General features: G+C 37.1%; 3 protein-coding genes across 4 annotated transcripts; 1 reads left to right on the top strand and 2 right to left on the bottom strand.

Moving 5' to 3' along the window:
• Positions 1-25450: 25450 nt before the first annotated feature.
• Positions 25451-31927, top strand: Nbr (exonuclease mut-7 homolog). Its single transcript, XM_014353862.3, has 14 exons — positions 25451-25680; positions 26048-26224; positions 26299-26439; positions 26565-26749; positions 26827-27062; positions 27141-27322; positions 27413-27601; positions 27677-27877; positions 27955-28104; positions 28173-28618; positions 29216-29338; positions 29431-29724; positions 29933-30123; positions 30242-31927. The coding sequence occupies exons 2-14, from the start codon at positions 26074-26076 to the stop codon at positions 30576-30578; spliced, it is 2826 nt and encodes a 941-aa protein (XP_014209348.2). The 5' UTR covers positions 25451-25680; positions 26048-26073; the 3' UTR covers positions 30579-31927.
• A 26-nt stretch (positions 31928-31953) lies between these two features.
• Positions 31954-35272, bottom strand: Spg7 (SPG7 matrix AAA peptidase subunit, paraplegin). 2 transcript variants are annotated; one of them, XM_014353873.2, is made up of 10 exons: positions 35184-35272; positions 34858-35093; positions 34486-34779; positions 34162-34393; positions 33773-34084; positions 33533-33701; positions 33117-33469; positions 32551-33047; positions 32361-32486; positions 31954-32289 (listed from the first exon to the last, which is right to left on the bottom strand). In XM_014353873.2, the coding sequence occupies exons 2-10, from the start codon at positions 35008-35010 to the stop codon at positions 32113-32115; spliced, it is 2313 nt and encodes a 770-aa protein (XP_014209359.2). In that variant the 5' UTR covers positions 35011-35093; positions 35184-35272; the 3' UTR covers positions 31954-32112. The 2 variants fall into 2 exon arrangements, with proteins under 2 accessions (XP_014209359.2, XP_089447926.1); XM_089591800.1 differs by having other exon boundaries at positions 33533-33677; positions 34858-35272.
• A 240-nt stretch (positions 35273-35512) lies between these two features.
• l(1)10Bb (BUD31-like protein) lies at positions 35513-36513 on the bottom strand. Its single transcript, XM_014351830.3, has 3 exons — positions 36273-36513; positions 35981-36103; positions 35513-35884 (listed from the first exon to the last, which is right to left on the bottom strand). The coding sequence occupies exons 1-3, from the start codon at positions 36364-36366 to the stop codon at positions 35667-35669; spliced, it is 435 nt and encodes a 144-aa protein (XP_014207316.1). The 5' UTR covers positions 36367-36513; the 3' UTR covers positions 35513-35666.
• Positions 36514-72089: the final 35576 nt, after the last annotated feature.

Raw genomic sequence — 72089 nt, 5'->3', positions numbered from 1 at the left:
TGCGCGGGCCAACAACGATTTATTTAACAAGCCCGTGCTTTTAACGGGCTCCGTGTGTGTGTGTGGATACGGGGGGATTTTTTCACCCCAGGGTCTAGCCAAATTTATCGGACCGGCTATCGTTTATTTATTTTCATTTTTTTTTTTTCTTTTTCTTTATTCCTTATTTACTTGACTTTGCATCGCTTGTAAACGTGGTTTTGGTGCAGTTTTTGGTTTTTTAGCAAGAAATTTACTTTCTATAAAAGTAAGCTTTCATCGATAAATTGATTGATTGTCATAATTTTTATCTGCAATTGAAGCAACAAAGTAGTCCATTATTGTACGTATTTGACTCGTCAAGAGTTCATTTATAAGTAGAAACAGACGAGTAAGGCAAAATTATAAGTAGAAACAGACAAATAAGGCAAATTAATAAGTAGAAACAGGCAAGTAAGGCAAAATTATAACTAGAAATAGACAAAATAATAAGGCAAAATTATAAGTAGAAACAGACAAATAAGGCAAATTTATAAGTAGAAACAGACGAGTCAGGCAAATTTATAAGTAGAAACAGACGAGTTAGGCAAATTTATAAGTAGAAACAGACGAGTAAGGTAAATTTATGAGTAGAAACAGACAAATTAATAAAGCAAATTTATAAGTAGAAACAGACAAATAAGGAAAATTTATAAGTAGAAACAGACGAGTCAGGCAAATTTATAAGTAGAAACAGACGAGTTAGGCAAAATTATAAGTAGATACAGACAAATAAGGCAAATTTATAAGTAGAAACAGACGAGTCAGGCAAAATTATAACTAGAAATAGACAAAATAATAAGGCAAAATTATAAGTAGAAACAGACAAATAAGGCAAATTTATAAGTAGAAACAGACGAGTCAGGCAAATTTATAAGTAGAAACAGACGAGTTAGGCAAATTTATAAGTAGAAACAGACGAGTAAGGTAAATTTATGAGTAGAAACAGACAAATTAATAAGGCAAAATTACAATTAGAAACAGACAAATAAGGCAAATTTACAAGTAGAAACAGACGAATTAATAAGGCAAAATTACAAGTAGAAACAGACAAATAAGGCAAATTTATAAGTAAAAACAGATGAGTAAGGTCGGACGAACCTGGGAAAACCAAGTTGCCTAATCTGTATGCAAAAGCTTCAGTTTTTAATTTGGAAGAACTGAGTAAGGAACAATTATATTAATAATTTGGTGTAACACGTTTGCAGTATACTCCACCGTCATCCATAACAAACGTTTTTGTCAGAAATTAAATTTCTCAGCCGATCTAGACGTATGGATGAAAAAATTTGATTTAATATTCTAATCATACCACCAGCAACGAATGTTACATAACTAGTCAAATAAAAGTGTATACAAAATATTAGACATGTAGAAACTACTATTCTCGTTAAGTTATTTGTCATACGATTTTTATGACATATACTTAACATTATTTGGAGACCAATGCCACAAACAACTTTTTTTCTTGATTAAATTAACCGAAAGTCCATGCAAAGGACTTTTTACGCTCCGTTTAATATTATTTTATTGGTTGATACATTTCCGCGATTATAAAACAAAATTTCGTTTGACATCGATGCAAACGGAAAAAATCTGAAAAACATCGAAACAAAACAAAATACGTCAAATAAATTTCTTGCGCATTCATTATTTGTCTAATATACCTTTATCATCGTCAACAGCAGCAGCTGTTTCCTCATCATCAATCTCTTCCTTGCCCCCCGTTTCGATTGTCCATTTGGCCATTCAAGCGGAGATCACCTCGCGATATTATACCCTTTCCGAGATTGATAACACTCCACACCAGCGGGACGCAACAACGAGACGGAGAGAAAAAAACTCCAACGCTGTTAATGACTCTCCTCTCGTACACACGTATACATATAATGAAACTCATTCCTTCGAATAGTCGAAACCACGCGCCGCGCGTGTACGTACCAAACGGCGCTCGTTTATCACCACAAAGCAGCATAACGACCGCAAGTATGTACCACCACCACGCGCTGCTGCCAAAGATTAAACATATTCCGATTAAACGCTGTCCCGCCCTCTTTCCCCCTCCTCTCCTCGTTAATCTCGTTTTCGTTTCTCTTATCCATTGCCCTCGCCATCCACCACTTTCTCCCTGTTATTTATCATTGGTTTTTTTGTCCATGTTTTTTCCACTGGCCATCGATACGCATCTCATCTCTTCTTTTCCGTATGCGGGTATGATGTACAATCCATGTGTTTTACGTTCCAGATTCTCCGCACACCAAGCACGTGCGAGTTTATGTGGTGATTGCTCGGACGTCGTTTTGCCTCTTGAAAGTGAAATGGAACCAAGCACTCGAAGAATGTCAAAATAATCGGGATGAAAGTAAAAGAAAATGAGAGTCACGTGCGGATTTAATGGACGCCCACGTGGAGATGAGGGTCACACTTTTTTTGATGACTTTATGTATTGTTTGATTTTAAGGTTGTTCCAAGAGAGGTGACAATAACTACCTGGATAGCGACTGCTGTACTCCAGTTTTTGGATGGATACAATTTTCATACATGCAATCTATACAAAAGTAATAATTAGAAACCTAATTCTATTCAACCACTAAAAGAACTGCCAAATTTTTCTGCGTGTATGACAGGAAGGACCAGCTCATGATGAGGTAGCTGAATTGCAAAGCAACTCTCCTGGTACTTAGTTCGTACTTGCGATATTAGTTTTTACCCAACCAAGAACTATCTCGTGTTGAGAGGTGTGTGGTCATTTTACTTTTCGTACGAGCACGACACCGAGTACGTAAAGACACGTGTAATATTGGCTATATTTTCACCTCTGCTCGAGTGAGGTATCGAGATACTCTACTGAGCAATAATCAGTGAGAGTAGAGAATAACAGTCTCAAGAAAGCTACACTGAAGTACAACACTGTGCTACCAAAGTTGTTGACTCTCTTGGTGACAATGTTGATTCAAGGTAACCAAGCGAGCCACGAGTCAAGCACCACTTCAAGACTTGTTGCCGCGTTTGAAAAATAATGCACCCGTACACCTGTATCTTCTGGACCTACGGCCCACGTTTCTCAGATGACAGAGTCGGACAAGGAAATAAACATGTTCAACATCACTGTGGGTAAGATGCACCTGACACCTACAATTTTACGCGTCTCTGTTGATTATAGGCAGGCAATGGAGAATTAGGACTTAGGACCGATACCCGCGGGATACCTCGACTCGTGTTGCTCGAAGGTAAGGATACGCTTTTTTTTCAACAATAATATCATGGCACCGTGGAAAAGTCAAATTGTTATGATGGAGTATACCAATGTCAACTCCAGAAAAGTTGTCTCGAGCTTCTCTTCGCTTCGCACGAGATGATTCTTTGTTACGCGTTTGAAGAATTAAAGTGCCTTTTACTTCGATCTTCAAAAGTATAAGTGGGTGAAAAAAACGTCACGCACGCATTAACCACTCAGCAGCCGAAACGAAGTATTCGCGAGCTGCGTCGCATGTATATAACGCAAGTGGAAAAAAAAAAAATGCAAAACCGTGAGAGAGGGAAAAGCGTACAGGGTTACGGGCAAACAGGACTACAAATCACGTCTGTAAAGTAGCACGACGGTGTGCATGCATACAGGGAGAGAAAGAAGAAAAAAATCAAGGAGCAGCCACCACGATGACTATTAGGCGCACTAACACACACAATCCAAATTACGCCACGCAACCAAACCGAAGGCGAACGAGCGGGGGACGCACTAAATTTCGCTCAAAAATGCGCGCCTATGGTATATGTACATTGCACTTAGAGACACGAGCGTGAGCGCACACCCGTAGATAAAAAAAAAAAAAAAAAAAAAGTCAACTATACATACGTGTACGCGAACCAAACGAGCGGATTATCATAAACGCTCGCAAGAGAGAGAGAGGCGAGGACGGGTTTTATTTTTTCACCAGCATTGGTATACGTACAGGCACACAGTGAGGCATTTCGCTGGTCTATATATACATATATTGAATGCAATCGTGTGCAGGAGGCTTTTGAGAGAAACGTGTGCACGTACATATAGCTATAAAGTTCAGTGCACCAGCAGCATCACCAACCTTTCTCTCTCTTTTTGTCTCTGTACAGCAGTCGGTGCACACGGAGCCACATCTTTCAGGCCTTTGTGCTTACGTAATGCACAAGTTGCACGGAGGACGAGCGGGTGTACTGTCATGGGTATATGTATAAGTCAAAGTCTCCAAAAAGAGATAGTGGGAAAAATTTTACGAAGAGGCGGTTTTTGCGCTGAACAACGTCGAGACTCGAAAACAGACGTCCTCTCTGTGAGTGCATGGTCGCTGTCTTTTTTTTTTCCGGGTCTGGCCGATCCGGTTGGCCGTGCGACGCAATCTTTCGGTTTTATTCTCTAAAAAGCACTTTTACATGAGCCACGGTAAAGATGCTGATCGAATCAACTGTTACAGATATTTTTATTCGATTGTCAGTTTGTGAATGTCATCGAACGTCTCGATGCACCGAATATTTAACAAAACTAGCATCAACATCTTTAAATTTTTCATTTTTACACACAGTAATGACAGTTATTTTGTAAATAAGTGACGTACCACGCTTTTGGCTATTAAATTTTCTTTTCAACAACAACTCGAATTATAACGCTTTTCCAAAAAATGTTTCCACCTTATCTTGAGTTGAGCTACAACAAAGCCATGTGGGACTATACTTAATTTTCATTGAATTCCGTAATACATGATTTTTCTTTTGTAAAAGGTTAATTTTTATTGCAAGTTAAGTGGCAAAACCTATGCATGCACAATACTACAGCTATATACTTTCTCTCTGGCTGCCCCGCGTCTTATGCAACCTTCAAATAGACGTACAAGTTGGGTGTAGGTTCTGCAGGCGCTCTCGACTGCAGACAAACTTTTTGAGTCTCTATCACTGTAAAAACCAAGTGTGTTAAGGGACACGTGTAAAGCGTGTAATCGAAATTTTTGTTTTTATAAAATGCATTACAATAGTCTTGATAAATGTTAAAAAAAAACTAAATCAATACTTCGTAAACTATTAAATTTCACCTATTCTATTAAACTAAAATATTTTTTTCGTTAACAATTGATATAAGACGGTTGTAAAGAGTACAACATTTCTTTCACAAATTAGACACACTTTTAATCGTGTAAAATCCGTGACAGCCTAGTTTTTTCACTCTACAACTTTGGTACATTTGTTTTTTCCATTCAAATGTGTCTAGTTTAGTAGAACTGGTGAAATAATTACTACACCGTAAATTTGGTTGTTCTTCAACTTCTTATCCACACCAACAGGATGTATTTTATAAAAAACAAAAATTTCAACTCCGCCCTTTAAAAGTGTACTCTAACACGATTGGATTTACAGTGTAGTGTTTCTCTTTTATACGTTGTTTTACTACTTATTAATCAATTAAAAAACATATTAAAATGAAATTATATTCCGATATTTCACGCTGTCGATATAACCACATGAATTTAATTCTCTAATCGTTGAAAGATACTATCAGCTTACACGCCATATTGCAATAAATTATGCGCAGGCGATTGTTATTGTTGTTGTTTTTTCTGCCCCCGGCGCTGCAACAGAAAAATACCTTTCATATCAGAGATGGAGATATACATATACATACATACACACACCGAGTGATGAATGAATATTGTAATCGCTTCTCTCTCCACAAGTAAAAAGAAGTAAGACACAGGTCACATATTACGAGAGCAATTAAAAGCTACTCAAGCCCATTATACGCTTTGTTGCAACTACATGTACGTGCAATCAACTGGGCGGTTATTTTGTACCCAACTACATAAATATATAAATTGTTTTTTAAAGCTACGCACGTGATTCATCTGTCCCTCCTTGTATCTCACGGCCAACGCGAAATAAATCACGGCCTTCAGCAGCATGTGTACCTATACTTTTTTTCCGCTACTTTGGTATATACACAACAGAGTATAACGACAGCAGCGAGTTCCATCGTCGCGTTTTCTCTCATTTGCACACGTGAGTATACACAAACGTGCGCGGGAGCGCAAAGCGATAATGGCTCGATAAGAGAAACAAAATTAGTTTTCCGATTTTTACTCGGTACGCCAGCTCACGCCTGTACGAGCGATATATAGAAGGTTCGATGAAAAAAAAAAAAAAAAAAAAAAAAAAAGACGTTGCTTGTGCTTTTGGAGAAAAGAGAGATAAAACTGGAGCTTTTGGGAGAGAACACGCTTGGGATGACCTAGTTTTGAGGAGGAGGCGAGGGGAGGCGTGAAATGAAACTTACAATTGCCTTGGCTCTATTACATGCGTGCTGCGTTGAAGTTGTTATCATCGGCCGTGTTACATGGCCACACGAAGATGCGCGCGATGCTGGACTAGCGAAAGTATTTTTATTCGTGACCAGCGTCTCTGCATGTAAATGAGTTTTTTTTTTTTTTCATCACTGCGTCTCCGAGTTTTGGCGCGTAAGTTCACCTCATCTTTATAATCAGTTTGTTTTTGTATATTTTTATCTAAAAAGAAATTTCAATTGTGCTTCGAGTATTTTGTGTAAAATGGCTCGATTATTTCATACATTTTTTATGATTTTTATGACTAAACTGTGTAATCTTTTATAAAAAAAAAAGAAAAAATTGACTTGACAAGTAAATATTTTACTTTTATAACGTAGCCAATGAAATTCGTCTGTAATTATATTTCCAATTTACAAATCTAGTGAGAGACGAATTAAATGTCATTTCATTTCATTCATTATGTTAAAAATATATTACACGATTTTCAGTTCTCGTGTACAGGCGGTAAGACACCATTTGAGCGATTGAGTCACAGCCATAAAACTTGTGTTGGCTGACAAATTGATACAATTGGTCGATGATACCATGACTTTTTTTTCCAATTAAACAAGTGTCGTTGATTGATAATGCAGTGGCTCTGAAGATCTTAAACACACGTGACGCAATGAGAGTCGAAGTGACTGTAAACGTTTCACGTAAATGATAACTGTACATGAAATATTCAATAAAATTATGTGAACCGTACAATTGTAATATCCGAAGCAGCCGAAAGATGCTTCACTCCATTGGAAGCGAGTGAAAAAAAATGGATGGTTTTTACGAGCGCTATGTATCAATTTCTGTTGGTCAAGCGAAAATAGCCACTCTGCGATTTGCAGTTGTCAGGAGGCGCTAAAAGAGGAGCACGCGGAAGACGAGCGTTCGCGCCAATTGCGACTTGCGACTTCCAACGGAATTAGTGTCATGGGTCTTTCCCCCCTCACCGCTACGCCCCGAACTTTAGATCTCGTATGATCTCTTTGAGCGCGAGGGTTGGAAAAACACTGAAATTTGAAAAAGAAAGAAGCCTATGGTAAAATCATCGGAACGAATTTGTTTTTGTACTTGGAAAAATTTCAAATAAATCCTTGAGGGTTTTTTTTTTAATTGATTAAATTGCCTTACATATTTTACTCATGGATTATTTTTTGAAGAAACGAAAAAATCGTAATCAAACAAAAATGTTTTTTTAATTGATTCACACTTTGTTACTTGTGAATGGTAACTCCATATAAAATAGAAATGAGCTGTATACACGCTGGATGTAAAGATATAATATGTGTGCTGTGGATCGAAAAGGAAGTATGTACACCTCTCACGCTGACATCTTCCTTTCACCTTTGTACACATGCAGGTGATCCTGCGTATCGACTCGGGTTATCTGCTTTATCGACGCAAGTAAAATAAAAAAAAATTTTCTTTTCGTTCAACAATATTTTTTTATATGGTATTTTATTACATCCAAGACAAGATACAGGTAATTAAACACTCAAGATGATACGGAACTACAATAATTGACTATTCGATCCTATGTATTAATCATTTATGTGTCCCATAAATAATTTTTTGGAAAATTTTGTGTACCAACATTTTAAAACTATAGTTTTAAAAAATCATTCAGGATTATAATACCATTAACTGTAAGGCTTTAAGACACCGACAAATTTGTCCTTCCAACGAGAAAAAAAAAAAACGTACACACTTTCCTGCAGCAATGATAATAATAATAAAAGAGACCACGTCACACCTCGCTGGACATTGGAATGAAACGATCGTCGACTCGCAGCACGAAACCACCACACGCCACAATACAGCAATGAGTAACACACACGTACACCCATCGGCTGTCGAAAAGAGACGTCGTTTACAATTTGCATGCAGGTGATCATCGACGAAAATGCAAGCGCAGCTATCTACGACGACACTATGACGGCCAATCGGTAGATACGGACAAAGTGGACGTCGTCGAGTGCCTCTATTACGGTTTTGTTTTGTATACACATACGTACAGCGCAAAAAGCCGAGCTTTTAATTTTGCACTCGTTGAGTTCCAGAAAAAAAAGTTTTACAAGTTGTTTGGGAAAAACCGTTTGTTGTTTACTCCCCGCGCGATGGATTGCGCCAAGAATTTGTTTGTGCACACTTAGATTGGAGAATTTTGCTGCGTGGCTCTTTTATCAAGGACGCCTCGATTTATGTTGCGCCAAGTGTCTTTTTTTTTTTTTTTTTTTTTTTTTAACTTTTTTCTAACCGAGTATCAAGTATTTGTTTAACATTTACATGAAAATTGTACTCTTGAAATTGAAAAAAATAAAAAAAAATTATCATAGATTCGATAAAAAAAATAGATAAACAGAATCGGTAAAAATATATGTACGTCCTTTCACTTTTTGGCAAGGTTTTCTATACTCGTCCTCATCGTCATCGCTGTCGCTAATGAGTTCGGAAATTTCGGATGATTCACCATTACAGTACGCGCTCGAGAGGAGATCCACCCGAGGAGTATACACGTTGTTTGCAGGAGGGCCAAAATTGTTTTTGCAAAGCGAATAAATCATTTTTATCGTATTTTAGACGTGCTAGAGTTGCTCATAAAATATAGGTACGCGTGTACAAAGGTGCAATCAATTAACTCCAACATTGTGTGCAATTTTCGTTGATTGTGCGCGCTATGAATTATGCCTAATGAAAATAAATGATGTATTATTATACTCCGTGGGTAATGATAAATTACGTCGTCGTCGATACCGAATCAGGTGATTCGTCATCATCGGTGAAAAAAATAACGCGACGACGATGGATGCACGCTCCGAACGGTTTGTTTGTCACCGGCTACGGTTGACCGTACTTTTTTTTTTTTTTTTTTTTTTTTCAGTACATTAAAAAACCACGATCATTTCAGAATTGACGTAACGATGACTCTAATCGATCTTGTCCTCCTTTCCCTTATAAATAGCTACGTCACATTATACGTGCCATTTACGTAATGTTTCTCACGAGCGTGTTATTATCTAGGTATAATGCACGCGCGTACACTTTCATTCACAACATTGTAATAAAATCAAGGTCACTATATCATATAGTCTTCACCGTAGTGGCAGCTACTTTTACTCTTGTTGTGCTCATTGTGGGAGAGCGAGTTTTTCATTGTGAAAGAGAAAAAAATTGACGTCAGTTGACATGGAAATATGAATCGGTACAAGAAATAAAAAAAAAAAAAAATTAAAAAAAATTACGATATCAAGATTGACATTAATAATTTCCGATAGTTTCCATATTTATTTATCGAGGAGAAATTGAATCGAGTCTCACGCAAAGAGTCCAATAATGATTGATTTTAGATCAATTTTTTTTAAGATTTTGAAATGACTTGAATTTTTTTTTTTTTTTCTTTAATATGATAATTTGTTTGAGTCGTTTGATGTAAAATTTTATAAAATATAGTAAATACACATGCAGAAGACCGAAACAATTAACTCAAACATTGGTATTACTGTAATTTTTAAGGTAATAGCTTGCTCAAAATAGGAGCATTATTTTTTTCAATGAGATAAAGCTCAACATGTAAATTTATTGGTGTAAATGTTAAACTTCTGACGTTTCACGAACTGAATTGCCTTTGTGGTATACTTGTACTTGAGTATCCCAATAATGCAAATCGACAACAACGGGCGTGTACGATTCCCATCAGTGACTTTGACAAGCTAATTTAACGGTCGCGTGAGTCGAAAAATCGCGGCAAACAAGCCCAACGTATCAAGGTGGCGCGGAGAAAGTTATAAAAGAGAACATCTCTACTTATATACGCGAACCCGCGTGCAAGAGGTACACATATCGAGATCGGCACAAGCAATGTGGGTAGAACAATACAGACAAGACCAACAAACGCATGTGAATTTGTGTTTGCATGTACAGGCCCCGCAAGGCAGGAATGTAGAATATTCAAATGCCGAAATAGCAAAGAACGAGCTACATATCCACGCTCTGTACGCGCTACTGCTGCGATCTCCCCTCGTTTCGTCTATCCTCTCTCTCTCTATCTCATCGACCTCGTTTTCCGCGCTAACGAAACTCACCCACAGAGAATAAAAGAGAGGCACACTTACGCACATTGCGGGAACAAAAAAAAGGGGTAATGACCGTCTCCCTCGTGTATGATTTTCCTCCCCCAGAGGGACGATGATGATGATGATAAAGGATCGGAGTATGAATAAGCTTTTTGCGCAAAAGGGAGCTTGTGCATTATGTACCCCGGTTTTTGTGTGCGGTTACCTCGACACGCGAAAATTTGGAAATCGATATAGGAGCCATCGTCATGTATCGTCACCGGCTCCCCTCGTATATCTTAAATATAGCGCGACGTCGTCCTCATTCTCCCCTTTCATCTCTTTCGATAATCAATAAAAGGGAGTCGATGTGGGACCAAGAGAAGGAGAGTCTACAGACACAGCAGCAGCACTTTTTCCAATGCTGTGTATATGGCACATTTGCCTGTTATATAAGATACAATCGTTTCGAGGGCTAATAATATATACATACCCCTCCCTCTCCCTACGTATATATATATACACACGTGGATAAATCTTTCACGAGCGAGTCTGCATTATTAGTGGTTTTATTGATGTTTCGTGTATGCGGCAGCAGTGGTGCTTGCTTTACTTTGATTTGTCTGATGTATGTGTGTTTTCTTGGACGATTGATTCATCGATTAAATTTCTCTCTTTTTTTTTTTTTATTCGGCCAAGAAAAAGGGGAAAGGAGGGAGGAGAGGTTCGATTATGAAATATGACGTATGGAGACAGATTGGTTATTTCTACTTGTGGATTTTTATTGGTTCTCTCTTTTTTTTTTTTTTTTTTTTTTGAAATCAGCGAGTAAAAAGTCATCTGATTTCAAACGAGTTTGAATGTCTCTCATTTTCGAGGATACGAGGAGTTCACAAAAATACATTATTGGGATTGTTGCGAATAAAAGTGCTGGCTGGCAATACTCTTCAAATGACTTGGCTTTGCAGAGATGTATTTTTTTATGTAAATTCATCACAAAACATTATATTTAGAGAGGAAAGACACAAACAACTTTTAATCCAACTAAACGGTGTGAGGTTCATACACTTAGAGACAAAATGAAAAATGATTAAATACTACAAGATTAATAATAATAACAATAATAATAATAATAATAATAATAATAATAACAACAATGACAATTATTTTCCTTGCAATAGTGACAATGATGATTATAGTAATGATGATAAATAATGGTAGTGAGTAAGTAATAATAGTAACGCAGCAAGCACGTCTAATTCCGTACAGTGTATTAAAAATAATAACGACGTAAGCTTTTACTTTCATAATAATAAGACACCACTACATACTACATCCAGATCTCATGCATGACAGCTCATATGTCAGTATACAAATTTATTGGAATGACAAGTTATCAAGAGTCTGTAATTTCGAACTCCATAATAATGGGCTTTGGTGTGTATATGTATTGTAACTGTGAGACCTATAGGGGTATACTTCACTAAATATATTATTTGTCAGTGCAGCATGTGAAGGTGTTCCTTCATTTTTTTCCAAGCTTCCTTTTTTATTATATCCTAAAAATAAAAAGAGCCAACATAGAAAAAGCGTAGGCTATTTTATCATGTTGTATTACAGTACGTATTTTATTTTATCACTTATACTTTCATAAGAAGAAAACTATCAAGAAAAGTGATGTTATTTTAAGACCAACAGAGCGATATGAAGCTTTATTGTTACGGTTATAAATATAAGATGGATAAAAACCGATAATAATAACCACGATAAGTTATAAATTTGTCCAATAGGAGTAAAACGGCTGAAGAATACAATTGATGTTACACAAAAACTCGCTTTGGCACGACTAAGAAGAGCCATATTAATTTTTAACCATTGAAAACGGGATTTTTATATTTTTTTTCGTACTAAAAATTAAAAAAATTATAAATGCATCAAATGTACATTCCTCATTCCAGGTCATCTGAATGATTAGTCTCTTTTTTAACTGTTTTTTGTTAATTTTGTTAATATACGAAGCTGAAATTTCAATTCCAAAATTTACTTGTCTAAAGAAATTTTAATGTTTTCTCTTATAGTGGAAGCGGCTTATCGGTTGGACGATAAATAGCAAAAAATCAAAGTTTTTCATGTATACTCGAAAAACAACAACAATTTTTAAATGAAAATATTGCGTATAAAACTTGTAGAGTTTAATCGATCTGTTGTTTATCATTTTTTATCAATAAATAAATAAATAATATGCAAGATTGTACATACTTTTATCGATAAAAAATAAACGATGGATAATGAGACAAAAGAAAGAAAAAAAAACTATACAAGTAAACGGTATTAAAACTTTTTTTTCTCGCAAACTATCGACAAAAACGTCACTCGGGCCTTTGCTTCCTCCAGCACCAACGTACAAGCATCAGACAGGCATCAGAGTCAGGCTACCTGTCAATAGTAGAAGCAGGGAAAAAAAGGCAGGCTTTTAAATCACTTCTCTTCCTTTCCCTCTTCTTCATTGCATGACATTTTAAAATTTCTTTTTTTTTGTTCTCTCCTCCGCTCACTTTAAGGGAAAGGAGAATACTGTGCCAAGCTAGTATCTGCCTACTACTAAGAGTTATAGCAAAACGTCGAAATCAGCAGCGAAAGAGAAGGAAAATGACAAAACAGAAAAAAAAAAAGAGCGGAGGAGCGAAAAAAAGGGAGATAGATGTGGTCGGATGTGGTGCTGTTACCGGGGCTTCGACAAATCCCTCGACTCTTGCGCGTTGCGGTACCCGATATACATCCTATTTAGAGTTTTGCTACTAACTACTCTAGGCTCTCGTATACAGGAACGCCCGTTTCTGGCTCCGTGTTTTTTAAGGCGAGATTTATTTTTACCGACCCAACAGCAGTAGCAGACTGTGCCACCTGCGAAATACACGACCGGCCTCTCTGTCTGTATACCTCTGCTCTTCTTTCGGATTTAGTAGGTGTCCGAAACTCGAGAGACAGAGAGAGAGAGAACAAGATGTTGGGGTGAAGATGCGAGGAAGAAAAAAATAAAACGGGTCGAATGGGAGCGATTTAAAAGGTATTTTCGACGGTCCGTTATACATATATATACATATATACTAGCGGGGCTTCGCCCCCTGCTCGTTTCGCGCGCCAAACCCCTCGAACTGATGATAAGTTTCATTATGCCTTTCAATGTTTAAAAGTAGTCTCAACTCTTTTAAAATCCAAGCTGTCTGTATGTATCTAAATTTTTTTTATATTTTTTTTTTCTGCGAGGTTTTCTGGTAGATAACTAAAAAAACTGCTTTAGCACCAAAACCTATGTCGCTTTTATGCTTAATTTTTTTGTCCCTAAATTACCATAAATTACTACACATTGTTACGATACTATATACGTATATTTTTTTGGGGGTTTACAGAGGATTTTTCCACATGGGGCTGAAATTTTCAAAATTAATATCATCGAAACATGCATTCTCATGTTGTATGGAACAAATGACAATTAAAGATAAGCAGTTGTGTCTCTCTTTTGACATGGAAGCTTCTTTTAATAGATGCAACATTCTCTCTATTTTTGGAACAATACACATAAAATTTCTTTTGCGCAACGGCTATACTTTGTGTTGTCCCAAAAAAATAAGACACATAAAAACACACCAACCGAAGAAAGAGAAAAAATGCTAGCACAAGTGTTCCATTAATTGAACATGACTCGAGTATTTCTTCTTTTTTCAATGCAATAGTTCTTGCTTTAGCCTGCAGCCACGCTGTCGACGCTATTATATATGATACGCATTAGCCAATATGACCGGCGGTCAAAGAATAATAACTCGACCGTACACCATCACCTACTTCGTACAATACACCGGGAAAACTCAACAACGAGCCTTGCAAAAAATAGGTCTCGCGAGGAGTAGGTATTTCAGCATAAAGAGTACCTGCACGTGTGGAGGTACTTTTAACAGCGAGAAAAAGGAGGAACGAGAGAGCAAGGAGGGAAAAAGGAAGGAAAAAAGGGAACAGTGGCGACGGAAGGTACGTAACATAAGAACACTGCGGAGTGCGCGCAGGTGGCGGTGTTTTTCAGCTGTACCTGGCCGTCATCAAGGAATTTTTTACCTGCAGCAATAATACGAGTACCCACACGGTGCGACGAGGGTACTGAAAGACTACATTATGCATGTACTCGTACACGAGTGATTCTACGAAAAATATCATAAGTTGTAAATGGAGGAGGCAAGAAAAATATTCAGCCTAAAAAGTGGATGAATTTTTTTTTTTTTAATATATATATAAAAGACTCTGAAGAATTTGTTTCATTTAGCAGCTAATTGGAAAAGTGATTCTTAGACACTTGCTAGGCGTTCAATCAGTGAGAGAAATAGTTAAATAGTTCATAGAACCATAAATTTTTTTTTAACTCGTTTCCCCAAAGTGCAAAACATTACACAGTAACAATAAATGTGCTATTACATGGTCCCTTAGATGCAGTACAGTAAGTAGCATGTATGTACCATCACAAATTAGTTTCGAAGAAGGTAAAGTCACACTTTTGAAGTAGAAAAAAAGCAAAAAAAAATTTTTTTAATTGAAAAAAAAAAATAAAAAATAAAAAAAGACATAGTTTTTCAGAGAATCGACCATACGAGCGAAGGCGTCGCGTGTCAGGGGCCCACGTCGCTCGTGCACTATCATACACACATATGGTCAGTTGTGGCAGCGACTCAACGGAACCACGACTATTATGGTTAAGAACTATTATACACCCATAAGACGCGTACAACTACTTATCCACTGTATATCCAGAGTCAGGCCAGGCGGTCTTGCATATGTGCGAGGCATCAGCCTTTATTGTACATCACCATCCATCATTGACCAGAGATGCGAATTATTAGCGATGATGATACATGCACACTCGGACTTTCGCTTCTTTTCACTACATCAGATGTACTTACACTTATTATTATGATACGCACTTGCTTGACTAGTCTCTCTTTTCGTGCTTTGGGTGGAGTTTCTTTCGCAACGCATTATATACTCAGGTATACCTCGGTACTACGAACCCACGCATTTTTCACCGCCTGCTGCGCGCGAGAGAGAGGTTTTTCTTTGTCCACGCGAGAGGTGATAAGCAATGGTCGTACAGCGAGTTGTAAAGTCGCAGGTTACGGAACCAAACACGCGTTCCTTACGAATTTTTTTTTTTTTTTTTTTTTTTTTCTTTATTCGAGCATGTATGGAATTTATTGAATGATGCATAGGTGCAAACGTGACTCCTAATAGATTGTAATCAAAAGGGTTGAAATTCACGTTATCTTGGATTAATTTTGCAGTTTATTGAATAAATAAAATTACCTTCAAGAATTTCGAACCATAATTTCCTCTAAAGATTACATTGTACATCAAGCAAATCAATTTTGTGTTGAATGTTTCATAAAAGACAAAAAAAAAATACTGTTATTGATAAGAGCTCGTGCAAAAATGCGCAAAAATGGCTATCCCATAAAGCTTTTTCCCGTGGATTGACGAATTAAGTATATTGAATTTGACAATTTCAATTCAATAAGCCATTTCTCAGTTTTTACAAAAAACTCGAAGATTTTAAATACATACGTATACACACAGGTACTCATTTGAAAAAGCAATTGTGGGAATAGCACTTGGACGCTGACACAATCACTAGAGCTTTGAACGCAGTATAATCTCTATATAACATTAGACAATAGATTACTATCACGTTTAACGACTTCCGTATAACATGTCTCTATCTATTTTCGCATTCATATCTATGATATGCAGTGCAAGCGCATAATAAATAATACAGTTAATGTCATCCGTGATGCCATTTCTATTATTATTACAACGCACCAGTCGTCGGCCTAGCTGTATTTTCTATTATCCGATCAATTATGCCCCCCCTCTCCTCTTTACTAACGGAACGTAAACGCATATGCATAAACGAGATAGAAGGAAAAACTAATCCCTAATGCATCGAAACACGTTATACTGTCCTGCAATTTATCATTAATGTAAAAGACTGCATTGATGATAAATAAACGTAATGGCATTTTTTTTTTTTTTTTTTCAACTTGTAGTTTTATTTTTGGGCCAAGTACAAAGCTCTATGTATAACAATTTCACGAATCTTCTCTCTAATTGCGGGATGTGGTCATTTATATATTTATACTCTTCGGCACAAACGTTATTCTTGGTAGCACTTACTCGCTTACGCGTTACAATTCTGATTACGAAACTGCTTAGTTAGAAACTCTGGTAAAAACAATATATTGCAGGAGACATTCATGCAAGTATGACAATTCATCCAATCCATTATTCGTCACCTCAGCAAGACCTAACAATTCGACTTCGTGTACCTTAAAACAATAGCGACCCTCTTTCTAAGTGCACGGATATGTGCACACGCGCGCAATCGTCACCCAAAAAAGAAAGGGATGCAATATTCGGTGATGTATACACATAAAGCGGACACCTCGTTATTTTTATTTATTTTTTTTTTCGCCCTCCATCCGTTCCACTTGCTGCAACCATACAACAGACTCATCCTTGCGCGTGTATTTGAAATCCCACACGTGTGCACAGCAGCAGCATCAGCAATTCAGTTTTTTGTTGCACACGAATCTTTTGTTCGCTCGTATTAAACCATAAGCCGCGTCTCCTACCACTACTGTTGTTGTTACCGTACCAATATACACACAACCAAAGAGTCTTTTTGTACAACATCATACGTGTATCTACGCGTGCATGCATTACTTACACGTAGCTGTATATATAGATATGCACAACAACAGCGGTACAGCAGCAGTTGCTTCGGAATCTTCGAGCCGGATGCGAAATCGAAACCATCCGCTCTCGGTTGGTAGGAGGCACATGTGTGTGTATATACCTGTTTTTTTCTCGTCGTTGGTTTCCTTTTTTTCAATTTTTTCAATTTTTTCAATTTTTTTTTTTTTTTTTTTTTATACAAAGCCGACCTGTTCTTTCTTCTCTCTTTCTCACTGTTCGTTGAGGTCTTGGTATTAGGACTCGCCTCTCAGGAATTTTATTCGCCCAGCTTAGATATTGCACGCCGCTGATGCCGCTGCAGGATCTATAAAAATATACATCTCGAGACGCTTTACTACGAGCTGGTTCGTGAATTTATTAATTTTGTGAAAAAAGTTTTTTTGCCCATGAATTAATTTAATACATAAATGCTTTGCTGATCACGTCATCTTTTATGATTATTAAAATAATGATGATTGAGCACGCGAGGGGTGCGATGTGTGTTGTATTTTACGTTGCCTTGGATCATACCGTCGGTCGTCGGTGTGAATTATTTTAATTGTTTCGTTGAACTCACTCTCTTCCTCTTTATCTCTCCCTTTCTTGGCTTCATCAGGTTTTAAAATGAATTCTAAGTTTAAATCTGATTTGTCGAGGAATTTTCGCAACTAATGTGTATTTAATTAGGATTTTTATTCGTGTTAATTAACGTTGTGAGCATTTTTTTTTCTCGCATACATTAGTGACAAAAATGTTCTCCTTATTTATCTTTGTTGTCTGGGATCTGGTTGTTGTTATGATTATGCCCTAATCATAATTAATTGTTTGATACAATTTTTTCATTCATGATATTAAACTATTTTTTTCTTAGTATAATATCTAATCACGCAATAATTGTTTTTAAATGTTTTCTTGAAAAAATAATAATGAAAAAAACAATTTGATTAATTGTAGGGATATCACGAGACGTTTGACACTTGTAAAGTTGTATATTTATGTTTCAGTCAATTTTTTGTTGACACTCAAGTCTGTTCAAAACATTCTTAAAATTCTAAACTCATTCATTTAAATGTATTTATTACCTTGTTATGGATTTAAAGTTTTTTTTAAATGTTGGAAAAATATTTGTGAGACATTTTATTTTAAAAATTCGATAAAAATAGTAACACTATATGTCTGAAAAAATTGCGTGGGACTAAGAGACATCGAAAAAATAATATTTACATATCATCTGACTAGTAGAACCAGATTTTAAAAGTAGAACGATCAGATATTTTACTGACAAGAAAAAACAATAATAATAACATTTTTTTCGGTACCTGACACATGACGGGACACAATTAAATTTTTATTGCTTTGGATATAACATTGACAAGGTATTTTTATGTACAAATTTATTACGTTAAAAATAGTGTTTAAAGATTTTATCATGAAAAATTGATGTTAATCTTGATGCTTGTACAAAAAAGTTTCATCAACACCAGAACAATGTAAAAAATTAATGTAATTTAGAAAGGAAAAATATTGTCTTTCAAGTCATATCGAAATAAAGCTACTGCGAAAATAAGTATAGCAAACACGCTAATAAGAAAACAAGCTAGTAAACTTTACCAATATTTTCTTTCTCAATCGAACTTGTTTTTCCCCCTCAGTTTTCTCTATATAAATTGCAACACATGCCTACTTGACTACTTGTTTTTACAGCATATGTAAAGAGGCATAACACATGCATAATAAGTTTTAGAAGGCTTTTAAATTTTTATAAAATATTTGTAAGTGTGGACAAACAAAAAAAATTTACATTAATTATGTCATTATAACTATGCACTTTTTTTATAATATTTTCGTCGTAATATTACAACTTTATCGTTTATTTAATTACTTTTTTAATCATTAAGAAAGGAATTGATAAGGCCCCTTATATAGGTACCATTTTTTAAAATAAAAAGTATTTTTATTAATTTTATTTTCAATACGAAATTGAGAATTATTTTTTTAACATCTACTGATAGACAATAATCAGTCAATTTATTTTTAACGAACCACCCTCATGACTTCCTAAAAAGGTAAAAAAATTAAGTTTGACCCATGTAGGGTACAATCAACAAATTATTGTTGGTTACTTAATTTATTGTACCTCTGTAAATAAATTACTAGCTTCGCTGTCCCCTCCTCTTGTCTTTAGTGCTTCAATCACACGAGCCTCAAATAAATAATTTTTCCACTCATACCGAACGAAAGAAGACGGGGAACAAAAAAAATTCTAGTAGCTCTCATCGAAATTATTTTTCGAAAACTGTGTACACACAATCCTCAACCAACCAACTGTACATTAATTTATCGACGAGCACTCAAGCGCACAAAAATGCATACCAAAGCGAGAGAGAGGAGGCGTTAGTCATCGGTAAGTATTGAGACGTGGAGCGTGTGTCCGGTTCTCTCTCTCTCTCTCTCTCGAAAAGTCTTTGCCCGCCGCAAAAAGAAAGACAGAGAGAAGATCTCTTGGCGAGACAGGCGGGGTCCATCTGAGCGTTTTTCTCCTACTTGGACGTATCGAACGTGTAAAATTATTTTTGCAAAAACATCGTCATCCTTTTACTTTTGTTTTTATTTTTCTCCGAATTATAGTCAAGAAAAACAATGGAAACATAAAGACAGCACATCTGCACCATCTCGATGTTGATTGAAGAGAGAGAGAAAAAAAAAAAAAAAACATCATGCGTGTGAATGTATTTTCAAAACCACGTTCCTGAGTCGACAAAGCCCCAAGATAAGTAACGCCCCACATCTTATTATATACACGTACATACCTATATATGTTCGACCGAACGAAAGTAGGTATTCTTATCTCTCCGAGGAAAACTTTTACAGTACAAACATATGTATATATTATACGCGCAGAATAGAACCAACTTTCCCAACTTCGAGATTCAGATTGAATTAGTCAGCAGCAACGTGCCGTACTTATACATCGATATTTTTGCCAAAAACACAATCGGATTGAGCGCTCTCCTCCACACACGCGTACACTCTTATACTTATCTCTTGACAGTATATAAAACCCGTTATATTGAAGAAAGCTATATATATACCCTACTACTGAAATGTAAGTATATACATGTTAAAGTAAAATTCACATGGTAACACGCTCCGTTAAATATATATGTGGAAAGAGCGTTGCAGCGATGAGAATAAGGGTTACAGCTCTTTCGCTCTCTTTTCGTGTGCTAAATACAATGTATATGTGGTGGAGAGTCGAGAGAGAAATGGGGGTGACGTCATGCTGGACCGACAGTTAGAAGAACAGCATCATCCACCGCGTAGTAGAGAAGAAGAGAGAAAATTCGTATTTCAAAAGAATGGAGAGAAAAAGAGAAAAATCCACATTTCCTTCTTCTGCAGTAACTGTTATACTCGTCACATCACTAATACCTACCATTTGCATTTACGATATTTTATACAGCTTTTGGGTGTATTTCCGGGTTTACTTGTGAGTCAAAAACGCGAAATTGAGGGACGAATATTTCCGGGTTCACTGAGAGTCGTGGAAATGAGGAACGTCGATCAAAAAAAAATTTTTGTTATCCACAATACGCGCATTACCGAAAATCGATAATCGTAATTTGAATATAGAAAAGTTGCCTTGAAGCCCGTTCATACCATAGCTCCAGTGATGTGAAGCAACGTTGGGTAACTTTGTGCATGCATGTTCCATGTATACTTTAGAGTTGCTGGATAACATAAGTACACACCTGTGTTATCATAATAATGCGTCACATAGGTATAGCGCGCACTAATATCGGAGACTCCCGATAATCAACAAGGAGCCTTTGTTTATGACATTTCATTCAAGGTGACGAGCTTTTTCCAATTAAAAAAAAAAAAAAAAAAAAAAAAAAAAAAAAAATATACCATCATCAGCATCTGCAGTATCAACGCAGCAGTGGCTGCAGGGGTATACAGCGGAGCCAGAGTGTCTGTCTCTCGGCTGGCCAAAAGAGCGGAGCTCTCTCGCGTGAGAAATTATCGATTAAAGTTCGCCTCCCCTCTTATATATGTATATGTATATCCCGCCCCATATGCAAACCTCTCCCCCAGCCCCTGCATCATTCTCCATACGATATATCGCTATACAACCACCACCATAGAGCGAAGGGAGGCTTTTTTTCTCTCGATCCACTATACACATGTATATAATACGCGCAGACGACCCCACACGGCTGCGGCGACAACCCCAACACATCGAGGGGGGTGGGGTGCACAAGGTTTCTTCGACGCGCGGAAAAATTCGCGTAAACGCCACGGCCAACAACCCTTCTTGCACGCACTTTTTCGTGTGTGGGGTTTGCACTCGTGGCGTGCAAAGGGAAGAAAATAAAGGGGTGGACTGTAGCAATAAAAAAAAAAAAAAGGGAGTAAACACAGGTGTGTTCGAAAAGAACCGTACGTTTTTCCCTTTAAACTGTAGGACACGACCGGTGTTTCGTGTAGGATAGGTACCTTATGTGTCATGTATACCCGTTGCTGGGTATATACGAGAGGCGGGCGCGACGGGGTGAGTCACACCAAGTATGCGTGCAGCGGAGAGAGGATCAGCGCGCCGAAAGACGCGACAGATTCGCTCTCTTTTCTTTGCTGCTGGTACAATTGTATAAAATAATCATCGTCATCCCAATCTCGTTTCCTCTCCGAAACCGCACTTCATCGATAATGTACACAAAATAGGGGGTTGGTAGAACTCAGAGGTGGGGAGGGGAAGAGAGAAAAGGATGTTCGTGACATGAATGACAGGAAAGGAGGGAAAGCTTACCTTCGGCGAGCTCGAGGTCCAGCTCCTCGAGCTTCTCGCGCACATCCTCGGGCAGCTTGCCGAGATCAACGACGTTGAACTCCGTCATGGTGCCGCTTGGTGTTTCAACTTTTTCAGGATACAGCCGTCGTCGCCTACCTTGGGTCTCTCTCTCTCTCTCTATTTTTTCTCCCTCTGTGTGTGCACACGTATATATCTATATTATATCACAAACACCGCAGCCACCCTTTGGCGCGTCTCTTATCACCTCAGCGGGGCCGTCTGCTCCTGCTGATGCTGTGTGATGTCTCTGATCCCCCGATTGGTCTGCAGCTTCTTCGTGCACGCACTCACACTCGTTGTTACAATACATAAAGCGCACTGCCTATGGGTAGCCGGTCCTTCTTCGTCCTCGAAGATTACTTTGGCATTTCACTTGTGTGGAAATTTAAAACGCGTGTTGCCCTTTGCCGGTCCCGATCTCTCCTCGCTTCGGAGCATCAGCCGCACCATCCACCAATTCTGGACCCAGCACACCTGTCCGCTGCTGCTGACGATGATGGTGCAGTGCAGCAGAACCCTCTTCTCCTCCTCCTCCCCCTGTCTCACTCTCTCTCTCTCTCTCTCTCTCTCTTCAAGTAATCAATCCGCACAACAGGTACAGAAGCAAGTATCCTGCATCATCGTAATACCTACTCCCGTAGCAGCCGGACATAACCCCCCGCTCTCCTGGCACTTGTACTCTCTCCTCTCCTTTGCTCGTTAACACCACTTACACTTACTGCCATGCACTGCTGGGGCTATTAGCACTATTTACATTGAATCAGTCAGCCAATTAGGCTCTCGCGGTCGTTCACTTGTGACGTGTGTGCTTTTACAAAAAAAAAAAAAAAAAAACAAACAAAAAAAAAAAAAAATGAGAAAGAAAAAATAGTAATAATAACAATTAAACCAGCTCGTCACGACCGTGTTTTTATTATTGCGTTCGTGTATCTAATGTGTTATCAATACGATGTATTGTAAGGTGTGTATAAAAAGTAGGTAGGTAGGTATGTACAACAAGAACGAAAGCAAACACGCGCGACAACAACAATGCACGGCAACAGTAGCATCAGTCAGCACACTCACGTCCCCAGACTCCGGAGAGTAGCAGAACGCTGCTCTCTCTCTCCAGCACGCACTTGTCCCTCTCTCCCCGACTCCGACGTGGAGTGACCGCCACGATATATACGCGTTTTATGAACGAGTGAGTGTTATAATATATGCTCCTTCACTCTCTCTCTCTCTCTGCGGTGTGTCTCCCTTTCTCTCTTTTATTGCTTCAATCTCCTCTCCTTGCTGTCCGCCGTCGTCGTTGTTGTCGCTAGGTCGTCGCTACCCAGAGTACCCGGCCATGTTGCCATCAGCAGCAGCCACTGGGGCCCGCACAAGCACAACTATCCTGATGCGTCTGCTGTTTCGACTCTTTAGCTTGATGCCTTGCGCGCGCTCTCTCTCTCTCTCTCTCTCCGTCCCTCTTTCACCAATGTCCATGGTAAATGACACTCAGATGTTGCGGGGAAAGGCATCTGCAGAAAAGTCGAGCCCCCTAGTACGTTGATTGTCCGTCGCGACGCTGGTGGCGCTCGAGATCAGCGGGTGATTATCGCCGAGCTTTGAAAGCTCTGATGGTGGGGTGGTTTTTTGAATTAATCGTTCGAAAGTTCGAAACAATCGAAATTGCACGAAGTAAGTAGAACGTAATAATAAAATATTATTCTCAACTTACTGTAAATGATTATGACTTCGTAAGAAAAATACTAGAGTTGTCATTTAAATTTATGATCTCTAGACTACAAATAAAAAAATTACATTACTTTAGTACAAAGCAATAAAGTATTTTATTTGCTTTACATAAAGTTGATTTCTATGATGATGAATTTATCAGTCATTTGTAGGCACTATTGTTACTTACTTTTTCACAAAAGAGTAAATGATAGTATCGTAAGTGTAATAGTTATTTTTATCACAACAACCGGTCGGATGAGATTTTTTTTTTTTATCGCTACTTATACTGGCAGACTAATGTATTGTTTGAAAAATAATTTTTTGTGCTCTATTTACACGTAAACGCAATACACGACTTTTATATATAAGTTAAATTAAAGTTTGTTTGTGTGTAATTTTCGCAAAATTATCAAAAACTGTTGCAAAGCTATCTCTATTTTTGTATGTTTTGTTTAGAAAATTTTTTTTTTCTTATTCAGAGAAATCGTTTTGCGAGTTATTGTAAAAATCTTATTACGGTAACCCACACTGGTATAATAATAATAATAATCAGTAATTTTAACAGTAATAATAATAATAATAACAATAATAATAATGATAGTATTAATCACAGTAACAATAATAATAATAATAATTATCATACAGAGAATACATGAAAGTGAAAAATTTTTATAATACATCTCGAAAATTGCTCCTACGAAAGTTTGATGAGGTGATAAAAAATCTGTTATACTCAACAAGAACTGAAAATGTAAATGTTTACACAAAGTATTTGATTACTGCGTATTTGTCATTGGTTTGATTAAGATATACCTCTCGATCAATACTCGTAAGTCAAATATATAGGAATAACTTCCCAGCGCTTGTTCGGCAATTTTCAGATTCAATGAGGGGAAGAAAATGAAATGACCTTTTCGCACAACTCATGTAACACCAATCTTATCTATAAATGCTTTATCTATAATCTAAGACGAATATTATACATAAGATTAGCGTTAGACGAGTGGCATTTTACTCCCCTTTATTAAATTATAAAACCATCGCAACTTTGATTGGCGGCATAGATTATTATAAAAATTTAACTAGGAAAGATGCGGCTGGTTTTGCTTTTGTAAAAGGGAGAGTCATTTTTTTGAAGATCGAAGATAAATTTAAATCTTGCCAGAAATGGCACCCTTTCGGAGCAAATTTTTATATTCCATCCGTTAGTCTAGGTTGCGGCTGGGTTATAGAATTGATTGAATAGCACTACTTAAATACCCATACGGTACATAACTTTACCAGAATGAAATTCGGATCTTCACTGATCGTGATGGAGCTGAGGTCAAAAAAATAATACCTGCCGCTAATCTCACACAAGTTGTGGAATTTTATGATCCATAGAAATCCAAAGTGTTTTTGCGATATACTTTTGCCATGACAAGTTACATATTCCCTTCTAATCTTTATCTATTATGCACCTATTGCATCTGTAAATATATATATGCATAAAGCACCGACGTATAATACTTACATGAATACACCGACAGCCTTGAATGCACTTACAATCCACGACACTACGACGTCTACGACCAGAGAAAAAGGTTGGGTGTTGTGAATTGTGACGAGGGTGATGATAAGTGATAACGCGTAGAGAGTGAAAGTGAAAGCAAAATTTCACAATTTCACAAAGCAAAGGTTCAGTTTCAATAAGCTATAAGTATAGGTACGTAAGCTACAACTTGCTAAACAATGGCGTGAATAGTACCTACAAGTCCTACAACACAAGTATTAGTGGAGTAACTACGATCTCTTTTCTGTTCTGAAAAAGTACCTATTGCATAATATACACTTTTCACGAGTATGATTTGTTAGTTTCACACGATTATTGGTGTATGTGAGTGTTTGTGAATAGTTTAATCATCATCGAACGACCAAAACATTTCAAGAGTAAGATTTTGAGGTTAGTTTTTTATCACTTACACTTTAAATGCGTAGCCAGACATAATAAAATTTAAGTGTCTATTTTAGTCAAAGTATCCCTTTTTAGTACTTTAAAATACATTCAATATTTCAATAAGATATATTCCATGTCATCTGATATAACTGCATTGTCTTCAGTTTTTTTTTTTTTTTTACTAGAAAAAGTATAAGTATATTAGCTGTAGCTATTGTTTTCTTTTTTACAGTATTGCAAGGTGAACATCCTTTGTTTTTATTTTAATACATAACATTGCGTTGTATTATTTTCATGAATACATCACATGAATGTCTGTGGTTGCACAATCATAACATGATGTCTTTTCATTCTATTTTTAATTTTTTTGCAGAGTCGGCAAGATTTAGAAAACTCGCAATGGCGAATTCAAAACAGTACGAATTGTACGGTTTTGAAACCGACGACCCTCCAGTTCGTATGAAGACTGAAGATGACTTAATACCTTTTTTGGTCATTGATCAGCCAACCAAAAATTGGTTGGATTCATTGGAGAATATCTGGAGTTTGTGTAAATATTCAGCTTTTTAATTACAACAGTAAACTTTTTAATGAGTAATTAAATTTTTGCAACTTTAATTTCAGGGAAAAAAAGTGTTACAGTTACGCAAATGCTACACGAATACTTTGGCACTGCACCTAATCCTTACTTAAGTACTTTAAGAATTTTAGTCAATGCCAAAGACTTTTACCACGTGAAAAGCAAGTCATCATTGGCTTTTACAGGTTTGTTGATCTGTTTAACTGCAATAAAAAAGAGCACTCTAATTACTAAACTATTTTAGCCATAAATGGATTATACACTAATTAAGAAAAATTGTATGTTTGTTGTAAATATTAACTATTTACAGTGATTGAAGAATTTTCCAACTGGATTGTTCCACGTAAGGATAAATTTGATGGTTGTCTTTGTGTTGAACTAAAAGTTGCTGCCTTTCGTTTAATAACCAAGCAAAAGAACGTTCAACTCACAAAGACTGTATCTGAAATTTATGAATTCACCAGTGATAAAAAACATTTTATTGGTTTCATAATCGTAATTATTACTATCTAACTGAATGTTAATCATGCTTGTCTCTGCCCATTGCTGAATGAATATTTTTTTATTTTTAGAATATGCTAGAAAGCAAAAATTATAAAGATGCTGGTGTTAATGTGGAAATGCTGAAACTACAGAATGAATTTGATGATCCTGAAGTATTATTGATGCCATTAGTTTTGCAAAATAAAACGACTATTGCAGAAGATCTTATGAAAAATCAACCAGAATTACAAATTAAATTTGTTTCCTATTTAGATAATTTGTTGACGCATGATAATATAAGTAACGCCATTGATCAGTATATTTAGTAAGTGCTTATAATTTTTCCCTTTACAATTAAATACCGTGTAAAAAAAAACACCATTTAATTTCGTCTAAATCATAGTCACAATAATATACCGGACGTAAAATTTCAATATAGTCAACATAAGTCCATTTCTAAATTAGTTGCCCGCTTGGCAAAGCTCTACAATGTTCCTCATGATGTGTGTCCGAATTTGAATAAAAAAAGAGGAGAGGGTGCAATCCAATTTTTGATTTACAAACGTTATGTAGAAGCAAGTTTGAGTGAGTAACGCTTTAATTTTTAACAATGTTTGTTTCTATACAACTTTACCTATTAGAACTTTTTTTAATGATCCAAATATTTCTGCTCAGGTGTAGAAAGCTGGAGAGAAATGGCTAAAGAAGCCATTGGATCAGACTCAAGCCTGCAGGTAGAGGTTATAAGGAGTCTTGCAAACGCAAACGATCCTGCAGAAGCTTATTACTTTGTACAATTTTATAGCATTTCTCGCGACGAGTGGCCTTGGAATGTGAGGCAATATGTTGATGAAAATCCAGATTGTAATGTACCTTATTTTTGAATGTAAAAAATTGTGTGTTGTACTCAGTGGATTATGTTGTACTTTCTATTTTTAGCTGTTAATAATGGGGAAGTGAATGATGCACTGGATGAAAATTCTTGGGAAACCGAAGATCAAATATCTTATCATCCACTGAATTTGCCCAGAAAATGTATTACAATTATAGATAACGCGAAATCTTTCGAAGATTTTTTAGTTAATGGTTTAAAGAACGTTAATGTTGTCGGAATTGATTCCGAGTGGAAACCAACTTTCGGTAAGGATCCTGAATTTATTTTCACTTGTAATAACCCTTTTAAAATGTCGTTTGACAATCTTAATTTTCTATTTCAGGTATTAAAAAACCAGAACTAGCTTTGATGCAAATTGCGACTCATTCGCACATATACATTTTGGATGTAACCGTTTTGGGATACCACAATCAAGATTTATGGAAAGAACTAGGAACTGCCCTATTTAACAACAAGCGTATTTTAAAATTAGGTAAATTTTCTTTCTTCAATCATTACTGTTTAATAAGATTGTTTAAAAGTAAAGTATTAATATTTCAGGTTTTGGTATCGCCCATGACATAACCATACTCCGTGAGAGCTTTCCAGTGCTTTCAAACATTCGAGCCTGTGGTGAAGGGTACTTGGATTTAAGTCATTTGTGGACAAAATTATTAAAAGAGGATTTCATATTTCCTTATAAAGGCGATGTGTATTTTACGAGTAAAAATCTCAGCAAACTAGTAGAACTATCTCTTGGACAGAGATTGAAAAAAACTGATCAGTTTTCCAACTGGGAAAGACGACCACTACGTGAAAGTCAGATAACATATGCAGCGCTCGATGCTTATTGTCTACTGGAGGTGTATGACATACTAGCCAAACAGTGTGGAAGATTAGGTATTCCCTTTCATGAAGTTTGTGCTCACGTAAACGACAATAAATCGTTCACAGACTTGAATGGCCCGAAATCTTCCAAGAATGAATCCAAAAAGCCAAATAACATGGTGAGATATTCAATGATATTTATTCGTTAATGCCGTAACGATTTAATGCTCTCAATGTTTTTCAATAGCATATTTGATCATTTGCATACTCATTGTAATAAAAAAACTGAGACGAGTAATTTGTTTTTCACAAATATCTAAAGTTAACGAAATCGCATTATTTATTTATTTTATTACTATAACTATTTTCGATTATCATTACTATTGTTTTTTTTTTTTTTTTTTTTTTTTTTTTTTTTTTTTTTTTCTTTTAACAGGAACAAGAAAATTAAAAAACTTGTACTTAAATTGGTTTCCAAGCAATGATTGCTATTCAATGTGTATTTAATACTTTTTTAGTTATTCGATTAACATCAAGATAGACAGTGCTGATCATTTTACTTTTTTTTCCATTAAATTATTTGTTTGTGTATACTTGTAAAAATAGAAAATCTCTTAAACAGAACGATTTTTTGAGTTTCATGCAACGATTCTGTGTCATTACAAAAAATAAAATAAGGGACATAGTTACTTTATTGATGAAGTCTCGTCAATGATTATTTTTTCCTCCCTGCATAACCAATGTTTTTTTCATTTACTTCAAATTAAATTGTGCAGTTCAATTTATCCAACAAACAAGCGTTCTGGACGAGCGTGCAACAATCGAGTTCTCGACAACCGCATTATGCTCACGACCAAAATACCGAGCCAGTCGACGATGCGACACAATCCTGCTCAACGGTACAGTATTTTTTTTTCTTTTACTTGAATACTTTTTCACTATATTTTCTTCTCCCCATGCACCGACTGATTTCAACCGATTTTTGCATTAGGCCCTGGACCAGGTACACCCCGAAGAGTTACTTGACCATCAACAATCCCAGCCACAGCATCCGTGCCAATCAAATATCAACAGCTGGCCGAGATTACAGCACCGGAAGCAGCGCCAGCACGTGCAACCGCGTCTTTTCGTCTGCGACTCGATGCTCGGTGGTTTGGCTCGTCAAATGCGGAAATGCGGTATCGACACCCTTCACTTCCTGCGTGACCGAGGCGGTGAGCTGTCGTTACGAGCGGCTCATGACAAGCAAGGCGTTTTGCTAACTCGGCATAACAATTTTTATCGGGTGAGGATGTCGGATTTTCGGCTTTTACTGTCATTGTCACGGATTTGGAAAAGATATTGGTTTTGAATTATTCCCTTAAGTTGTTCATTTTTGGTTTCTTGTGGACAATCCGCCTTACAAGTTTTAATATAGCCCACCCTTTTAGTGTACTCGAAAAGTAATTTATTGATTAAAGTAATTCATTTGAATCGCCTTGTTGCAATTACAGTTTAAAGAGTATTTACCACCTGGATATTGCTACAACGTGTCAGAAGTCAGAGTGGAAGATCAACTTGACGAAATCATTCATTACTACAATATTAAAGTCAACGAAGCAGACGTTTTCAGCCGATGCCAATTATGCAACTCGAATGAGTTTGTTTACGTTTCAAAGGACACGATGACCGGATTGATCCAAAGGTTCGTAGAAGATCATGTTTTACATTAAATATAATAGCCTATTATTATTCTATTATGACTTATAAATATTACATTTTTATTTTTTACATTGACAAAAAAAATACACATTTGTTATTAGTCATACATCAAGGAAAAACAGCCCTAACTCCACTGAAGTTGGACAATCAAGCTCTGCCGAAGTTTGCAATCATTGGGACACCGAAGAAAAAGCATTTCAACAGATGCAGACCAATAACGAAAAACAGTTTCCCTCGCGTTCGTGGATCTTGAGTTATGGCTGTCTCAATGTCACGAACTGTTCAACCAAGTACAATGTCAAAGTACAAATTGATCGGGTGCCGCCAAACATGCTGCGATACCATTATTACGTGTGCGAGAGATGCGGCAAAGTTTACTGGTACGGCTCGCACATTGAACGGGCCTTCAATGGTAATTTAAGGAAAATTTTGAATTAAGGATGTACGAGTAGAGGCAAAAGCGATTTCTTGGAATTACGTATTTTTGTAAACTCTAGAGAGGTATTAGCTTGCTTTGCTACCACGAGAGAAAGTGATATGAGTATTTCTATGTTAGTTGTACAATATATATTTGTATACACGTATATTTTTCAATGAAATTTCTTTCTGTTACAATATTTTTACAAGAACTTACTTTTGTTTCGCTCAATAAGGTGTGTTCATAAAGAGATAGAGGTTGAGTGTGTTTACGACGTGTGTTCAAATGCAAGTTGTATTTGCTTTTTTTTAAAATTTTTTACTAGTGAGATGGATTCTTTACCTTTTTTAATATTTTACTACCACTATCACCGCCACTAAAATACAAAATTAATAGCTTGCTACATTTTAAACTTTACCAAAAGTGTAAAAGTTAATTAACATAGCCATACTTTAATCATACTCTAATCGATATAAAACAAATTTACAAACATTTGTGATATTTAAAATGTTGATAATATCTATACCTACTATTTAGGATATCGCTAATTTTAGCTTTAAGATTTTGTTATATTTTTGCTTTCTAGAAATGAGTAATTTTATTTCAAAGAAACTTTATAATTTTTGCAAAAAAAAAATTTATTTTTATTAAAGATGTGTTACTGCCGAACTATGAATTGTAATCGTATAATCCGTGAATTGTTATATGAAAACGATAGCGTGTCTAAATAGGCGTATTTTTATGTGTTCCTGTCATAAAGAGTCAGTTATTTGAATGAACACTGAATTTTACGATGTACCTTATTAATATGAGAACGATGGAATAACCAATGTACACAGGGTTACTTGCTATTTACGTATGATAGAATTGATTTGTTATGTAGTTAACGTAAGGTCGGTCCATTTACGCCACAGGAATGTGACCTGACATCATAGTACAAGAAAACGATTATTTTCTGTTTGATATATTGAATGAGATATATTTTAGTTACATGAGTGCAGAATGGCTAACGAGCAAGAAGTATGTAGACCCATATTATTCTGAGTTCTATATATTTGTAAAAGCATAAAACATGATTTTGCTCAGAAACCAGTAGGTGTAGTGTTCCTGAAGTTGATTGATATTGTGTGATTTATTGCAACAATGGTACTTGGAAATATAGCAAACAATGGTATCAACAAAACTATGAAGATAGTTGTAATCAGCGGAAGGGACATTACGTAGCTTTGAGATTTGAAAACTAAACGCTACAAGCTAAAGAGCTTCAAATTTAGATCTAGAACGTAAAGATGAAGATTCCGAGTTGTAGCTCTGGAATATTTTGAATCTTAATACAAAACTAAAATGTATTGGATAATGAGTAATACCTAATCGCTAAAAATAAAATTTCTTCCATTTTTCAAATCAATCCGCATTTATTTATTAATAATAACGAACAATCTATATTACAAGAGCTCTAAATGTTCTTTTTCATGTATATAATACAAAATTCGAGTGATAACGACAAAATCCATCAGATGAAATAATTCACATGTTAAAATTAAAAGTTCCCTATTACGTTGGTGCTGGTTGAGGAGGAGTTGACTCCGGCTCCGACGATCCGGATGTCGATATCGGAGTGACGAAATCGACAGAATCAATAAGATTTTTTTTACCAAACGGCGGTGGCCCGATCAGTTTTTCAACCTCCTCATACGTAAGCGTTTCTTTTTTCAAAAGTTCCTCAGCAAGCTGCAATTTAATAGTTAAAATTCAATAATTACGTTCAATAATATTTTTAACACCAAATTACACACACATACCGTTTTCAATTTTTCATTATTTTCCGACAGCAACTTTTCAGTTCTCTGGTAAGCTCTGGTGACGATCGTTTTTGCCTCTAGGTCCATCAAATTAGCCAACTTCTTACTATAAGGCTTACGCGTGTTCTGGAATTAGAAACAAAGCATTGAACGACAATTGCACTGCTGAAAACCAAAACGCACATTCTACCTTGTCAGTTTGCTCAGGCAAGAAGGATATCAGCCCAACAACCTCATCCATGCCGTACTGCTGAACCTGGGCATAGGCCATTTTGGTGACTTTTTCCAAATCATTTTGTGCCCCAGTGGTCACTTTATTAAAAGTCAAGCTCTCGGCGACTCTACCACCCATGGCCATGCACATGCGCTCAAATAGTTGTTCCTTGGAGTACAGTTTCTGGTCACTTGTGGTAAACTGGGCAAAGCCGAGGGCACGGTTAGTCCGAGGCACTATTGTCACCTTCAACAGAGCGTCTGTGTGCTCGAGTAGCCAGCCAACCAGTGCATGGCCAGCTTCGTGGTAGGCTACCACTCGCTTCTCCGACGGTGAAATCGTACTGTCGCGCTTCTCGATACCGGCTATGACTCGATCCACTGCATAGAGCAAATCGTCACCGACTACTTTGGTCTTCTTTAGACGGGCGGCGTGGAGCGCAGCCTCGTTGCATACGTTAGCTATGTCAGCACCTGGTGAAAGAAAATAACAAACACATTATTCCATTTACTCAGAGTACAACGAGCTAAACGGTAACTTGCCACTGAACCCTGGCGTCAAAAAGGCCAGTCTACTCGAGTAGCTCGCGGCGCTGTTCTCCAAGAAGATGCTCTTGAGATGTTGCTCAAAGATCTGTCTCCTTTCGGGTAAAGTCGGCAGATCGATGAGTATGTGCCTGTCGAATCGACCCGGACGCAGCAGAGCTTTGTCCAAAACCTCGGCTCTGTTCGTCGAGGCCAGGACGATGACTTCCTCCGTGGACACCATGCCGTCCATCTCGGTGAGCAGCTGATTTAGCGTTTGTTCACTCTCGCTGTTCGACTGGCCGCTCTCCGACTGCGAGCGCTTTTTCCCGATTGCGTCGATCTCATCGATGTATATTATGCTCGGGGCTCTATTTTGCAAAAAACACAATATTAACATACATCAAATTATATGCCTTTCATCAACTTCGTACCTTTTCTTTGCCTCTTTGAACAAGTCGCGAACGCGAGCGGCTCCGAGACCTCCGATCATCTCGATGAATTCGGAACCGTTCATCGACAAAAATGGAACGTTGGATTCCGTAGCGACAGCCTTAGCCAGGAGAGTCTTACCACAGCCTGGTGGTCCCAATAGCAGAGCTCCTGTTGACGAATTTTCGAATATTTAGATAAAAAAAATCAATCCTCCGTAGAATAAAATAAATACCTTTTACCTTTTGGAACTTTGGCTCCCAGAGCCTTGTAGCGGTCGGGACTCTTGAGGTAGTCCACAAACTCCATGACCTCGGTCTTGGCTTCTTGCAGGCCAGCTACGTCTGAAAACCGGACGCCCTTACCAACGCCCGTCAGTGGATCGACTAGGGTGAATTTCGCTCGCGTTAGCTGGGAAAACATGTTGGAGCCAATGTTCGTGCGCACGGACGATTTGGACAATACCAATGCCAAAAACGCAATGAGCGCAAGAATAATCAGCACGTGGGCATAGGAGGATTTTGGCCTGTCGTAGATGATTGGTATTCCGTTCTCTGTGAAGGATAGAAAGGGGTTGTAAAAACATTTGTAGTTGATTTGAACAAACGTGTGATGCCAAGCGTCACCCAACCAGGTTTTATTCCAAGAGATTCTTCGGCCTCTCTGACTTTTTCTTCTAGCTTTGTTACATTGGGCACTACCATATGATAACTCCTGAATGAACTTCGTTTTCCCTTGATGATAGCTCCTTCGTGGAGTACAATAGTGACCATGTCGATTTCTGGTCTCACTATGAGCTCTCTGACCTCACCTTTAGCTAGCATTTGATGGACGAATTCATTCCACGAAACGAACTTTGCTGACTTTAATGGAATAATTATTGATCAAAGTAACAAGAAATTTTTTTTTGACTAATATATTATGTCAAGGCTTAACGAAAGTTAGTGGTACTTACTTCATTGGGATCTGGTGGACTTGAATTAAAAGTATACAACAGCCATAGAAAACTCATGTAACAAAACATGGTCCACACAGCTAATTTAAGTAGCAAAGATTTCACCTTGTCATCGTTTTCTTTCTTTGGATCATTTGAGTTGGATGAGCTGGAATTATTTTGGTTCAATTTTGCACATGAAGTGTGTAAATATCTACAATACTTGATTGGATTTGTGTGACACAATTTGGTGAAACCACTGCGTACCAACAGTGAATTCACTGCCTTGTGTTCCTTGTGTATTTGTCTCAACGACTGAAATAAAATACGTAAGAAATAAATTTGAGCAGCTACCAATGGAAAAATCCCATTTGATAAATATAAGAGTCATACTTTGTGAGATAACGATCCAAAAAGGCAAAAGATGTTTTGATTGGGACATCTTGGAATTTTATTACTTTTGCCAATGTAGCGATGCAAATGGTTCAAGTGTTTCACTTTCGAACGTAACATATTTCGATTGATTGGCTTCAGGATGTTCTGCATCTCGACGTATCCTAATTTCTTGTCAATTTTTTTTTGTAAAATTTAAATTGAAATTGGAGCATTGCACTATCAAGGTTAGACACCTGTCCACAACAAAAGGATCGTACACATTTTAATGCTGCTTCTACGAACGGATTACATGAAATACGCTTAAATGTAAAATAACAATCAACCTTTTCCAGACAGTCAATCACATTGATAAATTTTATTCGTTAAATCATTGTAGCAGAAGATGTTTTTCTTGTGTGTTTATCAAACTTGCGATACAAAACGCAACGCCACCACACTTAGAAGCGCCATCTGAGTAAGGTAAATAATTTTTTTATTTATTTTTAACATTATTATGCAAATAGTTTGTTTTATATTCTTAAACCACTGCAAGGAAGTCACAATGGTTACTTTAATTGATGTATAAAAATAATCATGTTTACATTTGTATAACCTTGTTTCAATGTTTTGTACTTACATAAAGTTAGAGTGGGAAATCAAATGGTTTGACATGTTTGATCTTCAAAAAAAGGTTTATTGTAGTAAAATATTAAAATTTACAAGCTATAACGCTTCTTTCTTAAGCCAAGTATGATAAAGTTAAGATCATTAAGTATATGTATTTACAAAAATCAGCTAATTTGCAAGGTGAATTCAGTAGATTATATTTAACCAGAGCAGCCTCTGCATCCACAGTGGATACACTCTACAATACGTCCTTCTTCTAATTTACTTTTTGGTACTCTACAAATGCAATTCGTTCCAAAGTTAGTGTCTCTGGTTTGAATGCAGCGGACGCAGCACAAATTCTCGTATCCTGTCTTTTTCCACTTTGCAATAAGGTTTGGATCGGCAATTTTTTCACTTACACAGTAATCGTACAGTTCTAGAAACGAATGTCATAAAATATTTTCAATGAATCATGCTTATTTCTGGATTAATTAAATGTTGACATTGTATCATTATGAAACGTTTTCTTTACCTCTACTAATAGCTTTGCGTCTGAAGAACAAGTCATATATGTATCTTGATTTTTGATGATGTATTTTGAAGATTGGCCACAAACTTTCTTGTTTTCTTTTTCCCTCATGAGGCTCTGTCTCAGCTGCAGAACAGTTGTTTATTAGTCATATGAAAAACAGAATCAATTTATATTATACAAGAAGATAAAGATTTCTTTGGCGGCACAATACTATCTACATATCCAATAAAACATCCATCGTGCATAAAATTAGCAAATAAAAGATTTGTCAATTCTGAAGACAAAAACGAACCTTCTCGCATCTTCTGTTCTAGTTCTTCTAACGTCGGTTCTATAAGTTCCCATCCTTCTGGCGGTGCTTTTTTGCTTCTGCGAACTTTCGGCATTTCTTGATATTTTGAAAGTTTATCTTGCAATAATAAATAATAAACGTACTTAAAATAAGCTTCGACAGGTGTTGAATAGTATATCAAGTTTCAATGGACGTATCGTATTTTTACTCATCTATACAGAACCTCCACAGACCCAACACTAATGGGCTGTACATGTATTCCGCAGTTATTAACCATAGACAATTAAAAAATAGACTGTTCGTTCCTATGTACGGCACTGAAGCGTCTGAAGCACAAGTAGAAAGAGACACAACATCGAACGCGTATAGCTGTCTCTCTTGCACGTTTGCCAAACGGTAGGGATGCATCAGATAGACTTAGTATATATTGACTCCCAGTAGTCCCAGTACGCCCACGCTCCCACCGTTGGCAACGAGCGACAGAGACAAATATACACGTTCGATGTTGTGTCTCTTTCTACTTGTGCTTCAGCTCGCCGTACATAAGAACGAGCAGTCTATTTTTTATATGTCTATGTTATAAGTTATTAACTGCCAGTTGAGTTACGTATACGTTGTACACTGTATCAACTGACGGTGCCCCTGGGTTACCCACCGTGGGTTTCGCGTGTCAACAAACTTCGATATTTTTTGCTGTTTTCACTCCCATGCCACCCGATATTTCGGAGTTTGTTGACATATATGTTGCTGGTTTACAATTAATTAAAGTGGCTCTAGGCCTAGGCCCTAAAGCTCTGATTCAGAATTTTAGAGGCCACTTTTTGCGACAAAATGAAGACCGCTCTTATTCGTAAATGACGGAGCACAGATATAAAAGTACCTATACTCAAAATGTACGGTAGTTACAGTATATATTATATATAGTAAGTATGTATACGCTGGTGCAGGTAAGCCGAATCATTGAAAGCCAACGACGTTTTTTGGACGCGCCGACCACTGCCAGACTGCCCTCTGCAGTCCCTGCAGTGCCTCATCGTCGAAATTTGTCGAGCAGTGGCGGCACCAACCACATATTCCACCCACTACTCTATAGAGTATACTCTATACTCAGCCTGCTCAGCCAATGTGCTGTGTGTGCATACACTGTACTTCTACTTTTCAAATTTTTCAATGTTTACTAAACGTTTTGTTAATATCTATATATCCACAAAGAATTGAACGAGAAAGCATTTTGCACACTGTGTGTGTTGTCCGGTCGGAGTGACTCGTGACTCTTGGACCATACAATATGCAATCATTGATAGAAAGGATCTGTTGAAGTTGAACACAAACACACACGGTCACTTCGTTTAATTGCAACTAAACTACCTATATCGGATGGATTGGGCAGGAAATTGAAGCTTATTTTCAAAAATTTATACATAAGTACTTGACACAATAATTAAAGTTGCATTACTAAAGTGAGTTGCCAGAGCGAAATTAACTTTAGGTCATTTATTGAAGTAATGGAATAAATAACACACTTTCAAACAAAAGTTAATACTTAAATCCATCTCCAATCGGAGCATCCTTTTTCTGTATAGTATCGATTCTGGAGCGTTTATCGGAATCATAGATATCGGGAAAATTTTTTTCATCGATTAGTTATTATCATCAACAGTACTTCTATGCAAAAACATCCCTTACGAGTTTAAAATTTTTTAATCGCACTTTTACATTTAATCAATTGTTTCCTTGATATCGTCGAACAAGTTACTCCTATAATTATAGTTGAGCTTAACATTAATCGTCAAACAATTTATAGTAATAAAAATGTCTTGCTGGTATACTTCCTCACCTTGTCATTTGTTTATTTATTTCTCGTTTAGTTTTACAAAATTGCACTTTCATAGCTCATAAAAATGTTAAACGACTCTTAATACGACTCATTGTTAAAGAAATTTCAATAATAAAATTCACGTTTAAAAGTATATTTCATTGGTGTAGACTATAGATAAATCTTTGAATTTATCATTCGAAATCAGAATTCCCTGCAACTATAGCATCTTATCTGATTCGCGGACAACAATATTTAATAAAAACATGCCGAGCACTCAATTATCAAACGATTCGGATGACAGAAAGAGAGACATCCGACTTGCAGGGCAAGGCGCAAAAGTTTCGTACACTATATAGTGCATGTATATACATAGTGCGCGAAAAACAAATTATGAGGATCAGCGGGATCAGCCCCATCTAACAGTCTTCATTTTCTCTGTTTTTTGCGAAAAGTGGGCCTAAAAATGGTATTCCAAGCCAGTGTTCGTATTGTCATGTATACAGTTGCGACAGTCAATGTAAAAGTAGCGTTTACATACACGACATGCTTGCTGCAAATAGCAAAAAAATATCAACTTTTTATTTCATATTTATAAAAGTAGTTGCGGCTAGTTTATAACCGATTACATGGCTCTACTAAAAGTATAATTGTATATTAATATTTGTTTGGATCAGTGCCATCTAGCGTTGCGGATTTTTGAACTAAAAAGTGGCCCTAAAATTCTGAAGGAGAGCTTTATAAGCAGTTTAGGCCTTAATTAAAGCCATTAAGTCAATTATAAACCAGCCGCAACTAATTACATAGATATAAAATAAAAAGTTAATGTTGTTTGCACTATCAGCGGCAAGTTTACAATTTATCTTTTACCCAAAAAAAATAAATATATAGAAGGTCGATGTTCGGATAGAAGATAAATTGCAAACTTGCCGCCAACAGTGCAAACAAGATTAAATTTTTATTTTATACTTACAAAATTAGTTGCGGCTGGTTTATAATTGACTAAATAGCTCTAGGGCCTAAACTGCCTAAATCTCTCCTTCAGAATTTCAGAAGCAATTTTTGGCCAAAAAAATCTTGACCGCTAGATGGCGCTGATCCAAATGATTATTACTACTTATAGAAGAGCCATTTTATTAATTATAAACCAGCCGCAACTAATTTTATAAATATAAAATAAAAAGTTAATATTGTATGTGCTGTTTGCGGCAAGTTTGCAATCTATCTTTTACACGAATATTGACTTCCTATATATTTATACTTTCGGGTAAAAGATAGATTGTAAACTTGCCGCCAATAGTGCAAACAACGTTAACTTTTTATTTTATATTTATGAAATTAGTTGCGGCTGGTTTATAATTGATTAAATGGCTCTACTATAAGTAGTAATAATCATTTGGATCAGCGCCATCTAGCGGTCAAGATTTTTTTGGCCAAAAATTGCTTCTGAAATTCTGAAGGAGAGCCTTAGGCAGTTTAGCCCTAGAGCCATTTAATCAATTATAAACCAGCCGCAACTTTTGAAATAGATACAAAATGAATAATTAACGATGTTTGTGCTGTTTGCGGCAAGTTTGCAGTGTATGTTTTACACGAATATCGACCTCCTGTATATTTATACTTTTGAGTAATAGATAGATTGTAAACTTGCCGCAATTAGCACTCAAAATGTTAATTATTTGTTTTGTATCTATTTCGAAAGTTGCGGCAGGTTTATAAGTGATTAAATGGCTCTAGGGCTAAACTGCCTAAAGCTCTCCTTCAGAATTTCAGAAGCAATTTTTGGCCAAAAAAATCACGACCGCTAGATGGCGCTGATCCAAATGATTATTACTACTCATAGTAGAGCCATTTAATCAATTATAAACCAGCCGCAACTAATTGTATGGTTATAAAATGAAAAGTTAAAGTTGTTTGTGCTATTTGCGGCAAGTTTACAATATATCTATTACCCAAAAATTGACCTCCAAAAGTACAGATATTCTACTTGAATGGTTTAATAAAATCGACCATATGGCACTACTTAGTAGTGATTATTATAATTACTACACATAACTTCACATATATCTTACACCTCGCTCTCTTTACCAGAATGATAAAATCCAAAGTAAATATATGTAGAAAGTTATGTTTATATAATATATGTAAGTATTTATTATATTTATCACCAGTATATTTAAACCTCTGTATTTCATTAAAAAATTGTAAATATTAACAGTTACAAGTTCAGGAGGCTTTGTGTTAATATACAGTTGGCGGTATTCTTTTAAATGTATTTAGATACTTTATTACTACATAATAAACCATCTGATTAAATAGCATTTGACGTAATCTAAGGAAATACTAAATTTTGCTAAGCGTAGAAGCAAGTACATTCAAGACGAAGTGATCTTAACTTAAATGTGCTTTCAGAATACGACAAAATGCTTCTGAAAAATTTTATTTCATTAATGCCTTCATCAACAATATGGAACATTGACATGACTAACATGACATAGGCGATGCATCAATCATAAGTGTACTCGTTCCAGTGTCGTTTCATTCGGTTCAAAAGTTAAATAACCGAATATTATAAATTATAAATGAGGTTTGGGACTTGCCTTTGAATGTATACTTTAAATTCATACTTCGATCGAGTGATGTTTATTCGATTGGATTAGGTGAAAATTTTTGATGCATCGTTGGAAGGTGGTCGGTCGGTTGCATGAGGTGCGGTCGAACGCTGCCATACACAATACTCAGCTATGTGGCCGCGGCCTAAAGTTACATGTTACTGACAATACTGATGCTATGTATAAATATCAAGATCAGCAATGTTCTAAATATATTAGGAAAGTTTTCCTAAATGAGTTAATATTATTTGTCTTTAAAAAATATTAGAGTTCGTATGTTTGCGCAGTTTCGGTAGGGCCAATTTTATGACAGTGGTATTAAACTTGCGAAACAGTTTTGGAAGAATGTACAACATATTGTGTTTGGATAAGTAAGTAGCATAATTACATTAAATAGTGAGTGCCATTAAGTAGTTACTTTTAAGTGTCTCATGTGTGCGCCATTATTCGTTATCAGAAAAATTATTCGGTTCTTGTAGCCGACCTACATCCGGCCGATAACCTAACCTCTATCCTATAGAGTAAACAAAACCCCATAAATATTACGCGACCTCATTACTTATTCACGCATGCTTTTTATGTTTCTGGTTTGGTTGGTTAGTTAAAGAATAATTTAGTTAGTTAAAGAATTTCTGACGTGTAAATAAAGGGTCGTTGGTAGAAGCGCAAAATTTTAAACCGTTAGTGAGCAAACAGAGACGTACCCTTTGCTTGATTCATTTTTTAAGTTCCACACAGCTTTTTAATTTTCTTACAGACGTTACCTAACACTGCGGCAAGTTACATTCCGATTGCCGAGTTTGTTAATTAACAACATCCCCAAGAGTCGGAAAGTGCTCAGGTTGGTTATTTTATTTATTTCCTTGATCTTTCATTGAAGTTTCATTGTATTTTTATACTTCATATGTTGGTTATCATTTTATTAAAAATTCTTTTGTAAATTTAGATGATGACATACGTCAGAATAATTTGATGATCTGTAAAAGTGTCTGAGACCTAACTAAACAGTTAAGACTTTTGAATGAAATTTTAATTTTCATTTCAACTCAATTTTTTCTTGAATACATTACTAAAAAATTTTTAATGAAAACAAAAAATTTTATTTTGAGTGTAAAAGAAATAGTTTACAACTTATGTTTTGAAGCTAGTTAGTTTTGCCAGATAGTTACTTGGTAGTATTTTTAATTTGCCAGGATCTAATGTAATGTATTTCAAACAACTGAATTTTTTTGTGTTACAGATATAGTTATAAAAGTATTCAGATAAAGAAAGTTGCTCTTGAAGTAAGAGTTCAGATGCATACAAAAATTATATTTGAAAGAACATTTTTTTCTTATGTCTCTATAAAAACTGACTCTATGGTTTCATGTCAACTGAATCAGACTTCACAAAAAGGTTTGTTCTTTCATTACAACTGCAATATGCTTATTTAATCTTGTATATGCTACCATGTTGATTTTTAAAGTTTAAGTTAATGAGGTCAACCAAAAAGTAGTTTGCCTTTCTCCTTCCACATACAGGTGTGGTAAAACTTATTAAGTTAATATATTTTCCTCGGTTTCTATTAAGTGTCGCTTATGTTAGATGAATGCAAGGATTTTTTAAGTATTGTCAAGTAGTCATAGTAACAAGGTTAAATTAACACTATTTTTAATTTAACTACATTTCATACTTTCCAATTTCAATACATACCAATCAACTGAAAAGTATATGCAATTAGTTGAGGAAAAAAAGAACCGCTTTAAGTTGTTTTTTGCAGCTTCAATGCAGTATAATACTTGTAGGTGATACTCATGCATATCTTTGTATGAAATTCTCTATTCTTCTACAGTGTATTCCCCAACATAATTTTCATGAAAACACGTAGTGACTCTCAAGTACGTGTTGTTTTACACATTACATAAATGAAACTAAAAAAAGGTTAAAAGTTTACTGAAATAATTCTTATTTTAAGGTGGTTATGCCATATTTATACTTGTGGGTTAAAGAATGATGTTAGGTACGTTACAGCCATCAAAGGTTGTAGTGACAAAAACAATATTTTTTCGAACCAAGTCGAAGTACAAAAGCACTACTGAAGGTCAGGCTGTACAAACCAAAAATAATAATCTACTAGAGCGATTTTGTACTACGTCATAACATAAACAAGATTAATTATTCATTACGATATAAAATAGTTCCTAATCTTAAAAATCCAACAAAAATTACTTTCAATGCAAAGTAAACTAAGTGTCCGTAATTTAAGGGCTGTTTGTACCATACTTGTTAAAAGTATTTGAATCTTATAAGGTACTATCAAATACGTAGGTGTTGGAGCACCGTTCGTCTAAACTATTTTTTTTTCTTTCATAAAAGAAATCGCAGCTAGTGATGTAAGAGAAAGACTGTTGTTAATGTCAATGTCACTATTTTTAATTTTTTTCAAAGAAATCTACAATAGAGCAAAGGTTTTTTTGTTAAATTGTACTTTGTTTTTTTATTCTTATAGGTTTTTCCATTGATTATGATTAACTAAAATACTACTTATCATATCATCATAACTTGCTGAGAAAAATCTATTTTTTGCTCTATAGAAGCCTATGGTTAATTTAGTTATCTAAATTACAAACTAGCAGTAGTTATAATCTACTACTCACAGCCTACAAGGATTGAAAGGAAAACTTACAGAAAATCCCCAAATTCGGAAAAAGTTGAAATTATTTTTGGGCCTAGAACGCAACACACCGAAAAACTTGAAAAGGCTTTAAAAGAGTGAGTCACTCCGTTTTTATTTGACGTTTACAAATTTTCCCACATTCTAAGGCTGTACGTAAAAACTAAAAGCTCTCATCCTACACATGTGCCGCGATAACTTTTCAATTTTTTTTTTTTTTTTTTATTGTCGCAGATTACCTGACTGGGACATTAAAATTAAAAATTGTAAAAATTGTAATTTTTTTTCTATTTCCTTAAATCTCATAACAGATAGTAAATATTGATTACCCCGTGATGTATTTTAATGCATTAAATTTTTCCATACATGAACACCAGTAGCCCACAAAACGAAGGTCGACCACCAATATACAGACTAATTAGAAAAAGGACCACACAGCCGCGCATTATTTCAGTATCGCCCCACGTCTCGAAAGCTCTCTTTAAAAAATAAAAAAAAAAAAAGGTCCACCAAAGTCACGTCAATTAAATATAAATTGGGCCGAAATTCCGAAGCAAAATAACTCGACGTGTACACATTATACATGAACGAATCCACGACGGTGAAAAAAACGGGGCAAAGTCGAGTCGAGCGTTCGCTCATCCAAAAAGCCAATAGAAGCGTACACCTAGAGGTTTTTTTTTTTTTTTTTTTCCCCAAAAAGCCTCTATAGCTTACGTATGAAAAAAAAAAGTTGGAGAGACAGGGAGCGTGAATATTTTTACCCGAGCCTGTTAACTACACTCTGTTATTTTATCTCACGTGTGTACAGGGGCCTTTTTCGCTCTCACATGCACACCCTCGTATACACAAGAAGAGTAGTTAGCCACACACGCACACTCGCACAGCACCGTTACACGCATAGGTGGTGTACACACGATCACACCGTATATACAGAGCAGAGAGCGGTGGCTCTGGAATATAAGTTTTTAGGCGTGTTTTGATAGCGTCAGGGCGTGTCAGTCAGGGGCGTCCTACCTAATGGATCGCCCTCCCCCTCCTGTCTTGCCGCGTACGTAGTTCTCCTATATATAGACGCAGTACGATTCTGCCATGGTAACTCATGATACTGCCTGACACTGTGTGGAAAAAACACTCTTTCTTTTTTTTTTTTTTTTTTTTTTTTTTTGTGTTTCCCTTCCCTTTTTTCTTACAAAATTGTAGTACGTTTTGTGGTGGTCCTTATAATATGCGAAGCGTAGGGGTTGGTCCCGAGTTTTCTATACAGAGAAGGGCGGAGGTAGGGTTCGCCTGTACAAGGTACACACTTTGCACTATGCACTGGAGTTGAAGTGCGTAATTACGCGGATAGCCGGCCTCCTGCCCATTTTTTTGTGATATGTAATACAATGAGGGGTGGTTGTGGGCTCTTAGTTTTAGAGGACGACGAGTTTGTTGGTGGTGTAAAAACACGGGCAAATAGAGCCCCTTTTTTCTTTCTAGTTGGCGGTAAAATAGGAGCGGTGCTGTTTTGTAAACCGTGAGTCGATTTTCTTTATTGGAAACGTCATGAAAATTGGAGTGTTTGCTCACTTTTTCGTATGGATATCGAATTAATCCCTACTTGTGAGGGTCAGTGTAGCTCGGTTCTGGGAGTAAAAGAACTGGGTTCTACCACAAATCGAATTGAAAGCTAATTTTTCATGCAGCTGAAAATATTTATCCACACGATCGAAAATCATTCGCTTCTTGATGTATTTTAATTATGAAAATACTTGACGTTTCGTAACCAAGTTTTGAAAACCAACGTATCATTTTGTTAGTAATTTTGTTCAATGTAGGTACCGTTATACTACCTAAGACCACAAAAAATTTAAATAAACCAGTGTTGCATATTTAATGTTGACCAATGCGTTTTTATCAACGTTACATTTAAAGCCATTACGTTTTTTATACGACAGCATAAATGTAGTTATTGAAAAGGTAAGTAGTCGAGCAATTCAATCGTTTTTATTTAAATATTTATCAAACTTATATTTTATTGCAATTCAAATAGATCAATTGACCAAATGTATGTGTGAAATTGTTCAATTTCAGAGATTGCTATATTTTACAATGATTTATTAACGCATGCAATTAGTTTTAATTTACAAATGCCAAATCACATGTTTGTCTCATAACGCAACACTGATGCTACCAATCAAGTGAGCTATTTACCCAATGAAAGCTTTGTGAATTCAATTTCTCCATTTATACCAAAAAAGATGCAAACTCCTCGACATCTTGATCCCTATACTTACTCACGCTCATCAGCAAAACAAATCGCTCAAAATTTATTTTCGCACGCCCGACCGCGTAGCAAGTAGCCGCGCACGTGCATATTTACTCCAGCCAAGTGTGCACTTACTTACACCGCCACGTACGCGTACATCTTCGTGGCTCGGATGCCAACAAGGAAACATACACATACACTCCGTTTTGAACTTGAAAAAGAAAACGCTGCAGCGAAAGACAAACAATGAAAGTAAGTAGCTCGAATATCGGACGATTTTTCGCCAGAGCTCGGGCTTCGACGTCCTTTCCTTCCCCGCATTTACTCGAGAAATTGTCGCCCTCCCATCGCGCGTTAATTCCCTTCCTAAGTGAAAACTCGAATTACCAGCCAAACGCACCGGAAACTCCAACCGCATACGCGCGCCCCGGAAAAGATAAACATACCCCCGGAAAACGTCATTCCCGTCGAAGGAGCGAGCATCTGATCCGACAGCGAAAGAGTTGACAATGTAATAGGTACGGCCCGAGTGCAGCGTCAATGGAAAGCCGTAGCCTCGTCATTAGGCGCATAACGACGCGTCGCGAAGAAGCAAAGCGGAGCGACGACGGGACGATGACGGCGCGCACAAACACGTGGGGCCAGAGTGGGCGACAAAATCGTGTTATTTTGTTAAACAACAAGCCAGTGTTGTGTTAGGTTTGCCAAAATAACCAAAACAATGAGAGCCGCCGGATCCTTTTGAAGGGAGAAGACGGACGCGTGCCAAGGGCTCGTCTCCATTGTGCATCGTCCGATCCATTCATATACCCCTCCTCGGTTCTTTGCGGTATCTGTACGTGCATGCCCTGTTTGGCACATGTCGTGTAGCCTACATTTTGCTTTCGTTGTGCACTTTTCCCTCTTAATCTCATCGATACTTCCAAGATTTTCCAAGTCCGGCGTTCCTCGACTCCATCCGCTGTTTTTCTTTCGTTGTCCTTTGTACGGTCATAGCTATGCACCACAGAAGACCTTTGCGTACGGGGTGTGGTCCTGTGGTCGCCCATTTGATGGGTAAATTGGGACATTTTTAAGAGCTCCGCTAGATTTACTTGGTGTACGTACTGGGGAGGCTTGATTTTTTAATTGAGTTTATCAAGAGATAGGGTTGTCTACAGCATAAAATGTTACATTTTATTTGTTGCCGCACGACTAGTGCTGCGTTTATGGATTATTATGCATTAATTTTAGAATTGCAAATGCATCATTGTGGCTCTATCGAGTCACGTTATTGATGCAAATAAATGCATACCGCGCGAGCAAGGAATATATTGATACTTTTACGGACGGTAGTTTTGTGAGTTAGCTTGGAGGAAAAATAATAGACAGTTTTTATTTGGATATGGTGCGATTAAAAATATGAAGCGTGTCGTGTGTTTGCAGCTCGTCGGAATTGTACACGTGACCGAATTAGCGACCGATATGGTAATGTCGAGCCCTTACGTGGTGAGTTTGTTTGGTTAGTGGTGCAAAGTCGCGTGGCGCGACCACTAAGTGAGGAATTTTTTATTTGGAAAGAGAAAGAGGAAGACAGAGAGAAGTAGTAGATACAGAGAGGATGAATCCGTAAGACCAGCAAGTTGCGAAAATAAACTGAAAGTAGATCTCGTTTATAGAAAAAATATTGATCTTATTCTCCGAAAAAATAGGATTAAGCCTCGAAGATAAAGACTCGTCGACTTTGCTCCTTTAAATTTAAGTGTTTGATATCGATGTCGGCTATCAAGCGATACAAAACCTCGGCTCTTGGTAAATATTTTTGCTACCGTAATATGTTGTGCTGGGGTCGTTGTGTAACTAATGAATGAATTTTCCTGTCGTTAAATTTTTCTTTTCTTTTCTTAAAGTTGTAGGTCATAACACCACTTATTTTCCTACGCTGAATATGTAATTGTTACAAGTGTATTACATATTTGCAAATTCACAATGATGATTTTCTCTAAAGCTCATAAAAGTTTGAGTGCGCGGTTTTTATTTATTTTTTTATTTAACGCGAAATACATAGTTTTATTTTGTAATTTACAGTTGAACATTTATAAATTCATACATATGCTGATGAATATCAAACTGATTATACCTGTACGCAGCAGTGGCAAGAGAAAATAAAAATAGATTAACTACTATTAAAATAAAAACCTACAAAGCACTAAATCTTAAGCCAAAGACACAGTTTATTTTTACCCATTTTGTTTGATTAAATTTGCCAATTTTTTCTTGATGCAAACAGTTTTTTTATTTGATTGTTTTTTAACATACGACTTATGAATGCTCTCTCAAACCACTATTCAACTAACTCACCAGAAAAGGGATTGAATTAATAAAAAAATAACTAAAAATTTGGAGTTTTTAATCTTAAAGTAGGTATTTCTGGATATTTAGAGTAATGTAGCTTTCGTTATAGAGTGACCGGGACTTGATAAGAATTAAACCTGGTTGAAAAATTTTAGCTTTGTTATTTTCAGCTGTGCAACTTACATACTCGCCATTGACCTCTAATTCATGATATTTATCTAACAAATAATCGAAAACTGGTAATGAATTCAACAAGCGTCAATTCGTCCTTGTGAAAACAGCGACTCTCTATTTACAGAGCAAAGATACGCATCAAAGTAATTTAAAAATAAACCCCTTTTTTTCTCCATTCTTTCGCTTATTTTTATCGATTCCTATTTTAAATCAAAACGTACGAGACTGTAAAGAAATTTATACTCTCATATCCGGTTGTACCGTTTTTCGCAAAGTTAACAATTAAATTTCTAGCAAAATAAACAGGATAAGCAAGACCATAAAATTCATCTCCCCAACTTCTTGTACAGGCACAGCCGGAATGTCCCTCGTGCCCCTGCACGATGAACACACCTCGCTACACATTCGATGCACTTTTTCTGGGGTTCCCCTATTTCCTTCGTTCGGCCGTCCGCGTACCATCTCTCTTTCTAGCGTCGCGCTCTCATGCGCTGTGGGCGCGCACGCGTTGCCCGTCGGTGAAGAGGCGCTGGCGGTTGTTTTTACAGATGCTAAGAGCGCTCGCCGTGTATTTCAGGCACAAAGACGACTACGAGCAACGACGTCGACGGCTAAAGCCCGGTGCCGCCCCTGTCACGCTGATCATGGAGTGCATTTGGGTAAAAGAGAGGGTGTATACGAGTAACGTGTTCGACAATCCGGAAGACGATTCTTGCTCCTTGTTAGTCGGTTGGTTGATTTGTGTGCGTTTGTGGGGTACACCAGCCTTGTTTTCGCCTCAGAAGATAACCCTTTCGTGGCGAAGTCGAGTGTGCAAAGTGTGTGAGAGCGATGGATGGTTTGTCACGATTTCCTCTCGATGATGTAATTAGAATAAAGTGGAAAAGTCTTAGGCTGATAAAATAAGAACTTTTTTTTTTTTTTCTCTTTGACTGAGCTAGGAAAAAGGGGTGGTTTTTTTAATAGCGCAGAGAAGAAGTCGTTTGTCAAAATTGACGGATTGGTGGTGCACAGCTTTTTTTTTTCGAAGTTACTGGAGTATTGGTCGCGGGAAAGCGGAAACCTTTTTTTAGACCATGGATGAGAAAATTTATTTTTAGAGCTCCCTTATGATTTGACAGCTCTTGTATGACAGGTTTCATAAATGTATCACCTATGTACACTCATGCACAGTTCGGATGGATGGATTACGTTACAGGGTTGTAATTCAAAATTTTTTAAAAACACTTTTAGCTAGTGACTTAGAGGTAAAAGTACTATTATCTGAGTACGTTTTTCAGAAAATATTATATTTTTTATTTTAAATGTACAAGAGCAAAAAAGTTGTTCCAATCACAACTTAATATTTTTTATTATTGATTTGAAGAAAAAAAAAACAAAACTCGTCAAGGTCGTTTCTACAACAATCGAATGAATTTAGAACTTATTTTCATGATGCCGTGGTAGTTAAACAGCTTCTGGGGACGGCATATTTTTGAATTAGTGCTTGCATAGCTCATTTATCATGACATGAATTTTATGAAAGCTAGGTTATGTTAGTTCGACCGCTTCTAGATACCTTATCAGGCTGAAATTTTGAATATTCCTATGGTACTTGACCCAATACTATTAAGTTTAAAGTGATGTCGCAGGCAAGCTTTCGCTAATATAGGCGATGTAGTACGTGAGTCAAGATGGCATCATTACGTAAAGTAACCTAGTAAACACATTTTCTTAAGATTTCTTGTAGATGTATTTGAGACTTCTAATGACCGTCTGAAAGACATCTTTGGGCATGACAAGTAGGATACAATAAGCTATTCAGATTAGTTGTTTATTCAAAGTAGTTTTCGATGTACAGTAGCGCATTACTAGGGCACTAGAATTTCCTAAACATGGGCATCAAGTGAAATTGTTTGACGAGCAGAATTAGATGAACTTTGATATAGAAAAATATTCTAGTCATATTAATCAAAGAATTTATTTTGAATATCACGACCCACCAATTACTAAACAGCAATGTCGAAAGTGGGCTGTGATAATATTATTGTTTCATAATGCCAATTTCAACCATTTTTTGGGTACTTGGGTGCTGGGTGTAGGCATAAATACATATGGATGCTCTTTTGTTGAATGGTGGGGAAAAATTTGTGGGTAATAAGCTGTGAGTCCCATGCTAATAGTATTTTAATTATGTTACCCTGACTCTAGAAGTTGTATCGGTTTTATATGAATTGGATAAAAAAATCGGAAGCCGAAAAAATGAGTTAGTATTCAGTTGAATTTTACATTATGTATGGGATATAAATCTTTTGAGTATTCCCATTACATTTGTCTAGCTTGTTCACAATGAACTGTCAATAAAAATTTTACCAACAAAATATTATGTAATTCTTAATGTTATAGACTAACGATGAATAAAGAAATAAGTGGAGTTCAAGGTATTGAGGGTTCGTTAAATTATAGAGAGCGTATACATAGTGAGGGGTAGAACCTCCTCAAGGATATTATTCGCCTCTTGATGCACGTTAAGTATGCTTTTATAAGCGTCTACATTAGATGGTACGGACAAACTAACGACATACCTAAATCAAATGGTCGCTAATAAGCTATTTTGTCCAGCTCTTTGGGATCGGTAATAGTTTTCCGTCACCTGCGCTAGTTCATCAAAGTAGTTTTTTGTTTTATTTTGAAAACAGATTCACAGATAACAATAGTTTTTTTTTTTTTTTTTTTTTTTTTTTTTTTTTTTCATGTAAACCTAAAAAAGTATTTTTTAGTTTTCGATGACTCTGATGCTTTGATTCTAGTATCGTATGATTATTACAAATTAGAGTTAATAGTAAGAAAAAAAAATTAATTAATGTAACAATAATGAAAAAAGTAAGAACACTTTTCAATAACTCGAACGAGATAACAAACGTGTAACCAAAGGACGGGAGCTTCCTGTACTTGGAAGCGTGTCACACCCGTCAAGAGCGGAAAAGAAAAACTAATAATAAGTAGATTTAGCAGAACGCATAGAGCAACCAGGCAAATATATCATGAACTTTATACACAACTCGGAAGTAACTAAACATTTACATTATCCCCCCGAGCTAAGTCTCCTTCCTCCTCCTCCTCCTCCTCCTCCTCGAGATTCGAGCTCCTCTCCGTGTACGTGTACCCACGGGTTCCCCGAAAAAATTCGATTCTTTTTACGCGTGAAAGTAGAAAAAAAAATATCTCGCAAATAATAAGCTCCCTCTTTTTTTCTCTCTCTCTCTCTTGAGGCTCTAGTGAACAAACAAGCTCGAATAATGCGGGCATAAACATAGGGGAGGACGGGCGCGAGGATGAGGTGCGAAAATCGGCGGCTTCTCAATAAAACCGCCGGCAGTGCCGTGACGTCGGGAGAAAAGCGTCGCAGAGGGAAATCTGTAAAGGCAATAATGATTTCGTCGAATTCGAGGAGTGATAGACAAAGAGGGAGTAAAAGAGGGGGGGGGGATGGCTGGAGATAAAGGGCGGGACGGAGCGGGGAGACGAGAGCTGGAAAGATGAAAGAGAATGGGATGTTTTCTTTTGCGGGCGACGAAATTTACGGATCCTCGAGTGTAAGTGTACGGAGGGTTGCGAGTGGAATAGAGAGAGAGGGCGGGAGAGAAGTGGATCGCGCGCTGGTATGACGCGAAAGAACCAACTCGTGCTGGAATAACAAAACCGAGGGAAAAAGCGAGACGGAGCGCGTGCGGGCATTGTCAACCCCTCGACGCTTTTATACATATATACGTGAAGTATATGGGTACACCCATTTTCGTGGCCTTCGTCTCTCTTCTTTTTCATTCGCTTACACGGTAGTATTGTGCACTGCGGGGTGGGTATTTACTCGTACCTACGTATGTCCATGTATATGCACCTACGAATGAAGTTAGTGATAGTTGTTCTTTGGTATTCGTGTACTAGCAACGGCATGTGACGTTGATCCAATTACGGAGGGAAAAAAATTTGCTACTCGTTAAACTGTTCAAATGGTTGAGAAAAATTTGTCGTTATTTCGATATCAGTTGGTATAGCTGAATATATTAATCCATGTTCAATGATCTGAATTGCGTGTAATTATCAATAATTAAAATAACTATCTTGGAAGTGTATACATGTTTTCTTCACTTCTATCTGTGTGGAATCACTGGAAATACTTAATTGTTTCACTATGAAATTATTAAATTAGATACAGTTCAGTAGCCATACACGACAACATATCAATACACCACTTTGTAACACAACATAATATACTCTACCTACTGACGAAAATGAAATCTGTCGCTTTTGTCGTATTGATTCAAAATCCTTATATTTTCGCAGTCCAGTCGTAACTTTTGTATTAAATTGAATAAATAATAATTTCATAATATAGAGTTGTCTATGAAACTTATTGTTAAAAAAAAAAAAAAAAAAAGAAGAAAGGCGTCGCAATAATTGAAATATTCATCACACGCTACTGTCCGCGTCGCCCATGAAAAAATATTTACCCAACCCAATTCGCGAAAGCAAATCCATCATCGGTCGGGGTAATACGAGCGAACGACCGCCAGTAAAAACCTCATAAATCAAAGGGTCAAATCAACAATTGCAAAACGCATCAGCGCCATATCGCAGCGCAATAAATATGCGAAAGACGACCCGCGACGTCTGCACATGTGCGCAAACAGCCAAAAAGGTTTCAAGGACGCGGATGTGGAAGAAAAAAAATAAACCAAACACTTTGAATTTCCACACAGGTATGGTATACCTACGCAAAGGACATTGCTCTCGTTCTCACTGTGTCAATAAACGTGGCCCTAAACCTAAAATTACAAACAAAAAAACAGATAAAGTAAAATATATATATACATACTTAAAACCAAAGTGTTGGTCTAATGGAAGAAACCCACACCCCTTGTCGTTTTAAAGGAACAGGTCGAGCCTCTCAGATATTGCATACACAAACAATAATAATGTGCTGCTTTATCTCTAAACATATTGTAAGCATCACTGGTATTGTATATGTTTTGATATGCTTTAAAACATTTAGTCTTTTTCGACAAATAGATATTTGGTTGGGGTCTTTTTTGATCAATCCAAAAATAAGTAACTGCTACATCGAATTTTTACTTTCATTTAGTTATTTTTACGCGATAGAGATACAGTCTTTGCCATCTAAGGACGAAATTATATAAATAATTAGCAGTAAAAATAAAGTTGGAAAAAAAAACCATTACCGGGGTCGGCAGACGAAGCTGATGTTGTTCTTCTCTTTTTTTTCCGTCCCACTGTTGTTCTTAGCCTTAATTAAAGGTCTCGCTGACACTTAAACTATACCTACTGAGCCTCACTCGCCCGGAGCCCTTCCTCGCGATCCATCGAAAAACATCGGGTAAAAATCTCGCCTCCTCAACTTTTCCTGTCTTTAAAAAAAACCCCACGAAAAACACACGAGAAAGTAGAAAAAAAGAGTATATAGGTATGGGTGCGTAAAACGCGTGAATGCATCATCAGCGACAAAACAGCCGTGAAAAGCAAAAGAGATATAAAATCTATAAATATGTGGGCGGTGGTGGTGATGCACCAGCGATCCGTTCCCTTTTGTTTGTTCAACCGGGAATAACCTCGGCTGCGCTCCGTCTCTCTTCCTGTCCTATCGAGTTCCCTCCTCCCTCCTGTACGTCGCTGCTGGAGCGACGGAAAAATGTACAGGGTAGCTTTTGCGGGCTGATTGTCGTTGCCAACTGTCAGGAATCCCTTTTTTTCTTATCCCTTGAAGTAATTTGCGTTAAAAAAAAAAAAAAAACGGGGATGTTAACGCAGCGTGTTTTGTCGAAAAGTCGTCAATTAAACGGCGGGACGACAGGAAATACGGAAATAAACGCGGAAAACTCATAAAGACCGCGTCAATTTACCGGCGAGTTAACGAGGCGCAACCGTCGCTTGCGTATTCGTAATTGTCACCTTTGAATCGATGTGCCTGGAAACGAGCATCTTGATAGTTTTTTCGAAACCCGATTGTTTTGTTTATTAACTAACATAAAAATAACTAAATAAACATGTGATTCCCGTGTCACTACAAGTTATTGTATTGTGTCTCATTACATGGTTTTATTCAAGTCAGTCATATACAATTATATGTCTATGACTGCAAAAATATATCAATTTTTACGATGAGTCAAAAGTTCAAAAAATATTCCAAGTTAACTTTCTAGTACTGTATTATTATTATATTTGCGTAGTTATTGCATTAGAGCATTAAATGACTTGCCTTAGCAACTTGTGATGCGCTACGGTGATGATTTGAAATCTGGTAGTAGGCGTTTCATAAATACATCTAAATCAGCGTTAGATCTGTTGGATATTGGCATAGTATTTTTACTTATAAGTAAACATAATTCTTCATAATTTCAAAACATTTTTACCCTGATCCTAGTCAATATTCTCTCTTTTTAATTTTTCACTCTTAGTCAATCCATCCATAATTTAATCTAGGATCTTAGGATGTACCTCAGTTGTTAGAAAGATTTGAAGATGGTTTTGTCCATAAAAAGGATAAACGAGCTAATCTGTTAATCACTACACCAAGTGACCAACAAGTCCAGTCGATAAAAAAGAAAAGTCTCCCAATTAAAAGACAATTAATCATCATCAGTTATGGTAAGCGGTAAGCCGCACCACCTCCAATCCAACCCAAGCCACAGATATGTAATCACATGATCCTTCAGCCCCTGCTACCTCATCTTACTCTGGGGGAAAAAAAAATTAACCACATCCGCGTGTGATGCTTATATTTACAGGCGCATAATTAGCTCTTTCCATAATCCGACACGCACTCTCTTGCCTCGTCATCAATCTTCTTCGGTACACGCCCCGAGAGTGCATAGTGGCGTATTATACACAGTCAACACTCCCGTCGGATTTAAAAAATGCGTGTACATCGTAAGTAGCTACCTATGTATGCTCTCGGCTTATCCCTCCAAGTGGAATAGGTGCGCGCACGCGAGTGGGATGTAAGAGAAACATGAAAAATCAGGGAGGGAGGGAGGAAAAAAATTGATGGGGAACGCGTGATGCTGGAAATCCGTTGCTCCTGTCTCGCGGCTGAGTGAGATTATAGTATGAGGGTACATGGATTTTTTTTTTTTTTTTTTTTTTCCGAGAGATGCTAAGCTTCGCTTTTATTGGGGTCGTAAATTAGCTCTGCTACCAATTGGGTGATTAATTTTCTCGAGGGTTCTTCGTAATCTGGTGTAATTCATGGACTTTGCTGATGTTTTGGATGTTAATTTCTACTGATATATGTCGAGTGTAATTAATACTGTCTTTTTTTACGGAAAAACGTGCGGTAAAATGTCGAGTTGAATGTGATACTTTTCATTCCATTCTGTGTTGTACACAATTTTGTATACATAATGAATTCATGTATCAATCAAGCAAACACAATCTTGCAATAAAATGCAGACTAAAAATATAATCTTTCGAAATCTTAGGTGAAAAATATTACCTTTTGAAAATCTTGAGCAAAAAACTTTATCTATTGAACGATAATTTTTTTTTTTCTTTCTTCACCAGAATTAACAATATCATTTTATAAATCATTGTAATAATTGTAATATTTATTGTAAATTCAAAAATGTATCAAATTAAACGCATTTTAGTGCACGATAAAGATGAAATGAATTTTAGCACCCAATGGCATCTCTTACAAGAGGATAAAATACAGGAAAATTAAAGACCGAAAAAAACAATGGAAGGAAAGAAAAAAAAAACCCCGATCCATTTGTAATTAAAAATAGTATTTAAGGCCGTCACGATGGTCTCACACAATACATCAGGATAGAAATATAATAATAATATGCATCCTAAACAGGGGCAAGCAACTGGAAAGGTAGGATGTAAGGGAGAGGTGGCCGCGTCGTAGAGGTGGGGCTGGGCAGGAGGAGGGGAAAAGGAGCCTGTACATGTATACATACACATGTATAAACGCAAGCAGCCCAGCAGCAGTGAAGGGAGCAAGAGCCGTCCGCCATGTTAGACACCTGGGGCGGCAGCCAATGATAAGGAAGGAGGAAGAGCCCGCGAGGACGCGCCGGATCCTCGAACGCCACACCCTCCATTGTGCGCGTATATATTGTTGTGGTATATACGTCGTAGCCGCCGGCGACAACGGCAGCGTATAATATCGACCGCGTGCGGCATGGAAGCTCCTCCATCCTTGCTCCCTTCCATTCCGTACGTGCAAGGCATTAAATTGCGAATTTCGTTGACGCTTATAGTTGTCACCGCTCCTGACGCTACTGTCGTCATCGTCCTCATTTCACTGTGTGTATACATTGCACAGTTGGGTATAGATAGTCTCCGACTTTGGACTTTATATTGATGTTGGACTCTCATTATAGGCTTACCTTGGAGTGCGTCTTTCGGTCTTTCGATGGGGGAGCGTTTCCGGGGAACGAATACAGTAGTTTTGTTAGTTTATCATTCGAGGCGGAGTTTCTGATACCAGCTCACTCGATATCCATTCAAAACTTTCATTGGTGGTCATTTTGTTTTGTGAATTCACATGTACGGTATATGAGATGGATTTTGAACGAAATTTCACGAAATATCTCGATTCTGAGGTGTTTAGTTCAAACACACACTTTGTTTAAACCCATTTTCATACATGCATGTTTAATACTACAAGACTGGGCCATAGTTTTTTTTTTTTTTTTTTTTTTTTTTTTCATAAAATGTAAGGCGTTTTTTCTTTATTGAAAACTTTTATTTTGTTACTGCTATATAACGTATTACTTTGAAACAACTTTTTTCTTTAATTAAAATAGCGCATATATTTTTAAGGAACTTGGTTTACTACACTGAAATAAATATTTAAATAACTTTTTCAAGTACTACAACGTTTTTTTTTTTTTTTAATTTTGCTCTCCTTTTAAAAATGTAATTTTTCAGTTTTGCTGAAAAATTTTTTTAAACACTGTGTTACAAGTAGTAGTTATAAGTGTAGACAATGCAATTACGTTGAAAAAAAAAAAAAAAAAAAAATTCAACGCTAAACGTTTCAAAAAGTATCAATGTTGAATACAATAAGCAATATTTTCTAAAAAAAAAAAAAGAAAAAAAAAATCACTGCAGTGCAAATCTAACCAGCTCTATCGCTGTATAATACAAATGTTTTCCACCGCGTTTTGCACACTTTATACGCCAAACTAGCACACGTGCTCTTAATTTAATAGGAAACAAACAAACGGGAATAAATAATTTATTTGGCTAGCAGCAACCACAGCAAGTACAAAAATCGAGCACACAGCGCAATTATTACGCTATGTGCCGTACGAGCGGGCAAGTCGCACAAAATTCACGCCGTGAAAAATGCGTGCGATAAAAAAATACACTCGAGAAGTGTGTCCCGTGCGTGTGTACATGTGTGCGAATCTACGTGTGACGTGTGTGTCCTGTATGTGCATGGAAGTGTGTACCGCATGTATAGACGTATACGTACACATCATCATCCCCCAACAGAAATCCTTCGAATAATATTTTGTTAACTCATCCCTCGAGTCGCTCGCTCTCGTCTATGTCCACGAGGCATATGTGCTCGGTATATGTATTATGTGCCATACATCGTCCTATATACGAAGGAAATTATTTTTCACACTCCTCGCTATTGAAACTCGTTGCCCACCCCCTCACCCTTGACTATATTTGATATCGAACGTTTCACGCACCCATACTATATTATTACGTTGTGTGTACACAATACCACTGACTTTGTCGATTTTTCCTGCTAGCTCAATTTTATATTATATTTATGAAGTATATGCTCGCGCATGTGGCGGCTTCCGTAATTTCATCGTTTTTCAAGGGGCCAGAAATAATAGGAGAGCGCCGATAATGAAATTTATTTTTCACGTGAAAATAGAAGTTTCAAGAGGCAAGTGATTGTAGCGATACGTGGCTTGTGTGTAGTGCTATGTCATTGCATTACCTAAATTTTGAAAGGTTTGGCATAAAAAAAAAAAAAACAACGTACGTTTGACGTATGGATGCCTTTAAATTTTGTGTTTTTATGTGTCAAAATATACAAATAGTTTTTTGTAAAATCATACAATAAAATAAATATATTTCATTTTTATTTTGTACTCTTATAAGTAGTTACTTTGGAAAATACTCAGCTCCTTTATTTGCTGTTTTGTAAATTTTAAAAATAACAATTAAAATAAACAGTCTTTTTTTCTTTAGATTGCATGCCAATCGAAAAATTTAATCATCCTCATTTTAAACCCACGCGTTTAAATTAACTTTACCCACGAACATTAAACAGCCATCAACTTCTGTAAATAATTAAAAGAATCTCAAGTATTTCACTCAGCATATAACCTATACCACGGACAAGACAAGGTTGATCCGACGTCAGTCACTTCATAAAAAAAAAGAAAAAAAAAAAAAAAAAAAAACCAACTGAAAAGAAAAGAAGCACATGTATGTACGCCTACATTTAAAAGAGAAGCTGAAAATATATCCATGCACTTATTGTATGTAGGTGGTACGCATATGCCACCCAGAAAGATGTCGGTCCGAAATACCATCTTCTTCTGTCCCAAGAGCCAAAAGACGAAAGACATAGTTTTTTTTTTTTTTTTTTTTTTTCATTATTATTAGTATAGTGTAGTCACCTCTAGTTAAATAGTTTGATTCACAAAAGTAACCATATAGTAAATAGAAATTAGAAAATTTCGTGTATGACGGAATATTGAAAAAAATCATAAGATGGTGGAAACCAAAAAGTAAAACAAAGGTTTTGTGCATTGAAAAATTTTCTGACTCTAAAAATGGCATGTCTTATTAATAGTCATTATTTCCATTTTTGTTAAGCCATTTCAATTTGTATTTCATTAATGCCTTTTATTTTTATCTTGAAAAAATATGCTAAAAATAGCAAGTGCAAATATACAGAATTCGGTGAAAATTATCCTTTTACTCTGTCCATTGTAATTTGGCTTAGAGTGAAATAATAAATATTTGTTTTAAAAACTCTCAAATTTATATTAAAATCACATTTAATTTGATTTCCAATGTAATTAAAAATACCTGCATATTGCATAAAATTTATCATTCTCTGTATTATAATGATTTAATAAATTTTAGTGAACTTGAATGCAGTTTTAATGACGGCACCCTTAGTATGAAAATTTTTTAACTGTTTGAAATATTTACTAATGTCACGACATAAAAAAGTTTGAAGAGCATCGCCCGTAAAGTTATTTATTGTCTTTATACATCTCTTTCGGTTCAGTAACTAAGACGTACACATTATAATTATATCATCATCATCATTCATAGTGATGAGTGTAGAATGGTTGTTGTTGGTTTTGCCCGAAGTAAAAACTAAAGTTCCGAGTAAGATGCAGCAGAGTATAATATACATAACAAGTGTTGCAAACAAACACGTGGCTACATGGCACAGTGCAGGTATATCGCAGCAAAGGAGTGCACCGAGAGATGAGCAAAAGGAGGATGGAGAGTCGAGGGGCTGGCTCAAATGTTATTCCACGCTACGGAGATTGCTTCCTTAGGAAACAAGCGAGTGTCAGTGTGTGCTCTTTCTCCTCGTCCCGTATATACATATACGAAATCTGGAAACTCCGAGCTAACCGCGAACATTTAGTTCGCGTCAAGTATACGTGTGTGCGTTCAGGATAAACAGCAGCAGCGGTGGGTTGACAGAAATAATATTATCCACGGGGGTCGCGTGCACCTGTAACTGCGGATGACGTCCATGGCGCTCAAGCGATATCGATGTCATAATTATTATGATCGCGATGTGACGTATACATGCACATAGTTTAATTAATTTCAAGGGGATAAGAGTATATTATATATTATCATAATTGGTGTACTAAGCGAGTGTGTGGCTTGCGTCGACGTTGTCTACGTAACGACGACGATGGCTAGTTTAAAGATCTGGATCACTTAAAGGTGTAACGATGATGTGCTAATTTTGCTACAAGCCGCAGGTGCGTTGATGCCCACGTACGTTATGAGCTTCTGTTATTATTATTGGTGGAATGTGTGCACCAAGAGAAAAAAAATAATAAAAACTGTGGAGAAATTTCAGCAAAAATTACCACTTTGCACAGTAAATCGGATGCAAGTTGGAAAAAAAAAAAAAAATTGTTATTTTTAACAGTAATAACTACTGTTTTAACAGTTAAAATTATAATTCGAAAAGTAAAGAACAGTAAAAATTTCCATGTTGGAACAGTACACCTTAAAAGGATCGGTTAATAAATTTTACTTTTCCGCATGGAAATTTTTACTGTTCTTTACTTTTCGAATTATAATTTTAACTGTTAAAAATACCAATTTTTTTTTTTCTAACTTGCATCCGATTTACTGTGCGGAATGGTAATTTCTGCTGGAATTTCTGTATAATTTTTATTATTTTTTTCTCTCAGTGTATCTAAACGATAACAACGTGCCAAAGTCTCAAATGCTACGTCACTTACAATTTTGAAAAAAATGAATCAACCATCACAATGTATCGTAAAGACATTCATCAGTCTTACGTTAGTTTATTAGGAAGTTGATGGATTTTATTTGGTACTGTGTAATTCCAATGGATAGATTCAATAGGGCACTAAGCTTCGTGATAAAGTAAAACTTTTCTTCGTCTCAAGAATCTAGTTTCTTTGTTCAGAAAGAAAAAAAATCACGAGTACTGTAATGTCTTTTGGTTAAAAAAATAAAAATTCATTGCTTAAGAGAATCATTGCGAGAAGTGAAGGAAACGCGATTACGTTACGAGTTAACGGGGCACTACATTCCTCTACTTCGTCACCACATGACGTACACCGAAGACGTGTACGTATACCAACCGAGATCCAATTCTTCACCCAAGCACGTACGGGCTTTCAGGTAAACACTCCCATCAAAGGAGCGAAAGAGAGAAAAAGGAAGACGCGTATGTGTGTATGTATACCCACGCAAGAGTGGCCGAGCCTGCAAATCCCACAATAATAAACAGAGACAAGTGCACCCACTGTGTACACGAGCACCCCCGTGCTTGCGGTTTAGCCTTGTATTTAGCATAGAATGGGGGGGTATACCCTCGTAATACTTTTTCTCGCGACGCGGTGTGGCACAAAGAAAGAAAGAAAGAAAGCGAGAAATAATCGACAAAAGTATTCATCCATCCATATGTACCTGCTGCCGGCTGAGGGGATTTTTTTTTTTTTTTTTTTTTTCATCTCCACGTCACGTTGGTTTTTTTTTTGTGACCCACAGATTCGTAGATGATGATGATGTACTACTACGACCATTATGACCGTATACAAGGTACCTATGTATAAAATCGTACGCAAGGCTCGTCGTGAAGTACGCATTGGAGTGTCTGCGCTTGTGTTGCTGCGTCTTAGAAAAATAACTGTGTTACTGTTACGGAGGCTCTCGTTGAAATAACATTTTCGTCGATTTTGATATTGTGCGCGCTGTCATGAATATTTTTTTTTTTTTTTTTTTTTTTTTTCATTTTCATTTTCATTATTTCGTGCCTGTGTGCATCGAAAAGGGAATTCTCTACGCCGCTGCTGGGCGTTGGTTGATTGATAAAGAGTCCACTGTTCGGAGAAGCAAGGGCTGCATGGAACATCCGTGGCAGAGGACTCGTAGTCATCAAATATTATTTTTAAGATGCGTGCCATGCCCACGTGGTATCTAGTATAGATGGTGCAACCGATTTTTCGGGGATCTTCGTAGTATGTTTGTTTTTTGCCATTGTACAAAGCGTCAAGGTCCTTAAGTGTCGATGCAATGTTGTTTTATGCGTTGATAGTAGCTTTTAAATTGAATAATGCGGGAAGTGGAAGCGCTTGACTCTTATGCGTAGGTGTTTACCTCCGGTAAGCTTACAAGTCACACTATAAAGAATTGAGCTCTATACCATAAAATTTATTCTTGCGACAAATCGTTTCGACTATTTCATTTCTAGATGGATTTTTATTCTTCATGTGGTTCATATATCTGGATGAAAAATAGGAACTGGACTGTGCACAATCATTTAATAATGTTGAAAACTTTTTATGAGCTCCTACGGTAATTTTAGCTCCAGAAGTCTGCAGTCTTTTCTATTTCTTCAATAAAAACTATATTTGAGTAGTATGAACCTTCAATTTTCCAATGATACGTTTTTTTATCGCTGTTCCGAATATTTCAAAATGTTATTTTTAAAATTACGTCGTAACATAAGTTACGTGTACCTTTGAATTGAGTTGTAAATTTTGACAAAATGTCTTTTAATTTTTAATAATATTCTTGTAATGTACAATCCCAAGGACTATGGGAGAAGGATATTAGAAATCAGAAGGTTTATATAAAATAATGGTTTTCCCTCAACTTCTTGTACAGGTTGATTTAACTGGTCATGCAATTGCTGAGGTATAAGAGATTAATGTAAATATTTGTCCAGGAACCTTAAAAGAAAAAAAAAAAAAAAAAAACTACCATTTTCTTTCAGCTATAGATACAAATCTCACAAACAACAGTAAACACAAGTGATGGAAATCAATGAAAGTAAAAGCTACTCCTAACTAGATAAAAAAATTAAAGACAATACTCATGGTATGAAGAAAAAAGCTTGGATATCACTACACTTAGTGATGTTAGGGACACAAATCTTGTTAGTGAACATTTGCTTAAGTTATGGAGTATACAATAAATCACATCATCAACGTACAAAACTAATTACGATAAAAATGTCAGTCTTGAAAAAAACTCCACCGCCAGCCCAAAAATTCAACCTATCGTCTTACCACAAAGCAACAAAACGATTTCAAGACGGTAAATATCCACGTCTGTGTACCGAACACAAGAAACCCTGAGCCAAACTTACGGTACTTAGCACAGACAGTCCCGAGGGATGCGCCTAAGAGTACATACACAACTGGTACGCACAAACACACACGCACGGTAGAGCTGTCGCGTCGAGCGTGGCGAACATCCCCACGCACCCAAGGGTTGGTAGGCATCAGGTAAGTGAGCCCGTACTGCCTACTTTTCTGCTCCCTGCCTCACCTTATCCCTTTTGTCAGCTGGCAAAGGAGCGCAGGGGAAAAAAGACAAGTATTGTGCAACCGCGCGATCCGGAGATTCCTGGTAAAGCGTGCACACGGTAGGGGGATTAATGCAACAAATGCAAGCTCGGTAATGTAATTTGTTGGATCTCCGTCGCGCGCCCGATGGATTTCGAGGGACAACTATGGCGAAGAGTAGAAAGGAGGACCACCAAAAGTGATTCTTCGGGCTGCCCCGAGCGGTTTTAATTCTTCCTTGGTGCTCGTCTTTTTCTTTTTTTTTTTTTTCAATCGATCGGATGTTGTGCTCCTTTTTGGGGATTGGATAGATTTATGTAGCAAAAACGCTACCGTGCACAGATAAATGTTTATTTGGAGCAGTAAGGCATATCTGGAGGTGGTTAATTTTTGGTGCCGTGGGCTTGAAAGGGTTGGTGCGAGGAATCGCGAGATTATGAATTACTCTAGTATTCAACTCACGCGTCTATTGAGGCGTATTTGCATTATACAACGTGTCATTAAAATTTACCTAAACTATTGTAACTTAAAAACGACTGCACTTTGTCTGATCCAAGGACATAATGCGATAAAATAGCGACAGCCGTGGCATGGTCCACATGTCACGCAATGGGATTCTTTTGCGAGCGTCAATTCAAGTGACTGATTTTAGGACAAAAAATAGTCTCAAAGCCGTCCAAGCGTATCGTGCGTGTGGCCAGATCGGCGCTAATCTGCGGACAGACGTGCGTCTGTCCTTCCCATCGTACACATGCTCATTTCACTGACGATTTCTGACTTCACACCGCACAAGGTCACAACGTGTTCGAGATTTACTCGACTCGTCACGAAGGAAAAAAATATCTCTTTCCTGGTTTGAGCACTAAACTTTTTTCCATATCGTATACTCATGCAACGTGTGATTTCATTTTAATTTGACGTTTTGTCGCAACTCTACATGTTTGATAATTGCGTATTGTAATAATCGTTATTGAAAGTATCTTGAGACTTCATAATATATGTCTTCGATCAAGGCACTGTTATGTTATCAAATCAAAGAAAGTTAGAAAAATGACTGCTCTTATTTTTTTATCAAGTTGTCTTATAAAACCAATTTTTTAAAAAAGTTAAAATTTTTCCATTATACCAAAGACTTATGTATTTATATGAAAAATGATAAATGTAACTGACACTCGAATTAACTTAAAAAAAAAAAAAGGGAGTGTTGGGTTTGATGTCTGATTTAATCGTTTGAAATATCCAAATACTCATTCGACATAAAGTACTAAATTCTAGTTTTCTCTTGAAATCTAAAACAGTGGTCATCGTTTGCAGTCATTCAACCAGTGACTCTGGTTGTAGTACCATGATACTTTTTCTTTGGCATTACTTGTGGCGAGTATTCAACAGCAATCAGAAATTTTTCACCAATTCAAAGTCAGAGAGTATTTAGTCCACCCATATTTATTAATTTCCAAATCACTTCGTCGATAGATTCTTCAAACTAACCGATTTCCTTGCCCTAATACTCCGAATTTCATAGTTAAACGAATCACACCAGCGTCCGTGTGAAGCGCATTTTTAAAATCTGTCCCTGTGAAAAAAGAAGTGGTAAAGGAGATAAGTCGTAACTTTGGCCTCTCTGTCGTAATTCACGCTCATTTACACGCATTGTACGTACACTCACCCATCCGTCGCTTCAGCCAAGAGCTTTCAATGCGCACACACACACGAGTTTGTTTACCCAAGCGTTTGCTCTTAATTCACGCGTACATGTGCACTCTGTTGTTCCAGCTTAGCGAGGCGCACCAAATTTATCGTAAATTCTCTTCCTCGTGTACCTACTCGCATACTTGCACATCACAAGGTCCTTCATTATCGCACCACTCGCCGTCTTTATGTGGCGCCTGGGACTCTACCTCTTCCTCGTCCAAACAGTGGGGGATGCGATTTACAATGAATTTTGCGAGACAACGTATAGGAAGGGAGAATCTCTACGTATATCGTTCCCCAAAGGCCATCGCACACGAGCAGCGGCAAAAGTTATAGAAGCTAGCTTTCCAGCAGCTTTTTCCAAGTAGTGCATATATGTATTCGGCCTCGCGTTTGTACATGCACGACGCGTAAATCATCAGGAAGCTGTCAGTCTTGGGTTTATATTAAGAATTTCTGGTATCTCGCGGGACTTTTTTGACGCATGATGTACTGCTGGACGAGGAAACTGTCCAAAAGAGGAACAGTTACGCGAACTGATTATTACACCTGAAATCGAAGGGAAGCTGTTTTTGGAACGATAATAGCGACAACTATCAGTTTGCAACCGCATGATGAACGTGATTAATTTGAATTTGGGACGATTATGAGAACAAAAATGTGGTGATGTTTGGTTGTTGTCTGTCCACATTGAACCGAGAAAATTCCAAATCTCCAAAATGACGTGAACGTCCACAACAGCATACCATCGGACATCGTTTGAATTAGAAAAAGTCCCATGGCCAAGTCCTCGATCGGGTGGCTTCGTCCAAAACCACAGGCAAACCACCCGCATGTACACACGGAAAGTCCACATGTACGCATCTGCCCACGCAGTTTCATTAATCCGCACAGCATATAGATGTATACCATTCGGTCGGAGAGAGAACAGAGCGCGCGATGACAAAGGCATGTTTACGCAGCGCATATTCTCTCGCGGGGACCTCTGACACTTCCTGCCACTTCACTCTTCTCATTTTTGCTATGCGCCATGCATAATGCCGAAAAAAAAGACAGGCAGATAAAAAGCGAGCCGGAGAAACACGAAAAAGAGAGGACGAGTGTATAGAATGACCGCGCGCGACGTCCGGTTTTTTGAAAAGCGCATCTCCGGGAGAGAGACGGAGAGAGAGTCCTAAGACAACATCTTGACGTTCATCAATGGGATGACGCTGATCGTTCCGTTTTGAGATTTTTCTGCGTTCGTGGTCTCCGCTGCGAGCAGGAGCTTTTGGTGCAATGTGACTTAACGAGGGTCGACTAGCTGGCTGGTGTGGATGCTTTTTCTGGACTATGGGTATGACGTCGGAGGTACATTCTTCCACAACTTTCTCTCTTTCTACTTCCTCTTCCTTTGTGCGTGGGTGATTCTTACCGCGGCTAGTGCCTTCCAGATTCATTTTTTTATACTATACAGATCCACCCTAGTTTCAAGTTTCACCAGAATTGCTGAACATTGTTATGCAACGTTTATTTCACTCCTCGTACGAATAAGCGTCACTTTTGGTGCACTGCATTGCTCGTTACCTCAAAATTACGGATGCACTTAGCAATAATGATACATTTTTTTCATAACTTCAGTAACAATAGTTAGTTGGAAATGACATGGACGTTGAGGAACACATTTGTAAATCCATTAGATAGCTGTAAAGCAAGTTCTGCGGGGAGTTATTCAATATTAAATGATGTTATAACGTACTAAACGCGTGTACATACACAACCTGAAAGTATCGAGCAACTAGACTCCTTTTTTGTCTCCTTCACCAACACCGAGCAACCTCTTTCAGTCAGTGAAATTTTCCAATTCAAGGATTAAAAGTGAAAAATTAAAGTAAAATTTCCGTATGTTATAAACACGCTATGACACACAATCGAAAATTAACAGACCATGTAGCAGCAGCTACGAAGAAGATAAACACAACATCAATATCGTTGAAATAACTTTTCCGCGCATAGAGCGACTTAGACGATAAGGATAGCAATGGAAATGTTAACACACGTCGAGTTTGCGCATTTTCGACGAACCCGAGCGGAAACTCTCTCGCAAAGTTATATGTAGTTGGGCCGCGAGTTGAACTCCTCGGGGCGGCAGAGAAGCTTGATAGATCCGACAAAAGAGAGGGAGAGGGAGAGATGGAAAATATTAAGTTTCCTGCATAAACACGTGCCAGGGGAACATCATACGCGCGCGGGAAACACGAAGGCGTAAGCCAAGACGGCCGTGGTGTACAGAACCTACCGCCGCGCCCAAGCTCGTTCGTGGAACTTCATCAGCCATCAGACAGCCCTGTACCACTGCCAGCCAATGTACTCTATATTAGGGCTTAACCGCATATGTGTGCCCAGAGCGAGGGCTCTTTCTTCGTTCTACCCTTCGTCGTCTTCGCCATCCACCACCTCAGCTTTACCACACGTATACCGCATAGACTACTTGTACATGTGGGAAAAGCGGGAAAAGCTAATAGGGAAGACGAAATTTCTCAAGATTCGTCAGCAGCATTGTGTCTGGTTATTTGTAGATGTCATTGAGAACTCGCTGGAGCTCTTGATTTCAAAGGCATGTGTGGTCAATTTTTTTCTTTTTTTTCCACCCGATTCATCTACACTCTTTCATTTCTCCAGAGGGTGTTCAGGCTGCTGTAATATTTTCCCAACATTTTTTTTCTTAACAATGCAGTATTACTCACCACTTCACGTGAATCGTGTAGAAAAACAGCCCAACCCCTAATTTCCAGGGGACATTTTCATGTAACCAACTAATAATATTTAGAAATAGGGGTTGTTATTTCCCACAAAACATTGATGATGACTGACATCGTATGGATGCCAACTTGACGCTAAATTCTATTGCTAAGATGTCTTTTAGTTATCAGTTGTCGGAAGACATCATTTTGACAACTGATAACTAAAAGACAACTTAGCGATGGAATTTGTTTGGCGTCAATTTGTCATGTATACGATGTTAGTCATCATCAATGTATTGTGGGTTGGTGCTGCTGACCATATAACCAAGCTAAGCTATGATAGATCAAAGTACTATTGAGCTGTAAAAATGACTGCATCGAAAGTAGCATTGACCAAGGTTTTTGAGATTTTCTCAAAAAACATTTTTTGTTTCCTACGAATCCTTCAAACTTTGTTTTCCACCATCAACAGCAACGGCTAAAAGCCCACGGCGAAGCTTTTAAAAGCGTGTACCGTAGCCTTACACACTTCGCGAAATCCAAAAGCACTTTCCGAAAACTCGTCCTCTTCCGCGAGCCTCGCGCTAAAATAAACAAAGACAGAGTTGGACACAAAGTGTGAGACTCGCGTGGGAGAAAAAAAACTCCACATGTGGCAGAGAGGGGACCGTGGTCGTACCCGCGGAGGTAAATCGGTTTAGCAAAGTGCGGGATGAGATAGACAACGCGCGCGGTTCTCAAACAGGAGGACAATGTACCTTGCGTGAAACAACAACAGCCTCTCTTTCGCACTTTAGTATGGATGCTGGACACAGGACTTGAGTGGAGCTTATCTGTTGGGCTCTCGTGCATGTGCAGTGGGTATAGGCTTAAAATAAAAGAGGAAAGTACGAATGTAAACAAAGGTACCAAAGAAAAGCATAAAAATGTGCTCATAAAGTATCGATCCAGCCTATCAACATGCCTACGATCTTTTATCTCTTGTTTGTTTGCATTATCCAATTAGAAACTGTCTTTGATTCCAACAAAAGTCTTTGCTTCAGTTCATTACTTTAATCATACCGGCTAGATTATCTAGACATGTAGAAACACCATTGTTTTAACAAAAATTTCAACATCTTAAAAGTAACTATCAAGTATATAATCATTGAGTATACCAAATATACCTACCAAACATTATTATATTCATCGGTGATCATGTAATTACATTTTAATGGCTTATTTTATAATTTATTTAAGTTTTGTGAAATTTTCTGAAAAAATGAAACGTACAAGTAGGTAGTTTATTAAAAATTGTCATGGTGTGCTCAGACTGTGCGTGACTAGTAAGCTTTATTGGTGTGTTTATTTATATTTAGTGATGTAAATTAATCTTACACAGTATTTTGAAAAAATGCTATCATTAAAAACCATCGAAAATTATATCGTGTACAGCCTCAAAAACGAGTCCAAAACTACAAGCTTTCAAGAAAAAAAAGCCCTTATAAGGATTCAATGAAACAAAAAAAAAAAAAATAAAAAAATAAATAAATAAGGGAGCAAACCAAACACGCGAATAAGTCTATATTATCCCGATCCCCATTGTCCGTAAAAAAGATTACGCACCAGACGATATACCTAATTACACGTGCGTGAGATGAGCGCAGCTCGTATATAGTGAAATAGCGGTGGTAAATAAAGCGGAATAGCCGCATGGGGTAAAGAGAGCACGTAGCATCGGAAGCCATGCCATGCACTAAATGAGCAATAGATGGATGGAGAGAGAGAGAGAGAGAAGAATGAGAAAATCCGCAGAGGAGAGGAACGCGTGCGCGCTGCCGAACTTTGTTTGTTCAGCCGCAACTTCTCTTCTCTCTCTCCGCATCTTTTGTAATGCGCGCGCGAGCCGGCCCTCACTTTGTGTGAGATAGCTACGTGTAGCGTACACGTTTATACTCTGCGGCGAGCGTACATACATATGTTCGCGTATAACCGAACATGTATAACGCACACTTTGGAGGGTTGATAAGTAGATATATACGCCCGGCTAAAGCCGAGAATAGATGAGCAAGAGGAAAGGGGAGAGCCGCCACCGCGGAAAGGTTACTGGGAATCTTTATTGTAAATAATTCGGCCCTTTTTGGTTTGACTGCCGAGCCAGCACGAGTTGCGTGGCTTGCGTTGTCTCGCTTTTTTTTTTTTTTTTTTTTCTTCTACACCAGAAGGAGATGTGGTATTGTGGCTCCAACTTGCGTGCTGGTATCAACGTGGTATCAGGGCTTTGTTTTGGAGTTTAGCTAATGTTTAGTGCCCGTTATCGTTAGCAAATGAGGCTTTTGATAAATCCTTACTACATAGTGTGATTATGTCACAAAACCTCGCATTTTGGATATGGAATGGATGGATCATTATTTGTTTTTTAGTTTGGATAGTCAAGGTAAATGTTTCGAGATAATCTATAGAAACGATTTCCAAGTAAACCGAAATTCTTCCTATTTTATTGATTTTGGATAACCGTATTTCCTCGCCTCTTCGAACATGACTATCAATAAGTCTAGGATTTCCTGGCCAGTCGGAATAATTTGTTCCGGGGGAAGAATCATTCCGTACTCGCCTTTGTCTTGCAGCTCGTAGGCATATGCAATGGGTAATCCGAACGTGTCCTTCACCCAATCCAAAGATGATCCGCTAGCAAGGTCTGAAATTGTTACGATGTCACAATAGTATTATCTTCTATGAGCGTTATAGAAATAATATCCAATCAAATCCAGAATAGTAAGAGCAATTGAATAATTGAACCTTACGAATAGTTTCGTCTATGGTTCCAACTTTGTATTCTGTACCGTATCTTTGAGCAAGAGCTGTCGCAGCTTTTAAGCCAATAGCATTCTAAGAATGGAAAACGTTGAACAATTAATAGGGATAACATGAAGTGACAATTATTACGAAACAATTACCGTTTCGTTGTAGTTTCCAAGATGTTCCTTTGTGTAATCATAAGGTACCATGAGAAGCTGTCCATGGGCGTGGAAATCAATGTAAGCATATATAGCTTGTCGCTGATCCATCTTATGTACTCTGATGTAGTAAAGGTCTCAAATTCGAAAAATGGATGCGTACCAGCGTAATTATGACTGCACGTGTCATTGCTCGCCCCAACTTCTATCCATTGGGCATCGCGTGATTCATATATTGATAAGATTTAAACATTCTTAAAAATTTCGAAGAAAAAAAGATTTTTTGTAAAATTTTTCTCACTAACCTAACCACATGTGATCCCAATTGCGGTTCAGATTCACACCAGTGCACTTGCCATTCGAAGGCGATCTGTTTTTTCGCCACATTCGATCCTACATAATGTTTGCAGTGTAACAACAGTAAACAATTTGGTTTTAGGTCTATCAAACTCAAACAGATTCTTACAATATTGAATGTGTATGAGTAGCCATCGGGATTCAGGGATGGTACGATGTACCAATCGTTGTCTTCCGCCATGCAGATGACGAACCCTTGGATCTCGACTAGTTAATAATTCATTGATCAGATACGTTGCCACAGCTGGAGAGATCCACTCGTTGGCGTGTATGCCAGCCTCGATGAATATACCAGGATTTTTCTTCCCAAACGATATCTTTACACCCTTCAGTCGCCTACCTTCGTAACTATGACCAACATTTATTGTTTTCACCTTTGTCTGGTAATTCTTTGCTAGGCTGTCTAACCAGTCATGAATTTCATCCAAAGTGTGGTATCTTGTCCAGTCAAATGTTTTGTCGTCGACGTTTCTGTTGGCCACTTGTTGGTCCATCAGAATTTGGACGTTGTCGATGACTTTTTCAAATTTCATGTTGAGCCGAATGATTTCAGCCCTGAATTCTTCGACGTAGTTAGGAGGGACCATGACAGCAGTTGAATCTATTACACTGTATTGGTCCCAAAAAGTGTACAGAAGATTTTAATGTAACAGTTTTGAGCTAGTATAATCAATTGACGAGTTTCCTGACGATTGTCCTAATTTTCTAACATATAAATTCGAATTAAACGTTACCATTTTTTTGGATTCCAGAAAGCGTCTTATGGTTTCTTCGTCATTTTTAGTAAGTATTTTGAAAACTTTGTAGTTGTCATACTTAATTCTACTTGTAACAACTAGTGTTCCAAGTACTGCTACGAACACTAGAAGAAAACGCATGTTACTTTTTACCAAACTTTATTTTATATTCGTCTTAAAATGCTTGCTGAGAACTTAACCATGCAACTAAATCAGCGATACTTAATGAATCGATATTTATGTGAACCTACTTAGATTATTTCCATTATCAAAGTTTATCAATTGATAATATGAGATTCTGTAATTTGATGATAGATAAAAATTATGATATCTCAATACAAGCGGAAAAATATTTGTAAAGTAATATAATCTTATCACAAACGATTAAATTAGGTATAATTATATAAAAAAAAAAGTCAAGTCGAGATTTTAAGTTTTTAGATAGAACAATTATTTCATAA

Source organism: Copidosoma floridanum, unplaced genomic scaffold (assembly GCF_036245765.1).
Source record: "Copidosoma floridanum isolate Cflo_tuat_1 unplaced genomic scaffold, Cflo_Japanese_pri ptg000014l, whole genome shotgun sequence".
Classification (NCBI taxonomy): Eukaryota; Metazoa; Arthropoda; class Insecta; order Hymenoptera; family Encyrtidae; genus Copidosoma; species Copidosoma floridanum.
Note: the sequence above shows the minus strand (reverse complement) of the source record. Positions and strands in the feature narration are given on the sequence as shown.

Excerpts from the sequence above, each read along its gene's own strand:
- Nbr (XM_014353862.3), top strand. The coding sequence starts at position 26,074 with ATGGCGAATTCAAAACAGTACGAATTGTACGGTTTTGAAACCGACGAC. Across the intron at positions 26,440-26,564 it reads GTCATCATTGGCTTTTACAG|TGATTGAAGAATTTTCCAAC; the intron begins GTTTGTTGATCT and ends AACTATTTACAG. Across the intron at positions 29,725-29,932 it reads GGCATAACAATTTTTATCGG|TTTAAAGAGTATTTACCACC; the intron begins GTGAGGATGTCG and ends TTGCAATTACAG.
- Spg7 (XM_014353873.2), bottom strand. The coding sequence starts at position 35,010 with ATGCAGAACATCCTGAAGCCAATCAATCGAAATATGTTACGTTCGAAA. Across the intron at positions 34,085-34,161 it reads ATCTCTTGGAATAAAACCTG|AGAACGGAATACCAATCATC; the intron begins GTTGGGTGACGC and ends TATCCTTCACAG. Across the intron at positions 32,487-32,550 it reads TGCCTGAGCAAACTGACAAG|AACACGCGTAAGCCTTATAG; the intron begins GTAGAATGTGCG and ends TTCTAATTCCAG.